At 35.3% G+C, this 70,773-nt stretch overlaps 8 protein-coding genes and 1 pseudogene across 11 annotated transcripts in view; 5 read left to right on the plus strand and 4 right to left on the minus strand.

The window, feature by feature from the left end:
• Positions 1–571: 571 nt before the first annotated feature.
• Positions 572–10,707, minus strand: LOC108994382 (vesicle-associated protein 2-1-like). 2 transcript variants are annotated; one of them, XM_035694180.1, is made up of 8 exons: positions 10,459–10,707; positions 10,224–10,352; positions 9,608–9,678; positions 9,409–9,490; positions 3,409–3,524; positions 3,172–3,303; positions 2,347–2,421; positions 572–1,046 (listed from the first exon to the last, which is right to left on the minus strand). In XM_035694180.1, exons 2-8 carry the CDS (start codon positions 10,294–10,296, stop codon positions 912–914), a joined length of 684 nt encoding a protein of 227 aa, XP_035550073.1. In that variant the 5' UTR covers positions 10,297–10,352; positions 10,459–10,707; the 3' UTR covers positions 572–911. The 2 variants fall into 2 exon arrangements, with proteins under 2 accessions (XP_035550073.1, XP_018825105.1); XM_018969560.2 differs by having other exon boundaries at positions 9,376–9,490.
• A 3,509-nt stretch (positions 10,708–14,216) lies between these two features.
• On the plus strand, positions 14,217–18,419 carry LOC108994381 (50S ribosomal protein L19-1, chloroplastic-like). The gene is made up of 5 exons (XM_018969558.2): positions 14,217–14,375; positions 14,466–14,837; positions 15,823–15,909; positions 16,219–16,352; positions 18,157–18,419. Exons 1-5 carry the CDS (start codon positions 14,352–14,354, stop codon positions 18,263–18,265), a joined length of 726 nt encoding a protein of 241 aa, XP_018825103.1. The 5' UTR covers positions 14,217–14,351; the 3' UTR covers positions 18,266–18,419.
• A 1,043-nt stretch (positions 18,420–19,462) lies between these two features.
• Positions 19,463–20,105, plus strand: LOC118349481 (annotated as a pseudogene).
• Positions 20,106–22,652: 2,547 nt separating this feature from the next.
• On the plus strand, positions 22,653–27,012 carry LOC108994297 (putative glycerol-3-phosphate transporter 4). 2 transcript variants are annotated; one of them, XM_018969435.2, is made up of 3 exons: positions 22,653–24,030; positions 25,310–25,855; positions 26,552–27,012. In XM_018969435.2, exons 1-3 carry the CDS (start codon positions 23,019–23,021, stop codon positions 26,587–26,589), a joined length of 1,596 nt encoding a protein of 531 aa, XP_018824980.1. In that variant the 5' UTR covers positions 22,653–23,018; the 3' UTR covers positions 26,590–27,012. The 2 variants fall into 2 exon arrangements, with proteins under 2 accessions (XP_018824980.1, XP_018824981.1); XM_018969436.2 differs by having other exon boundaries at positions 22,668–24,030; positions 25,373–25,855.
• Positions 27,013–45,129: 18,117 nt separating this feature from the next.
• LOC118349431 (glycine-rich protein 5-like) lies at positions 45,130–45,765 on the minus strand. Its single transcript, XM_035693851.1, has 2 exons — positions 45,648–45,765; positions 45,130–45,536 (listed from the first exon to the last, which is right to left on the minus strand). The coding sequence occupies exons 1-2, from the start codon at positions 45,763–45,765 to the stop codon at positions 45,130–45,132; spliced, it is 525 nt and encodes a 174-aa protein (XP_035549744.1).
• A 10,140-nt stretch (positions 45,766–55,905) lies between these two features.
• Positions 55,906–59,024, plus strand: LOC108994427 (monooxygenase 2). Of its 2 annotated transcripts, none has more exons than XM_018969643.2 (6): positions 55,906–56,234; positions 56,680–56,826; positions 57,182–57,247; positions 57,378–57,540; positions 57,907–58,135; positions 58,253–59,023. In XM_018969643.2, exons 1-6 carry the CDS (start codon positions 56,002–56,004, stop codon positions 58,756–58,758), a joined length of 1,344 nt encoding a protein of 447 aa, XP_018825188.1. In that variant the 5' UTR covers positions 55,906–56,001; the 3' UTR covers positions 58,759–59,023. The 2 variants fall into 2 exon arrangements, with proteins under 2 accessions (XP_018825188.1, XP_018825189.1); XM_018969644.2 differs by having other exon boundaries at positions 56,028–56,234; positions 57,174–57,247; positions 58,253–59,024.
• Positions 59,025–61,203: 2,179 nt separating this feature from the next.
• LOC108994408 (GTP-binding protein YPTM2) lies at positions 61,204–65,076 on the plus strand. Its single transcript, XM_018969614.2, has 8 exons — positions 61,204–61,490; positions 62,497–62,569; positions 63,161–63,208; positions 63,300–63,347; positions 63,920–63,991; positions 64,094–64,249; positions 64,349–64,452; positions 64,731–65,076. The coding sequence occupies exons 1-8, from the start codon at positions 61,477–61,479 to the stop codon at positions 64,822–64,824; spliced, it is 609 nt and encodes a 202-aa protein (XP_018825159.1). The 5' UTR covers positions 61,204–61,476; the 3' UTR covers positions 64,825–65,076.
• Positions 65,077–65,633: 557 nt separating this feature from the next.
• Positions 65,634–68,173, minus strand: LOC108994293 (pentatricopeptide repeat-containing protein At4g16835, mitochondrial). The gene has a single exon (XM_018969433.2). The coding sequence runs from the start codon at positions 67,850–67,852 to the stop codon at positions 65,789–65,791; it is 2,064 nt and encodes a 687-aa protein (XP_018824978.1). The 5' UTR covers positions 67,853–68,173; the 3' UTR covers positions 65,634–65,788.
• Positions 68,174–69,655: 1,482 nt separating this feature from the next.
• Positions 69,656–70,773, minus strand: part of LOC108994390 (RGG repeats nuclear RNA binding protein A) — a 5,115-nt gene continuing 3,997 nt past the window's right edge. The window contains exon 7 of the mRNA XM_018969582.2: positions 69,656–70,094. Within this exon, the coding sequence (XP_018825127.1) occupies positions 69,912–70,094 (183 nt within the window). The 3' untranslated portion in view covers positions 69,656–69,911. The remainder of the gene's footprint in view (positions 70,095–70,773) is intronic.

Consider the following 70,773-nt stretch of genomic DNA (forward strand, 5'->3'; position numbering starts at 1 on the left):
AAATCCTAAATTTGATCTACCTTTTATGTTTGATCCCGTGGTCAATAGTTGATCACACAAGCCATGCTTTTATGTTGAGGTAGGTGATGCTTGTGTAAACATACATACCTATCTTGTACAGTAAATAAAATGAAAAAGTAAAAATAAAAAGAGTTTTTGTATCTTATTAGATCTCGGTTACAACAATAATGGAAATAGATGAATGGAGAAGGAGAAGGTAAAGATGTCAAAACGAGAGAAATAAAAATAAATAAATAAAATAAAATTTGGCAATAGCAACCATAAAAGCTACCTTCGGAAATAGAATTATACTCCATATATGCCAATAATTCTCAATAGTTTTAAGAGACACTACTTTCCAAGGTGATCACTCTACCCTTATCAGTTGTGAACATTCTCATACGAAGACCAAAGTTGTTCAAATGAGTGTCGCATTACTTACCAAAGTGAAAAAAAAATAGAGAAGAATATAGAACAAAAAATGGTAACGTTATTAACATATGGAACTAACCAAATTTTTGGATTTAGATCTCCTAGAGTTCTTGATCTGCCAAGAGTGGAAAAGAGATAGATGCATAAAATAGACCGCGTATCATTTATAGCTGTCCAAGTAAATTTCTCGTGCAACATTAAATACTCAATAACAAGTCATATGTCTATCCCTCTCCCACTCTAGGCCCCGGAGTCGAGAACTCTCAAGTCAAGAACTTCTCCCAAATTTTCACTATTACATTGGGAGTAACCTGCGAATGGAAAATAACATAATTTGTGAACCAGCTGACCACAACGGATTTACTATGACCAATATACAAAAGCAGAGAAGAAAATATGCAACATCCAACTAAGCGTTAAAATTATACAGTGAAACAGACAAGAAAAATAAAATCTTCCGAATCCTGGAAAGTATCCAATCATTCTGCCGATGGTGAAGACAATGAAAAGTTCAACAGGAAGCCAGCCACGATGCCAATAAGTGCCACAATGATTGCAAAAGTGAGTGAGAAGCCATGATCAGTTTTTTGAGGTCTTCGTCTCTTCAGCATGTCCTGTAAGATGAGAAAAATTAACTAGTACTCACAAGTCACAACTGTCAGTCAGCAGCTGAATATATCATAAATTTAAATTCCGGGAAAAGTAGATTATCTTGGTAGCCACACCTACATATTAAAGGGAAGATGAAAATAATTCCACCCAACATTCTAAGCATCAATAGGTGACAGGGACAGTCAAATGGTCGAACTCGTTCAAGGGATTTCAATATCGTAGTTATATGCTAATCAGAAAGATCATGGAATAAGCTATACAAGTGTTGATTTTCATTGTATCGTATGTTCTTACTTTTTTTTTTTATAAGTAATCAAGAAGTTTTATTCATAATAATAGGCAAAGCCCAAGTACACAGGATGAAAGTATTTTTCTTTAAAACATTGTTTTCTTGGGTGGGAGCTATTGTTTGTAATGGACTCAATGTCCATGACTTTCTTCTTTAGGACTGTAATACGAGTGAGGAAGGGAAGGAAATGAAGCTACATCCTAAGAGCAGGAAAGAGATTATTATACTATCTACTAGCAGCCAGATCCTATTGGTTAGAATATCCCCTAGCTTCCTCGGAGGGCCATCATAGATCAGAGCACTCACCTTATTCCACTACCAGCACAAGAAGCTGGTAGTGGAATGTCCTGGGCCGATTTAGAGAAAGAACTTTTCCTTTGCTGCAAGGCTGGGGAGAACCATTCGCTAAACTAGCATGCATAGGCAACGTTCTTGTATATGTCCCATATACCGGGCATTATTCTATTTCATGCTCAATTAAATTTTATTTATCGATTAAAAAAAAGTGTTGTTTGGTTCCAATTATTTTGCACATGGATACCAAAAAAAAAAATGGCCCCCATTTAACGAGGAAAATAACACAAGTTTTCAGCTGACTTTTTTGCAGTAATCATGTCGGTAAGGCATCTTGGGAGGTTTAAAAAAAAAAAAAAAGGCATCTTGGGAGGTGGCGTTATAGGTACTATGTACATTTACGCATGTACTGCCTCTCAGGAAGAATCTGAGATAATAACTTCATCACGATCATCATCAAACCACTAAGCCTAGTTTGTTTTCGCAGATGAGATGAAATAAGTTGAAATTAAAGTTAAAAGTTGAATAAAATATTGTTATAACATATTTTTTTAATATTATTTTTGTTTTGGGATTTAAAAAATTTGAATTTTTTATTTTTTTTTGTGTGGAAATTTGATAAAGTTGTAATGATTAGATGAGATGAGTTGTGAAAACAAAAGAGGCCTAAATCATACTGGAAACCAATTGATCAAGGGGAAGACAGAGAGCACAAATACCAGTTCTTGTTTCAGTTGCTGTGTTTGTTGAACAGCTGCATCTCTTTCATCCTTCAGGCGCTGCACAGCCTGGTTCTGCATACAGAAGAAAAAGGAGGAAGAAAAATTAAAAGAAAAACTAGAGGGACTTAGTATCCACAAGGCAAAAGGAAGTAATCACCTTAATGAGAATGGTTTTTTTTTTTTTTTGGACGAGTAAGAGTAAATTTATTGATACGAATGAAATAGCTTAATGAGCATGTTAAGAGTTCGCAAACTGACAGCAGGTAACCACAGATACAAGAACAAAGGGATTCAACAAAACCATCTCATTTCTCAAAGAAGATCCATGAGCAGCAGTCACTTAGACAGACAAAATTGATTACCAAAAGGAGAATTGATAAAACAAATAAAACTACCTTTAAATGGTAACTAAGATATATAATGAGAGAGAGAGACAGAGAGACAGAAAGAGAGAAATGAGAGGAACTTCCAGCTGTTAACATCAGTGGTAATGGTAGGTTGACTTGGCGCATTTGATACAGGCATAACTATGTTGCTGAAAATGCTGGTGCTGGAAACTGGAAGGGAGTCCTCTTTTCTTTATTTTCTTTATTTCTTTTACAAGTTCAAATCATTCTAAGTACCTTTTTTTCATCCCTTCCATGTGTTTTCTCAACTTCAACCTTTTTGTGTTCCTAAAGATCTCATGCACTGATCATATGGCTACTATCAAAACACAACCAGGACATTTAGTAGTTGTGAGCTGAAACGCATATAAGACCACACATATTCTCACAAGCCAGACAAAAGAAAAATCAAAATCACGAATTCAATAGAACTTACAGAGTTAGCATCAGGACTTTGAGTAGATCCCGCTAATGCTTGATTTTCTGAGTTTGCATGGGCTGAGGCAGGGGAGATATACAGAACTCTAAGCTTGCATTCTTCTATTGCCCTTCCACTGTCCTTGTTAAACTGAATTCAATGGTAAACATCAACGTCCGAACATCAATGTTATTTCAAAGGGATATCATCAAGTTGGTCAAACGATGACATGGCTCTCAAAATCAACATTCTTACAGTATCTTGCGGAAGTTCATCAACATCAGTATGTGGAGGCACTATTGTACTCTGCAAGAGAAATTTATCTTTACACTGCATATCTGGAGGATATTCTTGCTGGGCTTGGAGAGTGACTGCAAATCAAGAAGCTAGTTTAAGGTACCATTAAAAATAAGAAAATCTTGTGCAACCATTGGAGAATACTTTAAACACAAATATTGTCCAGATAGCGGTAAGTGAATAAAGGCCCACTGTATTGAACTTGAAGTTTGGGAATGACTGCGCCAACCATAGAAGTGCGGTGGTTCAGGACTTTGTCTATTTGCAGACATCAATAAAGCCTTTTTCTTGCTAAGTTGGCCTGGATGGTAGTTTCAAACCAGGGCAGACCGCTGTTGCAAATTCTTAGAAGTAAATATGTTGGCAATACAGTTTTTCTAGAGAGACCAGGCTATACCAATGCATCAGACTATGATGTGGTTCAAAAAGGTGCATACATTCTTGTGGGTAATGGAAGAGATGTAGATGTGTTGAGAAATCCATAGATACCCAGGCAGGTTTCGAACAAGGGCAAGAGATTATATAAATGCATCTATTCCCTCAATGGTTGATGATTTGATCATGCAGAATGGCGGTCAATGGAATAAATAAAAACTTATAAATTTGGAGAATGGCTGTCAATGTAATAAAAACACGTAAAATTTTTTTTCTTAAAAACAAACTATTTTTTGAACAAAGCTCAACTGAAGGTACTCTGCAAATTCTCTTGCTTAGGTGGCAGATGAGAAAGGAAAGTTCAGAGTGGAATCTCCTCATTGGGTGGACAATGATGTTGCATTGTTATGGAGAATGACAACAGGAGGAAAATTCAGAGTGCTTGTTTGCATGAAAGACTCAAAATGCTATTATGGAGGATTGCAGCAGATGCCCTTCCTCTATGATCATAAGTTGTTTGTTGGTGCCACACAGAATCCTCTATATGCACCCTTTGTGAATTAGCAAATAATACACTCTCCACATATTCAATAATTGTATAGCTGCTAAAATGGGGTGGTATTTATTGGTGGGAATGGAGTCTTAGACTTTAGCAATTAGACTTTTGAAGCTGTATCTGGCTTAAAAGTGAACTATGATAAATCCGAGGTGGTGCCGATTGGGGAAGTCCAGAATGTCCAAGAGTTGGCAGGGATATTGGGTTGTAAGATAGCATCTCTTCCTATGATGTACCTGGGACTACCGTTGGGTATAAACTCGAGGACTTGCTCGATATGGGATACGGTGATTGAAAAAATAGAAAGGAGATTGGCAGGTTGGAAGAGAATGTACTTGTCAAAAGGGGGCCGGATCACGTTGATTAAGAGTACACTTTCTAACTTACCCACATATTTCTTATCCTTATTCCCTATACCGGCAAGTGTGGCTAGTAGAATTGAGAAGCTACAAAGAGATTTTATGTGGGGTGGTTTAGGAGAGGAATTTAAATTTCATTTAGTTAAGTGGGAAAAGGTCTGCCGTCCTATTTCCAGTGGCGGATTGGGTATCAGAAACTTGAGATTGTTCAATCGGGCGTTGCTTGGGAAATGGTTGTGGCGTTATACTAAAGAACCGGATGCCTTATGAAAAGTAGTGATTGAGAAGAAGTATGGTGGATTAGGGGAGGGTTGGTGTACTAGAGAAGTTAGAGGCACATATGGAGTGAGGCTATGGAAACATATAAGAAGAGGGTGGGAAGCATTTCATCATCATACTCGGCTTCAGCTGGGTACAGGGTCCAGGATCAGATTTCGGAAGGATGTTTGGTGTGGTAACAACGCCCTTCAAGATTTGTTTCCTCTACTTTTCCTAATTGCAAGTGATAAAGATGCTACAGTGGCAGAGCTTATGGGAAGAGTGGATGGGAGTACACACTGGAATATCAACTTCATCCGGGCAGCACAAGACTGGGAGGTGGAGAGTTTTGTAGACATGTATAGTCTGTTGTATTCTTGTCATCCGAATATCCAGCAGGAAGATGGGTTGTGGTGGACTCCTGTGGGGAGAGGGGTATTCACAGTTAGATCCTTTTATAAGGTTCTCACACAAGAACCTGAGACACAGTTTCCTTGGAGAAGGCTTTGGAAGAACAAGACTTCACCCAAAGCTTCCTTTTTTGTATGAAGAACATCCTTAGGTAAGATTCTCACTACAGATAATCTGAGAAAGAGGAGGATAATCATTATAGATTGGTGCTGCATGTGTAAAAGTGAGGGTGAGTCGGTGAATCATCTATTTTTACATTGTGAGGTTGCTAGGTCTCTCTGGTATGAGGTGCTTAATAGAATGGATCTAGCTTGGGTGATGCCAGAATCTGTGGCGGAAATGTTGGCAAGTTGGACCCCTATTAGAGGTGTGCAACAGATCAAAGCGGTTTGGAAAATGATTCCAAATTGTATCATGTGGTACTTGTGGAAGGAACGCAATGAGCAGACATTTGAAGACAAAGAGATATCTTTGGCGGAGCTTAAAGTTTTCTTTTTTAGGACTCTTTGTACTTTGGCTATTGCTGTGGACTTCAATTGCATTAACTTTCATGATTTCTTAGTTTCTAATGCGCCTACGTAGATAGGGCATAAAGACATTTGTAACTGGCACTTTGTTGCCTTTATTGAAATAATAATTCTTGTTTACCTATAAAAAAAAAAGAAGCAATTAGAGCAACATCAATCATGGAATTTAGCCAAAGTATTAAGCACCAGCCATCATCTTAGTGCGCTGGAAAAGTTTCCAAAGATGAGTTTACAACTTCACTCGTAGAGACCCTGGATATCATTTTTTTTTTATAAGTAAAAATATTATATATATAAAAAAGGAATAACCAAGTACACTGATGTATACAAGAAAACACCTTGCCCATTGACCCCAACCCAAAATACACTAAGCCCGACCCCAACCCCTTGTTTCCCGTAGAACTAAAACGCTACCCGAAAACCCAACCCCAACCTCTTATTTCCTCCTTTAGAACTAAAACTTCACAATGTCCTCCCTTTGGACTTCCCTCTAGTTGAGCTACCACTCTTAGTGTTGTAGTTGATTGCCCAATGAAGACGTTGTAACTCCCTGCTTTTCTTGAAACTTGATTTGGTTTCAAGCGCATGACTTGCCTCAATTATGCTTCATTTGTAACTCCCTGGATATCATTTGGAAGTTGAGAGATTAATTATGCTTCAAATACGTACAACAAATGTTGAGAAAGTATTGAAGAAAGTGAAGAGAGACTATAATGACCCAAGAAAAAGTCTAAGCCATATATGGGCTCATACTCCAAAAGTACAGATTAAGGTCCCATTTGGATGTTGAGATGAGTTGAGTTCTTTATGAATAGTAGTGTAACATCTCAATGGAAGACCTAAACCACATGGCCTATACTCCAAAAGGACTAGTCAATAATACAATTAAAGTCCCATTGAAACTTTATAAAGAGCAAGAACTTCTCATTCCCAAGCAATGTGGGATCCCATACACCACCTACTATTATCCATATCATATGGGGTATCACAATCTACCCCTCTTAAATTCTCGACGTCCTCGTCGGGCCTGTCCATTGTAGGTGGTACAGCTCAAGTCTCACATTTCTGGTTGGGATAGACTCTGATACCATTTGTAACGCCCCAATGGAAGGCCCAAACCACATGGCCTATACTCCAAAAAGACTAGTCAATGATACAATTAGAGCCCCATTGGAACCTTATAAAGAGCAAGAACTTCTCCTTCCCAAGCAATGTGGGATCTCATACACCACCTACCATTATCCATATCATATGAGGTATCACAAGTAGTGAGTTAAGATAGTGGAGTGAGTTTTATGGGATCCACCTAAGATGAGTTTAGATGTGTTTTGATGTTAAGATGAGTTTAGATATATTTATGGGAAGTTGAAAAAGTTGTGGGTCTCGCGTATAAAAATGTGTTGAGTTGAAAAAATGTTGTGAGTCTCACGTATAAAGAGGTTTTGAATTGAGATGAGTTTAGTAATCTGAGAGTTGAGTATTTGGAGATTAGACTTAGCTTAAAACTAGACTGAACTAAGTTGATCTCAATTCAATCCAAGTTCCAAACGGGGCCTAAGGTTACAATTGGAGCCCATTGAAAATCACTACAAACTGCAATAACTTCTCCCTCTCGCAAAATGTGGGATCTCATGCTATACTCAATCCGAGGTATTACAATTTTCTCCCTTTAAATTCCTAAAGAATTGTTAAGCCACTCCATCGTAGATGGCACGACTCAAATCCACACTTTTGGCTAGAGATTTGCTTTGCAACCATTTGCAACAACCCAAGGAAACCCGAAGACAAATTTGAGCTTATACTCCAAAAGGACTAGTTATGGTTACAATTGGAGCTACTTAGAATCATTATAAACAACAAGGACTTCTTTCTCTTACACAATGTGCAATACCATTCACTAACCTTCTATGCTCAATATGGGATATATAAAGTCTTTAAGGAATATAGCAAAAAGTTGTCATGGCGTAGCATGGCTCAAAGACCTAACAAAAGAGATGTTTGGAAGGCCCTTTCAAATCATTGGGCGAAGCTAAATTGTGACACAACCTTTAGAGCATACAAGGTTTTTCTAGCTATCTTTACAATAGATCACATGGGTAACGGAATAAGGGAATTATGGGCTAATGTTGTCTGGAATTGGCTGAGGCACGAACTTTGAGATGACCAACTCCATTGCCACTCCAAAGAATTGGTTTGAGGTAATCCATGAAAGAGATTCAGCTATTGTATTGCAATTATTGTACTGCATCACATCTCAAGTGACCAAATAAGAAAGAGAGAATTCTATTTGTGATATACAAAGATGGGCAACTACCACTCCAGATTGGACTCTTTCCTCAATTAGCAGAACAAGTAATGAAGCGGCCATAAGCTTCGTCATTGGATTTTTCACCCATGTTTAACAGGATCTCCTTGCTAGGGGTTCAATCGGTTCGGTTCAGTCCAATTTTGGACATATTTTGGAACTGAACCGGTCTAAGTTGGTTTTGGAATTCTAAGAACCGATGCAGACCGATTAATCCAAAAACTAAAACTTTCGACTTTTTCGGTTTTTGTCAGGTTCGGTTCAATTCAGTCTTATAGGTGTGATTCGGTTTTAGACTTTTTTGTTGAGCTAGTTGGTTTTTCTGACCCAAATGAATTTTTTTTTACCCCAAATATGATAGAGTCCAAAATATTGTTTTCAAAAACACCATGTATATAATCACAAAAAAATGTGTAAAAATGTACTTATAAAAAATGTATGTATCATATATATATCAAAAGTGTACTCTTATACTATATTATATATGTGAGTATCTAACTTAATATATAAGGAGAAATAATAACATATTAATAATATAATACTAATACTCATGTTTAAGAGTAAGTTTATATCAAGAACACATAAATAATACGAATTTTATAATATGTATAAGATATATAGCATATAATATATATAATATAAACAAAATTTAAAAAAAAAAATCAGGTTTGGTTCGGTCCAATTCAGTTTTCAAACCATGAAAACCAAGACCGAACCGATTTTCAATTGGTTTCAATTCCTAGGAACCGAAACTGACCTAAGCGGTGTTTGGTTCAGTTCAATCGGTTTTTTGGTTTTTTATCTATATGTAAGATTCATGCTTGGTGGATTGTAATTAGTTTTCCTATCGCCTTGTTAGTTAATCATTTCCACCAAAAAATAAAAGTACTCGGTAATAGTACACGATCAAGTGGCATATGATTGATCAATCCCAGCCAGAACATTTGATCAATCAAAAGCTACCCCCGGCATTTACAATATTTCACTGAATGCTTATTTATTCTCCAATCACTAGATTCACTACTTTGCTCATGTGACCGTGTCTATATGTTCTGCAGTTTGCCCCAGCTATATATTCATAGATTATCAAAAGGTCGCCACTTGAAAGAGGAAAAAGAAAAAGGAAAAACAAACCTATCAAAAGTTTTACAAGATATTGTAAGGCACCTCTTATGAAACATGAGTCCCAAGGCTGAATAACGCCAGTGTTGGGCCGCACAAAGTACTTTTTAGGTGAAGTGGTTTTAACCTGGCAAGAAACAGATGGGGGAACATTCGAGTCACACGTATTAGTAATTTGGAATGGCTTGACAAATGCATATCAAGTAAAAAATAAAATGTTTGTGTACGGTAACAGAGATGGCACCTTAAAAGCAACATGATGTTCTGTTTTGTTCACAACTTTAAGATCACAGTAGCATTGCTTTTCCAGCTCAACTGATTAATTGAATCCCAAAATCATAAGTCCATATGAACTTCTTAAAGAAAATGATATTACAAAAATCACATAAGCAGAAGACACTCAAAGTATATTACAGAAACCAAACAGTTTCCTCCGCATCCATGTGGACCATATCCATATAAAAATCCATGGGTCGAAGTTCATCACTTGTCCCCTTCCTTCTCATTTCGAAATTCATGTCTTCATATAATCAAACCACAGTTTCCAATGGAAAGAAGCCATAATTTCCTATCGTGACATTGTTAAATCTAAAATATAATGAACCGTACCCGAGTCTTGCCAGCCTAATCATTACAAAACAAGACCGCAAAGTTTGACCAACAAATACATCACAGCAACGAAAAGGTACACATTTCCTAGCTCCCGACCTACCGTGGACATGGATAATTTAAATTCAAATCCATTCAAATGCATCAAAATCCAGACACATGCAAGAACAACAGAATTTTGAAAGAAATTATGATAAACAGAACATTTTCAAGGAAAATTTCTAGAGAGAGAGAGAGAGAGGTAAATATACATTGGAACTTGAGGTCGTCAGGTTGAACAGACACCAAATGATTGCCGCTGCCGCCACCACCACCGTCGCTCATGATGAACTTAACAGACCAATGATCCCTAACACGACCCACTCAAACCCTAATAATACCTGCCCATTCAGACAATCCCCAGAGCATTCAGAGACACTCACAGAGAGAGAGAGAGAGAGAGAGAGAGAGAGAGAACTCGGAAGAATTGATTGGGGGCTGACTCACACGTGGTGTGGAAGGAATATGGGAACGCTGCGGATGGCTCGGTCCAAACTTATATCGCGGTGGATGGGTGGGGTTGTGGTTCCGAGATTTTTGGCCACCTTGATCGGACTCGCTCTCGAGGTGGTCCGAACCAGCCCCAGAAACACAGAAAGAGAGAGACAGCGAGAAACGACACGTGTCGAATAGCAGCGACGTCGACGTCCGGTTCAAGTGATAGAGCTTTGAGTCACCTGAGTATTATGCCTCTTTGGAGGTTGAGAGGAGACAATAAATTTATAAATAGTAATAAAATTATATGTAAATAGTAATAAATTAATTTGAATTAAAAAATTAAATAAAATAATTATATAATTAAAATATAAATTTTATTTTAAAATTTGAAAATTTTGAATTATTTTTTATGTTTTGTTTTAAAGTTTAGTAAAATTATAATAATTAGTTAATGGTTATATGAAAATTTGAAATTAAGAAAATAATTATATTTGATTGATATTTAAATGTTGAGATGATATGAAATGAGTTGAGACTATCCCATCATCCAAACAAGGGTAGACCGGAAGCCGGACCAACTTTCTTGCGTGTCACTATGAGAGCATTTTTATTAGTATTGTTTTAAAAAGATTAGAGCATTTCTTGTCTATATATTATTTTGCATTCTAAGTTTTATAATTAATGATAATTATGTTACCATGTGATGATTGAGATAATAAATTTGAAGATAAGTCATATAAATATACTTACTAATTTTTAGGATCTAGATTTGGAAAAATATATATCCATTCTCAGTCGGTATAAATTTCTCAACATCATTAAGCGATCAATAAAAACTATATGATCTCACAATGTATGTGTTGCTCTAAATTTAAATTATATAGTTTAGGTAGCAATTTTAAGAGAATCCAATTCATCCATACAAAAATTATAGAGTTTAGGCTGATTTCAATGGATGTAATGGATATAGAGATCAATGCTAAGTTTTAAGGCCTGTTTCGATAGTGAGATGAGATGAAATTATTTTAGATGAAAGTTAAAAGTTAAATAAAATATTATTATTATTTTATGATTTTAAAAAATTAAATTATTTATTATATTTTATATAAAAATTTAAAAAAATTATAATAATATAATGAGATAAAATAGAACCGTTTTTATATCGAACGAGACCTCAAAGCGCCGTTGCTTAAAATATTAAAGTTGAAAAGGTAAAATGCCTTGGTCCATAAAAGTAAAAGCTTGAGTGGAAAATGGATTTAACATGGCTTCTCATTATCCTATTTGTGTCTAAAATTTCTATTTTTTTAACGGTCAAGATTAACTTCTAAAGGTGGTGATGCTGCTAATTTACACATTAACTAATCTTTTTAGAATTATAATGTAAATATGGTCACATTTTTCTTACATCAATTGTGTAAAGATATTTTTTAGGTAGAAACTAGAAAGAACACATTTTGTATTGCTCTTTATTCTTGAAATTGATAATCTGAAGTGATATATAAAACAACCGGGTCCAGTGAATGTGCCCATTTTTTATGTACTGGCCCCCCAAATTTTAAAAATAAAAAAATAAAAAAATCACCTAATTGTGTTTTCATAATTCTATACTTAGAAAATGGCCCCCAAAAATTTTTATAATTTCAACATGCTCTCCAAAATTTTTTAAAATTTCTATATACATATAAATGCCTATCCAATTTATTTTTCGTATAGTCCCAAAATTTTGTATAATTTCTATATACTATCTATTAAATTAAATTAAAGTTAAGTTTATGAGAAATAATAAACTTATTAATTTGTATCCCAAAGTCTTTTAATGTGGAACTCAATTTGAAATAAATTCAAGAAAAATATTTAAATTTGATTATTTATATGAAAAATAGTTGATAAGTTTCATTCCCTATATTTCATTAAGTAAGAAAAAAATTTATTTAAGTTCTCAATTCTATCATTATATCCCTAATGTGATACCAAACTATCTAGATTTTACATTAAACTTGATAAACTAACTTACATCGTATAATAAAAAATAATAATAATAGATGAATATAATCACATGAAATATTATTTTCAGAAATCTGAAAACAGATGTTAAGTTCGTGTATTTTGTAGAATTTTATGTATGCATGTATATAACAAATTATCGAGATCTAATTTTTATACATAGTTATGTTTTAGTGATTTTTCGTGAAATAAAAATTAAGACTTGTCTCTTTTTATCTTATATAAGCGTGTCATGTGTTGAAAAAGTTGACCCCCTCGAGAACATTTATGGTTCTGCCTATGTATACAGGACATATACAATAACGTTGCATGGACTGTTTTTCAATACTTTTCTTCATTGATCGGTTCTAATTGATTTCAATAAAATAATTAAGTTGGTTGAATGATAGCTACATTTATTCTAAACAAACCATCACGAGGGTTAGAAACTTACAACATTCATTTATATGATTAATTTTAAGCCATGATTTAATGGATCTGATTCACTCATTTTTGTTTCTCTCTTATAAAAACAAATCTATTCATTTCTTGATAGAAATCAGAAAGGAATAAGGAATAACTAAACTAAAATTATACTAGAAGTTCCACCTAGTAAACACCATCGTATTAATTTATTTTTTCCTTCTAATTTTTTTATGAATTTGGATATTCTTACATTACTTCGAAAAATGACATCAACATTAAGGAAATGGGAAATGAGTAATGAGTAATGATAAAGTCATAAGCCTTTATATGCAACTATTTTACGATTTTATTTTAAATGAATAATATTTTTTAAAATATAATTATAAGAATATTATTTTTTATAAAAATATTTTTAATTATAAAGTCATTGATACTTCCAAATTTGTTATCGTCCTCCCACAATTCCTTCTTAACTTTTCTTTTCCATCGCAAATTATACTTTAGATATAAGGTGGGAAACTCCACCATGCAAACTATTTTTTAATGATGTATATAGTATTACTCGTAAATTAATTTTATTTGGATAATTAGTGCAATATACTTGCCAAAGAACAAAAGATCTTATATAAACAGTAATTAACCAACGTTACCAATCCATTGGTACAATATTTCAACGGACAATGTTAGGATACAGTTGTGTTTGAGTAGTAAGGTGATCTCATATATTTTATGAATAATAGTAATAAAGTAATGATAAAATATTGAATAATAATAAAAAATAATAATAAAATAAAAAATTTATTAATAATCACTTCTTTAACTATTAAAAAAACAAAAAAAAAACAAAAAAAATATGAATTGACACATTTGATAGATATATTTGAAAGTCATACTATGATTTTACTAATTTGTATTAAAAATATTAGAGTGAGTTGAGATTTATCATGCACAATTCAATCCTATATGTTTTTTTAGAGATATTTATTATTTACAAAATATTTTATAAAAATAAATTTACAAAAATAATATATCAATAATTAGATTATACAATTTTTTATTTTGGACTAAATCTAAAATCTTACGTCAAACTATATCAATTTAAAAACTTATTTTTTAAAAAGTTTATTAAGAGAGGTAGCACTTTTCAATTATTAAATGGTATTAATATTTAAATTAACATAAATTTATATAATATGTTATATTTAATTATAATAAGAATAATTTTACATAAAAAATAATTAAAATATTTATCTTTTGGACGAGTCGATGTAAAAGTAGTCGTGTCGGTTCGGTTTTTCGTTAATCATCTATCCGCTGGCCGACCCGATTCTGTACGAGCAGGTGCCTACACGTGTGGGACGGATAGAACCAGATAAGGCTCGGTACCCTCTTCGGTCCTATCCCTCTCAACTGAGTCGGAACGCAGTGACGGCACCCTTCCATGTCCACTGCTCAGTAATTCTCTCCCATTTCTCTCTTTCGTTCCAGTCATGGCCTCCAAACTTCTTCCTCAGGTACTCTCTCACTCTCTCTCTCTCTCTCTCTCTCTCATTTTCTTCAATTTGATAATGATTTCAATGAACTCTATGAGTTTTTGTATGTAGGCTCTGATTATTACCCCAAGAAACCCTCACCAATGTCCCCAAAAGAACATGGGTTTTTCTACGCGTGTTTCCCGCCTTCCCTCCTCGTTCAAGTCTGGTGCTCGGACTTCCGTCTCTAGGGTTTCTTCGTTCTCGATTGGCTTGAATTTGAATCCCATGTTCTCGGTGGCACCCAAACGGGTTTTTTTTGTCAGAGCTGAATCAAATCCTGAAGCTGAAGGGGAAACCAATGCAGCAGCAGAGGTGACTGAGAATGTTGAAGATAAGGAAGAGGTTGATGTTGAAGAATCTACTCAAGTAGAGACTGAAGTTCAGTCTGAGGAAGCCAAGCCGCCTAGGAAGCCTCGAATTAAGCTCGGAGATATAATGGGGGTAAATCATTTAATGCCTTTTTTTTTTTGCCCCTTTATACCCCTCTCTTCGGTTCCTGACTTCATGCCAGAAACGGGAAAAGGGAAGAAATGGAACCTTAGATCTTCCGTCTACTTCAAAAGTTGTTTTTTTAATATAGTCTAATCTAAAACTTACTTGTAGTCGAGTGCACTAATTTTAGGCTCTGTTTAGTTTCTGAGATGAGAAGTTCCTTTTTGTTTTTAAAATGATAATTATAAAAGCATGCCGTTTTACCTAATTCTTGAAGAGGAGAGTGAGTTGAGTATCAACTGACTCTCTCGCGCCTTTCTTCAGCATGTTCGTGTTTGTCAATTCGGGACGGGGCAGTGGTTGCCTTTTTCATGAGCATAAAACAGTAGCTGAGAATGTCAACTGAATGTTTTCTGAAAATGGGTTATATGAAAAGAAATATGAAGTAAAGAATGGAGAAAAATAATTTTCAGAAACACCGCCACGAGTTTCTGAGGCCATCCATGAAAGGGAGGGGGGAGGAGGGAAGAATAGAAAGGTCCTTTCAAACTTTTTTTGGTGATCAACTGCTTAAGTGCTATCAATCATCTGTTACCGCAATTTTGATTTGGATCACCAAAGCAGATTTTGAACAAATTTTCATTTGGGGATCCACAAAGCTCATTACTGCGTTGTGAGTACTGAAAGGAAAAGGTTCAATTTGACTGAGATGTGTGTTTGAACAGCCTAGACAATGAGGGATACAGTCTTATTACCATTGCCATCAATGAACAGCCATTTGAAAGGGATTCTAGCTTCCATAATATAATTTATGCTATTTTCTGACCATATCTTAGACAAAAAGGTAGTTGGATACTAAAAGAAAAAGTTTCGACATTCTAAATTTTGGTTTTTTACTATCCTCACCTTCCCCCCATAGTTATTCTCTTTAGACAACCCACTGGTTTACTGTGATTTAGATGAAATGATCAAAATTATGCCGTTGAATGTGTAGATATTGAATACAAGGGCAGTTGAGGCTTCAGAGAAGGAGAGGCCAGTTCCAGACCTTAGAACTGGAGATATTGTGGAAATTAAATTGGTAAATGTTGTTATTACCTTTGTTGCTACTTATAAAAAAAAAATTGGTACTTTGGGCTTGGGCTAGGACTTTGTTAGGTTCATTTTCTTAGATGGGTTTATTGTTCCTTGTATCTATTTTTGCACCCCAACTGGGTGTCTTCTCTTGTATACATCTAGTGTACTTGGTTATGCCTATTGGTATTAATAAATTTTTACTTATAAAAGAAAATGGTAAATGTGTTTCTGATTCTTTTTTATTTTTTAGGTTTGTTTATTGTGTTTTAATGAAGTCCTTTCCTGATTTTTTGTTAATGTTATTCACTTCCAGGAAGTTCCTGAAAATAGGCGGAGGTTGTCTGTCTACAAAGGTATTATTATATCAAGACAAAATGCTGGTATTCACACAACAATTCGGATTCGGAGAATTATCGCTGGTGTAGGGGTTGAGATTGTTTTCCCTATGTAAGTACATCTATTTTATTGACTCATTGTTTGCTGAGGCTTATTTTGGCTAAAACTCTATTGCGAGAAATTCGATCAGAATAAGAATATTTATGAGTGGCTATGAAAAGAGGAGAAAAAATAATTAGTGAATAACTAATGAAACATACAACAAAATATTTGCAATATGATGTATAGTCATTGAGTTTTCACATCAGGGTGACTTTGGATTAGTACATCCTCCCAAGGTGTCACAAATGCTGGTAGCGTTTGCAACACTTGGAAATGTGAGACCTGAAAGTTATTGCATTCTATGTTGCTTTCAGTTACGGCAGTATATAACTGGTAATGAAGCCATATAATGGAATCCTAAATGCCCATATCCAAAGAAACATTATGCTAAAAAAACATCCAGGAAGTAAATAGGTTTTTATGCAATCTGTTGAATAGAAAATTATTGGAATTAGAGCATATCATGCTGGTATGGCATTATCCTGATGTTATATAGTCTGTTGGAATAGGAATGTATGGATGCAAATACTGGGTATGGGTAATGGTATGATGAAGTTATGTGGAGAAGAATTTGGAAAGGCATGTATGGGCTGTTAAATAATAATTTTTTTTCATTGAACTCTTGTATGTTTGTAAAGTTATACAGTGTAATAGTCTAATCATGCAAGCATATTGTACATGAAAACAGGTTACATATGGTATATAAAGAAGAAGCAAGGGTCTGAACTCATTAGTATAAAAAATGTACAAGGTTAAAGTATTAATAACAGATCTTATTAAGTGCTTCGCATACTAAAGGGAAGTGCATTTTGAAAAGCGTGCTTTTTTTTTTTGTGCTTCTAGGGGTGAGCTTAAAGCGCGAAAAGTGCATTTGTTGCATTTAATGAAAACAAACTTTATTTCAGTCCTTCAAGCACATGACTCTATAGCCTGGCACCATAAGTAACCGGATAATTAGAGACTCTAGGATTGCATTGTATTGGAGTATTTTTTTTAGTACACTCTTTTGGTCATGGCTATCAAATATAATGGTTGTGTATATTTTCGAAGCCACGAGAGAAGTATAAAATTTTTTATGTTCGAAATTTATATAATTAGTTGATCATTGCTCGGTTTGGATTAAGAGGGGCTCTCAATTCATCTCATCTTATCATTACAAATTTTACAAATTTCTACACAAAATATAACAATCAATTCAATTTTTTCAAATCTCAAAATAATAATAATATTCTAATAATATTTTATTCAACTTTAATCTCTACTCATCTCTTTCTACTCACTATTTAAATTTAACCTTAGTTGTCATGTTGCATAATACTCAAAAGAGTTATTGCTTGGGGAATGAGATCAGAATTTTGTGAATAGTAGTAAGATAATTTGTGAATGGTAGTGAGATAGTTTGAGTTAAGTATTTATTGGGTTTTGGGAAATAATAGAGAAAAAGTTGAATAAAAAAATGTTCTAAAGTTAAAATATTGTTAGAATATAATTTTTTAATATTAGTTTTGTTTTGGGATCTGAAAATGTTGAATTGTTTTTTGTTTGGAAGTTTGGGAAAGTTGTAATGATTAGTTTTAAAGTGTTTGTGATTGAATATTTTTTGGAAGGAAATAAGATGGGATGAGATGGGATAAGATGAAATGGAATGAGATGAAAATTGTTTCCAAACATCCCCTATAATATGCTAAATATATCATTACATTTGTCTTTTTAAAACCTTTTTTTATTATGTTTCTTGTAACTCTAATTCCGTTGTGTGTACTGTATGAACTTGATGCAGCCTGATTTGTGCTTTATCATTGTTTTGTTGCAGTTACTCGCCAAATATCAAAGAAATCAAAGTATTAAAGCACAGGAAAGTCAGGAGGGCGAGGCTGTACTATCTGAGAGACAAGCTTCCAAGACTCTCCACTTTTAAATGAAGAACATCTGTGCAACTACTCTTTGTTTTCCCTTTCAGACTAATTTATTGAGTTTTGATCAGAAGTTGTATAACTTGCAGTAACCCATCCATTAATCCATTCTGTTGTAATATAATATCCGTTCAATGAAGAGGTCACCTATTTGCAACACCAACTTTATGCGTTGCAGGAAGAAGAAGAACACGCAATAATGGCGGTAGAAAAAAGGGAAGTGAATCCAATGAAATTCCTCAGTTCTCTAATCTCCCTTTCCAGCTATAATTTCCTTCATTTTTTTTAAAAAATTTATTTTCTATTTCCCTCATATATGTCGGTCGTCCCTAGCAACATACACTCACTAATAGTAAGAAAAGAAGGCCTAGCCATTAGATGTAAACTTGATCCAGGTGGCATTGAGTTTTAGATTCTCGACTCCTCACCATCAACCCGAAAACTCACGCCATTCTCATTTTATCTATTAACTCTTTTTTCCCATCTCCTAGGGCTAAGGTTTCACTCACTCTCTTTCTCTATGAGGCGTGGTTCTTATTTTAGGTCTCTCCGGGATTTAATCACTCTTCTCTCGTTTATTTCCTCTCTTCCTCGTGTCTTTCTTGGTTTCCATTGGGTTCCATCTCGTGTCTCTCTCTCAGATGATAATGGCCGAAGGTTCATTAGTGTGAGGGCTACACGTAAGGCGTTTGCTAAAAGTCAAGATAAAAGACTAGAAGCTAAGGTGGTCAACGCTGCCGTCGTTAGGGCCATGAGCTACCTGAAGCTGCACGAAATGCTCTATGACCATGGCGATGGGGTATGGAACCTGGCGTGGGATCTAGCCATTGGCGCCTCTGGATCTCCTCTCATATTCGTCGGCGAAAAGGCCCAACGAATCTGGGAGCTCACGCACAAGAAGAATGTCGTAGTTCAACTAGAGCTCTTCAGTACGACCATCCCTAACAAAGTCAACGAGACTCTCTCTATCATTCATAGAGGCATCGGCATGACCAAAGCATATTTGGGGACCAAAGATATCATCGAGGTGTTGCAGACTGGAGTGGGGGTGAGCATGATTGGTCAATTCGGTGGAGCTTATACCGGGAACACGAAGCACGATGACAATAAGCAGTGCCTTTAGCAATTTCAAAATATTGGTTCTGAAGTGGATAAGGATGAAAGAGAACCATTTCATTATGAAGGCTAGCTTGAAGAGGAGTCAGCACAATACAATATGCAGAGGGGAAGAGAAGGCCCGTACAATTTATTTCACTCGAGTGATTTGTTGGAAAGTTTCTGGAGCTCCGCTGGTTTTGGATCTCGTAGAAGTATGATGCCTAGTCCGATTGGAGACAGGGATTCGTTTGACGATCCTTCTTTCTCTTACCCCTTTGGAAGTTTGTTTGATTTTGGGATGTTTGTTTCTAGTGCTGCAGTCGGTGGGAAGGATCACACTAGTCAAGCATCGAGAATTGTAATAGGAGAATTAAACTCCGATGATGAAAAAAGAAATGAGAAAGGTGAAGGCATTGGTCCTGACAAAGACAATGATCATAAGAATCCTCCATCTAGCAAATAACCGTTTATCGAGCATCCAGATGATGATGATGATGAGAGTAAAAACCCGATTCAAAGGATTGACCGCAACAAGGTTGAAGGTGCACAACTTGTTACTTACTACCCAATAATAAGGTTGGAGATGATTAATTTTATTACAATCTTGATTTTGGAACTGTTCAATTTTTATTTGGACAAATTAAGTAATCTGTATGCTCATGTTGCGTTGGGATTGTATGGTAAGAATGGTTATTCGAGTTTTGTGCACGACTAGTTCGATAAAATGCTTATGTGAGATTTTATTTCTTGGGTGGGAACATATACTGTACTTAGGAACTTTAAATTACCTCCACTGGATGTTTCCATCGCATTTCTGCAAGCAACTCCAACGTTCGTCTTTCCTCCTTATGCTTCAGGCTTCAGACTATTTTAAACTTGACGATCTACTGACTACTGATGAAAAGGCCATCAGGATGAAAGTAAAACAATGCATGGAGCAAGAAATAGCTCCAATAATGGCAGAGTATTGGAAGAAGGCCAAGTTTTCGTTTCATGTTATTCCAAAATTGGGTGCCCTGAATATCGCAGGTGGCACAATCAAGGGCTATGGGTGTCTTGGTCTCTCCATTACTGCAAGTGCTGCTGTTTCAGCAGAGATTGCTAGAGTTGATGCAAGTTGTTCCACATTCATAACAGCGCAATTATCATCTCTAGCAATTGATATTGTTATGGCTCCTGGTGATGAGGTGAAAACAACAAATGGAGACACATTTTTGGGAGGAGACGATGTTGATAATGCGCTGTTGGAATACTTGGTAAGTGAATTCAAGGGAATTGAGGAGTCTGCAAAAGAGTTTTTTGACCAAATGGCCTCCCCATATGTTTTTTCTTTCAAGGCTATTTGCATGGGCCTGGTAGGACATGGGGTAAAAGATGAAAATTTTGATTGGGTCATTGATGATGAGCTGGAAGTTAATAATTTCCAATTATAAAGAAAGTGTGACAGCCAAACAGCACCTTATGGACAATGTACTTCTACGAGGGATGGTTTGTCACAGTTCCCGAATGAAGAACCTGGGTTATGGGCCCTAGGCTCGTTTAATTTCATTTACAATTTCAAATTCAGAATGTATTTGGACTATAAGATACCTAGTGGGCCTTAGTTTTATTTTCTTGTATGCTTTTAGTTGTGTTAGCCTAGATCCATGTAAGGGTCATCGGTCATCTTCCTTATGTATGAGCCAAGGGCTCTAGATTTCAGACATCCAAGAAATTAATGAAAATTCATATTTCTTTTCTCATATCATCTTCTTCCTTTCTTTAATCGAGGTGTTCCACTTGAAATGGGCAATTTCTATATATTTCTCTTTAAACAAATTGAGGTGTGTTACACAGAGATGCGAGAAGACCCGGAAGGGGGGAGATAGGAAAAAAAAAAAAAAAAAACTTCTAGATGCAAAAGCGGGATGCTCTTTCTTTACAATTTTGCCCCTCGAATCACATGTTTTTTGAATAGTTCACTAAATTATTTCAATTGATCAATTTAGAACCGACTCTAATTGATTTAGATCGATTCAAGCCTATCCAAAATTGTATTTATTTTTAAGTTGTTTAACAATTGATTTTTTTTAAAAAAAATTTCTCAGACCAAAATGATATAACCAAACATATATTAACTTCATCATTGTATTCAATAAGAATAACAAAAAAATTGAAAAATAAAATATGTAGTTCTTTATTTTTTTAATTGAACAAAAAATTAGGAGATAGATGAATATTTTGATTAAATTTGAAGTTGTGCATAAAATAACACATTTCTCATGTACTTATAACTTAATGATATTTATCTTCTTTGTATGTAATATAAAAAATTATCGACAATTGAAATTAAATATATAGATTACATATTTATTGAAACTATTTAGATTCTTATCATATTTTTATTGAAACTAGTTAATAAATTTATAGTTTATACTCATTTATACATTATATTAAATGTTTGAATTGCAATATATATGATTTTTAATGCTTTTTATTAACATTGAAATAACCAATTCAAAATTGTTATGAATTTATCTCTTAGATCACCTAATTCATTAAATTAATCCTTACTTGATTTTAGTTTTCGAATCTTACTTTTTACAACTTTTTATATAATTATGTTTTAATTTAAAGATATTTCTATAAAACATACTATTTTTATAAATTTCTTATAAAAATATTTCTCATTTAAAATAGAGATGCCTAGAGAATTATGAAAAATGTTACGTGTTAAAGAATTATGAAAACAAAAAATCTTTACAACCTCCTAACACTCCATACTCTATTTTTTTTTTAATTTTTATTATTTTTTTCTTTTATAAAATATTATTATATGAATAATGAATAAAAAAATTTGAAATAATTTAAAAAGAATAAACTCAAAAAAAAAATATTAAAAATAAAAAAAAATAAAAAAGTGTAAAATGTAGTAAAAATTGTGTAGTAAAACTGTTATGAAAAATGTTGTGTATCATTTTCCTTAAAAAAAAAATCTGCATTGATTAAAAAAAAAGGTAAAATTTGATGAGATTTTTTTTTGTTTTTTGGTTTTTGAGAAAAATTTGATGAGATTTTTACCATTATTTAATAATGACATCATGTGTAACACGTGTAGCGTAACCACGACATAGGTGGTATCCCGCGCCGTTTCTATGCTGTTCCCGATGCATGATGACTCATACTACTTCTGTAGTACCCCACCTAAGATCACGTCACGTGTTAACTCTTCCATTTTTCATAATAAATAAATAAATAATAGGAGTAATGTGGGCAGCATGCGTGAGTATAAAGCAACAAAAAGAGAGAAAAAAATTTGAACGGAAACGTCGGAAAGGACTTTCAAAATCCCCACAGTTGGCCACGCCTCGTCCCTCGCTCTTCCACGCTCCGTCCCTACACCCGCCTTCCTCGCTTTTCCTCTCGTTCACTCTTTCTCTCTCTCTCTCTACTTTGTCTCGGTTTCCTCGCCAATCCCACCGGTCAAACCGAATAAGGTTGCATTCTCTGGGTTCAGCTCTCTCTGGATGCATTTCTCCTTACTGGCCTGTTACGTAATTTAACTTCATTTTGTATCTGTTCCTGTTGATTTTGAATGTGCTATGAGGGGTTGTCATGATTGGTGAGGAATTTCGGGTTGTTCCTGGTGACTGGCTTGCAAAGAATATCTCGGAGTTCTGACACAATGAGAGGTACCCCACCTGGGATTTTGCTAATAAGAAGCATTAGAGGCAGGGATTGGTCCTTTGCTACCTATAGGTATTTTGTTTTGTTCATTACCTTCATTGCTTATGCTTGTTATCATGCTTCTCGAAAACCTACTAGCATAGTGAAGAGCGTTTTGTATCCTGACCCCAAAAGAATCCCGGGGCAGTATCCTTGGCCTATTGGCAAGTTTTTTATCAAGGAGAATTTTGTAGATAATGACATTAGCACGTTGAGATACAAGGGTTGGGCTCCATTTAATGAACCGGATGGACCGTCGAAATTGGGGGAGATTGATGTTGCATTCCTAGCATGTTATTCTTTGGGAATGTTTGTTGCCGGACATTTGGGCGATAGGTTGGACCTCCGGCTGTTTTTGGCGAATGGGATGATCGGCAGTGGCATTTTTGTTGGGTTATTTGGGATGGGATATTTTTGGAATGTGCATGCGTTTTGGTATTTTCTTGTAATGCAAATGGCTGCTGGGTTGTTTCAAGCAACGGGTTGGCCTTCGGTTGTTGCTGTTATTGGTAGTTGGTTTGGGAAGAGGAAGAGAGGTTTGATAATGGGTATTTGGAATGCGCATACTTCTGTTGGGAATATCACTGGGTCTCTTTTGGCTGCTAGTGTCTTGGACTATGGGTGGGGCTGGTCTTTTATAGTTCCAGGCGCATTTATCATTATGGGAGGGATAATGGTTTACTTGTTCTTGCCCGCTTACCCCGAGGATTTTGGGTTTACCTGCCTGCCTGGTGTAGCGTCGAATTTACAGGAAACGCCTAATGACGAAGAAGCTCAGATTACTAAAGGAAATGTGCCGCAAGGGGAAACAAATGTTGTCTCCCAACATGGGATGGTGAGGAGGAGAGGTGTCGGGCTTCTTGAAGCTTGTTTAATACCAGGAGTAATACCATTTGCACTGTGCCTTTTCTTCGCTAAGCTTGTGGCCTACACATTTCTGTACTGGCTACCATTTTATCTTAGTCAGACTGGTATTTTCTATACTCCCAGCTTTATTAATCAGCTTAATCAACATAGAAGTCTAAACTAATGTAACTTTTAAGTTCGTAACATTTTACATTGCTGTTTGGCTTGTCAGATAGCTTTCGAGTTTTGTTCCTGCATGGTATGTTCTTTCGGACTCTTGAGTAACAAGATTAGAGGAGATTTTAAGCAATTTTGGATAGCTAGAAGTAACAAGAACTGCTTACATAAAGGAGGTAAAAGAATAGCGTATGGTAACTTGCTGTGGGACCAGTATAAATAGTTCTTTATGCAGTCCCAAAATGACCTTCTCTATCAGAGGTGAATTGGTCTCATTTGCACAACAAGGATAATATATAAAGATAGTGTCTCCTAATCAATGGTTTCCAGTTGATTATAGAATTGCTATTTTAAATTGACATTAATAACTAGGAAATATAAATAAGTGCTATATTTTCAATAAAAAAAGGAGACTGATATGGTTGAAGTATCTTGTGTCTCCCTCCTTCTGCTCCTCCTTCTGCTCCTCTATGGTTTCATGTAATTACAGTTAATTCCATACAATCTGGGCAAAGTGACAGTCATTTTCAACAAAATAAAAGAGAAAAGTGATGTGATTGTACATTGATGTTGGTGTCATCTTCCTAATCTAAGTAGTGACCCAACTATATTCAGAAGGGAAAACTGCTTACAACTTATCTTCAAATTATATTTATATTTTTTAACAATTTGTACCTTTGTATGTGTGCCCGTGCGCACATATATATTTTTACCATAAGATAGCTTGAAAGATTAATCATGCAAACATGCTCATGAATCTTCATTTGAAGGCCTGTCACTTAATGATTTTAACAGATCTCAGGTTGACAGTTCAAAAACATTCTGTACCTTATTGTGAGTCCCCCTAACTAGATTATTCCTGTTTGCACCCATTGTTGATTTATCGTAAGAATAGAGGCAATATACCTTTGTACCACCCGATGGGTGAGGGTTCATGCATGTTCTGATAAAAATCGTCACTGTGAGGACCCATCAAGTATTTTTTGCCAATTCATTGTGTATTTTATGTGTGGATGGTAACCTCCATTAAAATTTAGAAAATTGATTTTGATACTGTTGATAAGTTGATGCATTATGAACATGGCTATCTGTAGTTGCACCATTTCTGTAAGGGTAGATTTTTGCACTTGTTGCCTGCTTCCAAGTACTTTAATGATTTCATTAAGCCATATACCGTGCCTTGAATCGTCTTTATGCATCTGCCATAATGTTTCTATGATTTGGCAGAAATTGGTGGAGAGTATGTTTCTGTGAAATCTGCTGGAAATCTATCCACCTTGTTTGATGTAGGTGGCATTGTTGGTGGAATCCTTGCTGGCTACATCTCTGATAAACTTGGTGCTAGGGCTACTACAGCTGCCAGCTTCGTGTATGCTGCAATTCCTTCAATGCTTTTGTATCGCAGATTCGGAAATGTTTCAGTGAATGTCAACATTGTACTTATGATGATAACTGGCTTGTTTATAAACGGGCCCTATGCACTCATCACCACTGCAGTTTCTGCGGACCTTGGCACCCACAGTTCCCTTAGAGGGGATTCTCGAGCATTGGCAACAGTGACTGCCATAATTGATGGCACTGGATCAGTTGGAGCAGCTCTTGGCCCTTTTCTTACTGGGTTCCTCTCAACAAAAGGATGGGATGCAGTATTTGTGATGCTAATGATTGGTGCTCTTATTGCGGGACTTCTTTTGTCGGGTTTGGTTATAGCTGAACTCTCTGAGAGAACTTGCAATCCAATGTCTCAATCCAGCGGCCAGCAAAGTCTTGGAGGTAAGACAGTTATTCCCTCCTTTTTTTGCCACCTACCTTTATACTTCTCTCTCTGAATCCAGTGCTGAATTCTGAATTTACTGAAATGCTAGCAATAGGGTAATTACTGGTTGTCTGTTTCTAAAATTGCCCCTAGCTTCCATGCATCTTACAACCAATGAATTTATTTATTTATTTTTGCCTACGTGGATTTGCCCTTTTCAAATTCTAAAATAAAAATAATATTAAAAAAATATATTCTAATAATATTTTATTCAACTTTTAACTTTAATATCAATTCATCTCATTTACAAAAACAAACGAGGCCGAGTATGTGGAGTGAAATCATCTTTCTACTCATTTCGATGAATGTTCAATCACTAGTCTTTGATGGTAGTTTGGACTGTTCATGGAATTGAATTGTTACCCTGTTCAAATATTATTTAAGAGATGACAAATATAGCTCACAATTCACAACTGAGATACTCCCTAGGAATTTCTGACACAATCATCTTGGCTTTGAAAAAGGGTTTTACGAAGTTTCGGATTCAGTCTATGGCCGTGGTTCTCAAAATCCACGATCAACTGCTGATATGCCATCTATTTTCACTTGTATCTAAGCCCCAGATTCCTCATCTTGAATCCCTCCTACACGTCTTGGTACCAGAACTGTGATGTCTCAGGCATGGACTAACAGGTGCTCTCTTCTTTTTGCAGATCATGTGACTCAACCACTGCTAAGGGATCGAAGGTGATAAATTTGGGTCTTAAGAAGCTTCATGTTGTTGATAACATCAAAGGAAAAGGCTCAATGCATAGGACTGGTATTTCATGTTTACTTCGATGAATAGTACGTACGGAGGCAGCACCTATGTATTTCCGAAGATTTTATCGCTTTGGTTGCATCTTGTACCACATGCACTCAATATCCTATTAGGGATTTGTGACTTGTGCGAATTGATTCACGTAGAGATTTTATAAAAGTGAACTCACGAATTAGCATAGCTTGAAGCTTGATGTGATACATTAGATTTACTTTGCAATAAAAAAAACATTACAATCCAATGTATAACATCAAGCTATGTTAATTTGTAAATTTTTTATAAAATCTCTATAGATAAAGCATTTCTCGCCCTGTAATGTACACAAACTACCCAGCAATGTATAGATTTTGTTTACTCGGCCCCTCAATGGGCTCTCCAAGCCAGTCTTCTCTCGGGATCTACCCCTAACCACTAAATGCTCAAGTTTTTGGACATAGCAATCTCAATAGTTGAGGTTAACCATTAGGGTAAGGCCTGGATTGATTTCACAAAATTTTGAAATCATCTCATTCTATTTTATTTTATCTCAACATTCAAACAATATTATTTTTTAATTTCAAATTTCAACTTTTTTATCTAATTATTACAATTTTTCTAAATTTTTAAACAAAACACAAAAAATAATTTAATTTTTTTAAATCTCACAACAAAAATAATATTAAAAAATAATATTCTAACCCTTTTTTGACTTTATAATTTTTTTATTATCTTTTTCCCTTTCACTTTCTAAAACTTCATAACAATTTTAACTCAAATAATTTTACTATTATTCACAAATTATTTTATTACTGTTTATAGATTTTTCATCTCATTTCATCTGTATAACAAAACGAGTTCTAAATTATCGTTTAGGTCTTTCATTTTAGAAATTGGGACTTGTAGTTTAAATAGTTTTAAATTGAGCCTTCGGTTTGGTCTCGGGGTGTGGTTTTTACCAGACCAACCGAAGTGTATATATAGTTTTTAAAAATATTTATATATATTATTTTATATAGTAGTTGTATAAGTTAATTATGTGATTTTTATCTAATCTATCATCATTGACCATATTATTTAATATTCATTAACCAAAATCTTAATATGTATTAAATATCATAATTCATTTACTATTAAATACTAAATTAGTAATTATTAATATCATAAATATAATTAATTTATAAATATCATAAATGTTTGAACACCAAGCACTTACAAGTGACAAGAGTTATATTGTTCTATTTTGCTTCAAAATACGAGGAATTTTTTTTTTTTTAATTTTTCGAATTGAAGACATGACCCACCTTGAGAAAGCCACTATATATTTGCCAACAAAAATACGATATTTTTTTGGGTTCTTCCTATATATACGTATGTAGGCATCTCTTAATTTAGCAAACCAACAACATGTTATTTTCTGCAAAGCTGTTATGTCCTATGTATTAAATGCAATAGCAACGATGAATTATGTCCCTGTTGAAAACTCCAAAATGGACAACTTTCATTCTCCACCATGAGTTCTAATTGGAACGAAAGAAGTATAAATTTTGATTGGCTTACACATAGATCATCATGTTATATATAAAAGTGTATTTTGATTGGTCTACACATAGATCATGTTTCAAATTGGTATTTTCGTCAAAATTTTGTTACTTAAGAGACGGAAGATATTAAGATGCATGATGCATAAACTGCTGCGTTATTACTAATCAAAAGAAAACATGTCGTATTTATACACAATCAATTTACAATTAACTAATATGAACTAACATAGTTATATATGATTGAAAAACCAATTGAAATATCATCCTAGCTAACTGATCTTGGGGATTAAGGATCTGTTTGACAACACAATTATTCTGACATTCTCAAATTAATAGGGGTGTAAGTAATTTACTAATAAGTACATGAAAAACTCTGGAGAGAAGCCAGTATTCGGCAGTAGCCGAAACACACATGACGTGGCCTAGCAAAATGACCAGTTTCTCCCTGCAACAGCTGCACATTCCCTCTCTCAGATTTCACTTATTTGAAATGCAAAACAGAGCTCCTCTCCCCCATCCTCACCCTCGCGTTCTGTCTGCACTCTCCCCCCCCCCCTCATCCCGAGCCTAATCACGAAGGTCTCCCTCCCTTTCCTTCAATCGTCTTCTCCCGAAGCCCTTAGTTCCCCCCACTCCCGAGCCTAATCACAAAGGGCGGCGTCCATTTCCTTTAGTCGTCTTCTCCCGAAGCCACCAGTTCCCCCCACCCTCGAGCCTAAGCACGAAGGTCTTCATTGTGGTTTCCCCCAAAGAAATCCTCAAAACCCAGACAACACAACATGACGAGCATATCAGTGCCTCCCATGTGATTTCCCCCATCTCAATCCTGTGACCCTTCTTCTTCGGCTCACCCTCCCTTCACCCTAAATCCTTCATGCTGCCTCTTCTCAGTCTCTCAACAGTGTGAGTCCAAAGATCTGAAGAGTCAAGGGTAATGTATTTTCATATATTTTCAGTTCCTGTGAAGGTAGTCGATCTCTGGATGTTGATTGTTGTAGTCGATCTGTGGGTGTATTTTTATATATTTGAGGATTTTAGTCGATCTCTGTAATTTGCCCCAAATTGGTTATAAGCTAGGGTTTTCATTCTACAGCACATATGTTTCTTTCTCTAATAGTTTTTGTCCTTCTACAAATGCATCTCTTCTCCATCTCATCGTTTTTTTTCTCTGTTATCCAGCTCATTGTTTCCTTCTGTAGTACATGCATTTTCCTTTCAAAGAGAGTTTTTTTCCCTTCTGCAACACAGTAGCCATCAGTTGTCATGCATGGATTAAAAGTAGATAGGTTTTGGTCATTTGGACCACCACCATGTTGTTCTTCCTCTCCCTTGATATTCGAGGCCCAGAACCAAATATTCTTGCTTTTTTTTTTTCATGGAGTTCATCTATGATGATGGAGTATCAAACAATTTCCAATTGTTCAACATAATCCATTATTGGTAAGGAAAGGTAAATGAGATCTGGTCTCCAATTGATGGACAAAATGCATGTTCTTTGAAAGAGTGCAAAACTTTATAGAGTACTGGTGCCTTCAAGCACAATGAGTGACCAGCATGAAAAATCAAAGAAATGACCTAATATGTTATTTTCTTAATGGAAACTAGACCTCATGGATTTGCATCATTTATGACTATTTCTTTGGTATTAAGTTCACAGCCTATTCTGTTTTTCTTTTTAATATCTACTATATAAGTACTCCTTGTAGAACTTCAAGTTATTTAGATCTGTAAATGCGTTTATGTTTTCATTGTGGGGCATTACGGATATCAAGCTCTAAAGATAACCTGCTTGTAGGGGTGTAATCGGTCTGGTTTTGGATAAAATCTAGGACCGAACCGGTATGTACCGGTTTTGTATTTTTCAAAACCGATTACGCACCGGTTACCCTCATAAACTGGTACTTTCGGTTTTACCGGTTTCTGGTCCAGCTTTCCGATTTTTTTAAAATGTAAGTTTTACAATTTATCATTAAAAATTTGTTTATAATTTTTTTTTAATTTAAAAAAAACTGTTTTATATTTTCATTAATATATTAGACTATATAATAGTATTAATATTAGACTATTGGTATAGTTATAAGTTATATATTTGTATTAGTTATAAACTTTTAGTAATTTAGTATTAACATTTTATGTAATAATTTATAAATTATAATAAGAAATTATTTCATATATGAATATATATATTATATATAAAATTTCACATAAAAATTTATAATTATACATTATATATAAAACTTATATATATTAATATTTAATATATAAAAAGTATTTTGTATAAAACTTATATATAAAAATATTATTTTTTATTTTTTTTAATCAACCGGTCCGGTCCGGTTCAGTCTGGGCCAAAAAATCCCGGAACCGGAACCGGCCGGTTTTTACATTTTAAAAATCGGTTTCGGACCAGACCAATTCAAAACTGGTAAAATCGGTCCGGTTCGGTCCGTCCAGACCGGTTTCAGGTTTGAGTTTACACCCCTACCTGCTTGCACAATATATCAAACCAGATGATAAATGGAAATTTAATCCTTCCCTCATATATGTTTCTCTATTTTGCAAAAATAATAATGGAGATCGAAAATGGAATTGGATAGCACTCTGGAAACTTGCAAAGCTGAAGATTTATGGAAATAGTTGGCAGCCAAATAGTGGTTGTGGGAGTTGGTTTTATCTTTGTTGTTGTATTTGTTTACACTCAAGTTAGAGAAGTACAATACTTTATTGATGTTTTAGTTTGGAAACTGAACTGGTGTATTTTCTTTTATTCATGTATGTTGAGTTATTCATATTAATGAGTCTTTGTGAAGTAAGAAGTCTGTTATGTGTTCCAACCATTGTATTTTGGATTTTAACGAAATAAGGTGCTGCTTGGACATTGGACAGTACATCTTATTCTTATCATTATATACAGCTTCTTTTGTGTCCAGTTTTGGATATGTACTTGGTGTTACTTATGTAGATTGTAGACTCAAAATTTTGTATGCAAACACTTATTGTGTTGTGGAGATACTGTAGTGGGATTGTGTTGTGTTGCAAACACTAGTGGGATTTTGTGTGCAAATACTGGTTTATGCGCACCTTTACAACTTTTTTGTTTATACAGGAATGTTAATTTAACTCAATTAAATTCAAATAAAGTCTAATTCAATAAGTAAATTGCAATGTCAAGACCGACATTTCACAAACAGGTTAATCTCCAATTCTCCATACTAACAACATAATTTCACAAACCATCATTTTCTTACACATGAATATCATACATATGGATTATCCCCTTTTGTACATCATAACCATGTACAAATACAATAATATGTGCTTTTCCTTGTGAACATCTCTCTCTCTCAGAGTTTATCTTCCATTTTCCAAACTTCATACTCGTGCAACAATACGTCATCCCATATCTTTCGAATTGCATTTTCTCTTCTAAAATTGTTCTCCTTTATCAAATGAAGTATGTCCTCCAACATGAAAAATTTACATCTTGCTTCTCCCTGCATATAGTAAAAATATTTAATTAACATGATAAACTACACCCCCCAAACTAAAAACAATATGCATTTATAGACATTTATAAACAATTATGGTATAAACATTTATAAACAATTCAAATGTTCTGTTTGATGATGATATGGCTATTAGAGATTTCAAATATCCCAACTGGCTTGTATTAATAGTAATGCAACACCATTTTTATGCATATTTGCCCAAATCATCAAATACTAACAGCCAAAATTATTAACTCATTTTCTAGATAATTTTTTTAAAAAAAAAATCTGAACCATGACAGTAGGTTAGAAATTAATATATTTTCTATGTTTTCCTTCCTGCATTCTTCCTCCAAGCTTTGCTTCTCAGCCTGTCTCTTGTCAAGATTAGCCCTACACAAACAAAGAATGAGCAGCACAATTAATAGAAATTTGACTATTTAATATGAGAGAGAGAGAAAGAGAGATGGGAAAATATTTTTCAAGTTGAAGCAATACTTATAGTTTTCCTTGTATTCCTATGCACTTGCATCAATGGCCTTAAAGAATTCCTCCATTCCTACACCAGAAACAACAGACACTTCAACAGTATGTAAATTCTTGTATAACTCATCCATCAATAACATTAGGGAAGGTTGAAGCAAAAGCTTCTGTAATAATAGAAATAACCTGTTGGGAGCATCCACAAGAACATAATCAAGCTGATCTGCTTGCTTCTCAATAATAGAAATAACCTGTTTGATGAGTCCTTCAACTCCACTATAACAATCAATTAACTCTACTATAACAATCAATTTCGATCATAAATTAGACATTTTTATTTGCAAAGACTACTAAAACACGATGTCCTTTTGGAAAGTTTGTATTTTTAGTGAAGGATATAATAGTATGGTTCAAATATTGACTTCAAAACAAAAAAACACAAACCAAATACATTTAAAGTTAGTTTTGGGCCGAAATAAAAGGTTCATATAAACTTAACAAATTCGTGAATAATTCAAGCTCCACTCATTATGCAATGGATATTGTTAATATTTGAAATTTCAAACAATCATAGCACCAACAATTTTGTACTACATATGCTATCTAATGCCATGGCTATTTGAACCCTACCCTTTCAGAGTATGGGATGTCCTCTCAAGGATAATAGTTTAATTAAAAACACATGCATGCAGCTGTCTGGACTAAGTATAGTGTTAATTATTTCAAATCAATATTCCTTGCATAAAATGTATGATTCTCTAACACAGGCAGTATTTTCACTGGGAAAATAATAAACAAGAAAGTCAGCTAACAAAGTAATGCATGTGAAAATCTTAATGACACCGGCCAGTTTTCAAAATGCATTTTCTAACCAAAAGAATCACACACTCAGACATATCTCCATAAATAATTCCACAACCGTACATTCTACATTAATAAGTATCTTAAATTCTAACAAAAATTTACTAAGTACAACAACATTGGGTAGTTTTCAATAGAATTTAGGATGATCAACCATCTTATTCCACAACATTGTTGTTACTATCTCGTTTCATTGACTGCAAATGAAGAGTTCCTGATTTGAAAGAGTTATTACAGTGTTGCGGGATTTAATCACATTTTTCTCTCCTGGCTTAAGTGAACTATAATCAACAAGAGGAAATGAATTCACTTTATGAAAGCAAAGGTCGAAAGAAAGCAAAGTTCAAAAAAAAAAAGAAAAAAAGAAGGTATTGTTTTTCTCCATGCCCTAAGCCGCAATACCCACCTCTCAGTACACAAAAATAACGTAATCATATGGAAGGAAAATTGGTTCTTAAAATGTTACCTACGAAGCTGAGCAGGGGCGGCAGCGAAACTGAGCTCCACTGGAGTAGTGTCGCTGGTTTGTGTTAAATGAGCTAGCGGGGAGGGACGACACTGACAGACGGATGAGATTTGCTAGATGGCGATGAATAGAGGGACGGCGTCGAGGGGTGGAGTTGGGCAAAGGTCAAACGCGATGCAGGTTGCTTGGCAAGGGAGGAGAGGGGTCTTCACAGGATTCTCTATGGTTTGCTCCGTTCAATAATCTCCCGGGGAGTGGCAGGGCTGTGTAGACGGAGGAACATCGCTCGATTTCGTTGGACAAAGAGACGACATCGCCGATGGCAGTGGGCAGAGGAAGGTGATGAGACGCGAGCGAGGGAGGATGTTTTCCGCGGGGCAAAATCAAATTCAAATGGGGAAGAAAACTCATTTCCTGAAGAGCAAAACAAAGCGCACGTTTTGTTAAATTTTAAAAGCAGCATCCACGTAGTGTGTGCATTGTGTGCACAACTACAGTAGATGCTATATAGAAGATTGGTTGGTTTCAGTTCATATAACTTTAGAATTTTGGTTTTCGGTCTGGTCTCGGGATGTGGTTTTTACCGGACCGACCGAAATGTATATAGAGTTTTTTAAAAAATATATATATATATATATTATTTCATATAGTAGCTATATAAGTTAATTATATGATTTTTATCTAACCTATCATCATTGGCCATATTATTAAATATCATAATTCATTTACTATTGAATACTAAATTAGTAATTATTAATATCATAAATATAATTAATTTATAAATATCATAAATATCTGAACACCAAGCACTAATTACGAGTTACATGAGTTATATTGTTCTATTCAGCTTCAAAATATGAGGAATCTTTTTTTTTTCTTCTTCTTGATCTTCTTCTTCTTCTTCTTCTTATTCTCTTTTTTTTTTTTTTTTTTTTTTTCGAATTGAAGACATGACCCACCTTGAGAAAGCCACTATACATTTGCCAATATAGAAAGAACAGAGCAACAATGCACAACAGATATTCGATGCAATGCCACAATGAGTATTCGGTTTCCACAGAAACTTCTTTATATCATATATTCACACTCACAATGTCCAAGGATATGATACAGTATATATAGGCATTTTCCATGCCTACGTTTCACATTAAAGGAAATTACATTTATGCACCTATTCTGTTACAAAGGAATAATTTCATGTCATTCAAGGTTGCTGCTGTTTATGTAGTGCGCTGTACCACTGTCAGAGGAGTATTGTATTGAGGCAGCACCAGCATTGCTTGCTCTTTTGTTGCTTGCTCTATTATCCCCCCGCGATTCAAGCGGCACAGGGACAATAGTGAGGCTTGAACGTAATAGTGCAAACCGATTTGATGAAAGCGGCTTGGTAAGGATATCCGCAAGTTGATCATGACTTGAAACAAAGGAGACACTGAGTGTCTTTGCAGCTACACGGTCCCTCACAAAGTGATAGTCAAGATCCACATGTTTAGTACGTGAATGTAGTACTGGATTTACAGAGAGGTAGGTGGCCCCAAGATTGTCACACATTAAGTTTGGTGGTTGAGTTATAAAAATGCCTAATTCTTTTAAAATTGATTGTAACCATAAAAGCTCACATGCAGTATTGGCAACAGATTTATATTCAGCCTCAGTGGAAGAACGAGCAATGGTGGGCTGCTTTTTGGAGCCCCAAGAAATCAAGTGTGAACCAAAAAATATGCAAAAACCACCCGTTGACTTTCTGTCATCAGGGCAACCAGCCCAGTCAGCATCAGAAAATGCAGTGAGTTTAGATGAAGAAAGAGAGGAAAAATGTAAACCAAAGGAAGCTGTTGCACGAAGATACCGGAGTATTCGTTTGACAGCTTGCCAATGAGAAAGCCAAGGTGTATGCATAAACTGACACACTTTATTTACAGCAAAAGAGATGTCAGGTCTGGTGAATGATAAATACTGAAGGCTGCCAACAACACTACGGTAAAGTTGGGGGTCCTCAAAGGAGGACCCATCCAAAGCTGTAAGTTTAGTAGTAGTAGCCATTGGAGTAGACACAGGTTTTGAGTTATGCATATTGGTCCGTAATAGCAGTTCTGAAATATAGCGAGACTGAGACATAAACAAACCAGAGGAAGACCGAGACACTTGAATGCCAAGAAAGTAGTGTAACATACCAAGGTCTTTAACAGGAAAAGTAGTGCGAAGTGCAGAAATAAAATCTGTGATAAGTGTCGGTTCAGAGGCAGTAACTATAATGTCATCTACATAAACTAACACATAAACACAGCTAGAGCCAGAAGTGTAAATAAATAGTGAGGAATCAGAGACGGAAGCATGAAAACCAAGACAGATCAATCTCGAGCTTAGTTTAGAAAACCAGGCCCGAGGGGCTTGTTTAAGCCCATAGATGGATTTTCTGAGTTTACAAACAAAATTAGGAAAGTCAGGATTAACAAACCCAAGCGGTTGCTGCATAAAGACGTCCTCCTCCAGATCACCGTGAAGAAACGCGTTCTGAACGTCAAGCTGATGCAGCGGCCATTGTCGAGAAACTGCAAGAGAAATTAGCAAACAAATGGTGACAGATCTTACCACGGGACTAAAGGTCTCAGAGTAGTCAAGACCGGCTTGCTGATGGAATCCTTTAGCAACAAGACGAGCTTTTCGTCGCTCAAGGGTGCCATCAGCGAGCCTCTTGGTCTTGAGTACCCATTTTGAGCCAAGAACATTCTGACTGTGGTGGGGGGGAACAAGTATCCAGGTGTTGTTGTGAAGAAGGGCCTCAAATTCACTGGCCATGGCAGCACGCCAAGCAGGAAATTTTGAGGCCTCTGTATAAGTTGAGGGTTCTTCGGGAATGCAGTGAGCTTCAGTGAGAAGGGACGTGGGTTTGGGTAGGGGCCACGGTATTGTTCCATCCGAGCGGATGAGAGGTCGATTTGTCTGAGTTTTGGACCGAGTCAGCATATGGTGGGTAGTCGAAGAGGAAGGAGAGGGTATGGCATCTGTGAGAGACAGCGGAGAAGAAATTATGATGGACGGAGGAGAGTATGGAACTGATGCAAGAGGAGTGTTCGAGTGAAGTGATGATGACTCTGTAGGAGAAGAAGGGGTATTAGGGTTCGGATGAGAAGGAGACGGCGCTGTGTTGAGCAGAACATTTGAGGAGCTGAAGTTAGGGTTAGGTGATAATGAGTGTAGTGACCGTGGGATGCTGGGTTGAGTTTCATGGGCTAAGTTGAGTGTCATGGGCTGGGAAGAGTGTGATGTAGTGGGCTGAGGAGAGTGTAGGAAGGTGGGTGGCTCGGAAGTGTTGGCAGGCCCAGGTGCGGCAGGTGTGAAAGAATCACACAGTTCCGTGAGAGAGGGAACAGTGGCGATGGGTAATTTTGTAGACCGAGAAGATGAAGAGTTCTCACTAAATGGAAAACGTGTCTCATCAAAAATGACATCACGTGAGATGTAAATTTTTCCAGATGGAACATGAAGGCAACTGTAGCCTTTGTGATCAGGTGTATATCCTAGAAAGACACAGAGTTGAGAGCGCATATCCATTTTGTGACGATTAAAAGGACGTAAATTGGGCCAACAAGCTGAGCCAAAATTACGGAGGAAAGAATAGTCAGGGATTAATTTAAACAAAATTTGAAAAGGAGAGGTGTTTTGTAAAATTGGAGTGGGCATTCTATTAATAAGAAAAACAGCTGTTTGAAAAGCATCAGTCCAGTATTTGGTTGGAACAGAAGATTGAGCCATGAGAGATAACCCTGTTTCAACAATATGGCGATGACGTCTTTCAATACTACCATTTTGAGCGTGAGAATATGGACAAGTAATGCGATGGATAATTCCAAGATTTTGAAGAATTTTTGGAAGGGGACGAAATTCACCCCCCCAATCTGTTTGAATGGTAAGAACTTTGGAAGAAAAATTATTATGAACATATTTTAAAAAGGCTAAAAAAATAGACGAGACATCAGATTTGGCACGTAATGGAAAAAACCAAATATATTTGCTAAAATCATCAACAATGGATAGATAAAATCTAAAACCAAGGGATGACAGCACAGGCGCTGGTCCCCATACATCTAAAAATAAAAGTTGAAAAGGAGAATGTGATCGAGATGGAGATAGGGGATGAGGGAGAGCATGGGATTTGGCTTGGAGGCAGGATGGACAAGTATGTATGCTGGTTTTAGTGGTGGTGGGAAGATTAAATTGCTTAATGGTAAATGAGGTAGTCCGTGGAGAAGGGTGGCCTAAACGGGAATGCCATATTTGTGGAGTGGTTCGAACACCAATGAGAGCTTGTGGAGAAGGAAGGTTGGAAGTCATGGCCGCAGCATCAGGTGCTAGAACATAAAGACCGTCCTTAACAGTTCCCCGAAGAAGTACCGCCTGAGTGCGGAAATCCTTCACAAGAAAACCAGATGAATTAAACTCAAAGAAAGCAGAATTATCTATACAAAATTGACGGACAGAAAGTAAGTTACGAGAAATTAATGGAACATGAAATAAATGACGAAGTAGAAATTTGCCAGAAGGTGTTTGAAGAATGCCAGTGCCAGAGTTTTGGATGGGAATGGATGATCCGTCTCCAATGCTAACATGATCCATGCCCTGATAGGGAGAGGATTCCAGATTTAATCTAGAAAAATCAGCAGTAAAATGATTTGTAGCTGCTGTGTCCAGAAACCAACTATTCAGATTGTTTGAACCATTGGGAAAAGCAGTATAATTAGCAGAGAAAGAAGACGGGGGAGGACTCTGATAGGCATGATCAAAACGACGATAACATGCCATAGCTGTGTGACCGATTTTAAGACACAGTTGACATGTAGGGCGATTTGAGGAATTAGAGATGAAAGTATTTGTGGGTGCCGACTGATTTGGACGACCTCCACCCCGACCTCGCCGAAAACCACGACCACGGCCTCGGTTAGGTGAGAAGAACGGAGCAGGTGGTCGAAGAGAGGAAGCATTAGCAGAGAAAGAAGAGCCAGAAAGGATCGACTGGGTTTGATGACTTAGACGGGACTCATGGTTGAGTAAGTAACTGTATATTTGAGAAGAAGACATAGGGTCGGGCCTAGTGGTGATGGAGGTTACCAGTGACTCGTAATCTGACCCTAGACCTGCAAGAAGATAGATATTGAACTCGGAAGGTGAGAGAGGATGGCCAGCAGCGTTGAGTGAGGCAGAGAGAGCTGTGGCTTTATGGAAGTATTCAGTGATGGTTTCCGAGCCTTTCTTGAGAGTGGCTAGGGAATATTGTGTTTGCATAATGTGAGCTTGCATTTGAGTAGAGAAGAGCCCTTCAAGAGTTGTCCAGACCTCATAAGAGGTGGAGCAACCCAGAACTTGGGCAAGAACCTTGTCGGTGAGAGAGGAGTTGATTGCAGAGATGAGAAGTTGATCTTGGAGAACCCACTTAGCATACTCTGGATTGGCTTGTTCATTAATGGTGGGGGGAGGCTTAGGACAGGTCCCATCGACAAAACCATAGAGTTGGTTGCCTTTGAGAAATGGAAGAATTTGAGCATTCCAAAGGAGGTAGTTGTCGGATGTAAGCTTGATGGTGATAAGGTGAGCTGCGGAGGAGATTATACTGGGACTCAGAGTGGGGATTTTATTCTGGGCCATGAGGATCGAGTAGAGAAGGGGAGGTAAGTCCTAGATAGCTACTGATACCATATAGAAAGAACAGAGCAACAATGCACAATAGATATTCGATGCAATGCCACTATGAGTATTCGGTTTCCACAGAAACTTCTTTATATCATATATTCACACTCACAATGTCCAAGGATATGATACAGTATATATAGGCATTTTCCATGCCTACGTTTCACATTAAAGGAAATTACATTTATGCACCTATTCTGTTACAAAGGAATAATTTCATGTCATTCAAGGTTGCTGCTGTTTATGTAGTGCGGCTGTACCACTGTCAGAGGAGTATTGTATTGAGGCAGCACCAGCATTGCTTGCTCTTTTGTTGCTTGCTCTATTAGCCAACAAAAATACGATATTTTCTTGGGTTCTTCCTATATATACGTATATATATATAAGGAATCTGATCTTTTAGCAAACCAACAACATGTTATTTTCTGCAAAGCTGTTACGAGATATCATTAATTGTTCCCTTTAAAATGACGTAACACAATAATTCTGGGACGTGTGAGCACGATCTATACTTTTCAAAATCGACATCCTATGTATTAAATGCAATAGCAACGATGAATTATGTCCCTGTTGAAAACTCCAAAATGGACAACTTTCATTCTCCACCATGAGTTCTAATTGGAAGGAAAGAAGTATAAATTTTGATTGGTCTACACATAGATCATCATGTTATATATAAAAGTGAATTTATAAATTAATATGGTCTGATTGAGATTTCAGATTGTAAAATCTTTTTTATTTCTAACCTACTCTTATGTCAAACTATAAACTACAAAAAAAAGTGTATTTGAGATAGATTATTTACGACGAGAATGATCATTTGGGACAAAAACATACTCAATTTAGCAGGACATAATCATTTTTACAAGAAATAACTGACAGCAAATAAGCAATTTTTTTATAGTGAAATATGTACATCAATTTGTAAATTTACGTTTGTAAAATTTTTGCATACACTTAAGACTAATGAGACAAGCAATATAAAGCATAACCCAATAATCCAAGCAACTCCAAAGGAATATATATATATATATATATACATATATATATTAATATGCCGTTTTATTAACCAAAACACTTAAACTAGCCTTCTTTATGAGTTTGAACAAACCCACACAATAAGGGTCCACTGAGTTAGTCTGGAGATTTGGATACAGAAACGATTTCATCTAATCTTATTTTATTATTATAATTTTTTTAAATTTTTACATAAAATATAATAAATATTTCAATTTTTTCAAATCTCAAAATAATAATAATATTAAAAAATAATATTCTAACATAAATATTTTATTTAACTTTCATTTAAAACCATACCATCTCATCTCACAATCCAAACAAACCTTAGATTGAATACTGCATACTCTTTTGTCTGAATGGTAAGGTTTTGGTCCTATGCATTTATTTATTTTTGTTCCAGAGAGAGATAGCTGACAAAACTCGATTTAATTTCTAGTCCACGCATATAGTGTATATATATATATATATATATTGTGTGTGTGTGTAATAAGTTTGTAAATGATTTATAAAAACATAGATTGATTTTCAAAGGCAAAGAGTGCTTAATTATTAATTAATGAGAAGATCAAGATCATCATCATCAAGAAGAATTTTACTGATCTTTTGCTAGCCTTTGATCTGCTCAGGAGAAAATGCAAACCCCATGCTTCTTACTGACCACCCAATTGCAATTTAGATAATTATTTGTTACTTCGGAATGTGTTTTACTAAAAAGATAATAAATAAAATTTATCTAATATTGATTAAACAGAAAACTCTCGCAGAATGTTTCTGTTAAGAGAACCTTTAAGGAATAGAGTAATGCTGGGCATCAGCCTACATCCGCAGCACACCCTTCAGAATTTTTTATTTTTTTTTTCTTCAACTCAACACGGTGTGTTGAGGGTGTTAGGCTGCAGCAAATAATTTTCCTAAGGAATAACAAGTACGTACGTACAGTACTACTCGATTAACTCAACAACTCGAAAAAATTGAAAACTTTTGGATATGGGAAATATTTTGGTCATAAATTAGAGATTTTATAAAAATAAATTTATAAATTGATGTATTTTAATATGATATATTAGATTATAAATTTATTTTTATTATAAAATAAATATAACGTATCGTATAAAATTATATCGATTTATAAATTTATTTTTATAAGATTTTTTTATACTTGTAGGATTTTTTTTTAACAATAATTCATTTTATCGACTGGATCAAGTAGCCAGCGGTCAAAGCCACCTGCATCCATGCATGCATTCATTACGAGAATCCTCGCACTATAAGAAATCAGGCCTTTTCCAGCGATTTTAAAATCGTCACAAAAAAATTCGCTGCAAATAGAGGTTATTTCCGGCGATTTTCAAGTCGCTGCTTAATTTTCGTTGCGAAATTGGAAAATCACTGAGGAAAAATATATAATTTACTTTTGCGGCGACATTTATATCTTTTGCGGCGATTTTTGTCGTCGCAATAAAATTATTAACTGTAGCGGCATTAATTTTCCGTCGATTAAAGAAAATCGCCGCAGTATTAACTATTTGCGGCGAAAATTGTCGCTGTAAAAACACATGCTCCCATTTTAACTTATTAGCGGCGAGTCAAAAGCGCCGCAAAAGCTCATTAAATTAAATCCCCCACGTTAGGTTTTCTCATTTCGTTCCCTCCAACCGATTTTTGCCTATCGCCACAATTGATCAAAAATGGCTTTAGGATTTCGGCGAACCTGCAGCGATTTATAAATTGCCGCAAATGATTAAATGCAGCGATTCTGATAGGTATTTGTGACGATTTTGAACACTGAAAAATACCTGATTTCTTGTAGTGTTGAAAACTCCTTCCCAAGCCTTCTTTGATCATCTTGATCTTAAAATTGTCCATGAACGTCGGCCACCTCAAAGTAATCTAGCTTAATTAATTGCATCAGTTTCCAAGTGTATTATAATTTATAACTTTCCAATATAATATAATATATGAGAGAATCTAGCTAGCTAGCTAGCTAGCAGCTTGATCCATCGTCTTTACATAATTTTCTATGATCACTAATCATGCACCTAAAATTCTTTTACGACTATTTAATTACAATTCATTTTCAAATAATTAATGAAATTATGTCACTTCATTAAAAATAAATTTTTGTAGAATAAAATTATCCTCCATTTCATGTAGAGTTGTAAACTAATTATAAAATAAAAAAATTCTACTTATCATTCTCACATCACGCACACACCACATATAATTTATTTTTTTATTTTTTATTATTTTCTCTTATCAAATATGTAGTGTATGAATAAAAAGTAAAAGAAATCAATTAATTTAAAAAGAATAAAAAAAAGAAAAATACGTGATATGTGAGAATAATAAATAGTGAAACTTGTAAAATAAGTCATTCCGATCGATTCCCGAGAATAAGTCAGCAGCTAAATATATAAATATATATATATATTATTATTATTATTATCGTGTGTGCAAGTTTAAGCTTAGCCATGATGTTTGAACTTTACAAGAGATTTTCAATTAAATTAAGGTAATGGAACAAGATCATAATGCATCACCAACTTCTTGCCTTTGCTAACCTAGGCAGGCCGCAGCCTTCCTAGCTTGCTTGCTTTGTCTCTTTCGTTATTCTTTGATGGGGAATGATTGAGGCATATTGCGTCGGTATTTATTACACATTTAAATATTTAATAAATATTATATAATCCATTTTATTTTTAAAAAACATTAATCTAATCGAGATTAATATTTTTAGCGTCGCAATTATATATTAGCGTTGCTTCCTCATCAACACAAGAGGGACGATAATGCTACGTGGTAATACTACGTCTCAAAAAAATCTTCATGTCGAAATGAAATACCGACACAAAAATGTGGCCATTTGCGACATAATTTGTCACCGCTAAAGGAGGACATGAGTGACACAAAAGACATTCCAGCAGTAGGAAAAAAGCCCTATTTGTGACCAGATTCAAGTATCACAAAAACTAAATAGTGCCACAAATGACTTCTCATTCCCGGCACATATATCCGATCTCAAAATCATTCATTCGCCGCAAATGGACTATTTTTCATGTCATTCTATCTTGTTGCAATTACTAGTTAGCTCGACAACAAAAAAACATAACTTTATTTCCGTCGATACCTATAACGTCACAAATACTTTAGACAGAGTTTTTGTGACGGTAGTTTATCAACTAATGCATTTAATACATTTCCGGTGATCATCAAAATGACACAAATACACAAGATCCACCGCAAAAAATCGTTAGGATCTCCTCACCACTAGGGTTGTAATCGAGCCAAGCCAATCTTTGGCTTGTCGAGCTTAGCTTGACTTCAAATATTTGAGTTCGAGCTCGAGCATGTGCTCGAAATCTTTATTTATTATTTGTTCGAACTCGACTCGATAAGCTAAACTCTCAACTCGAGCTTGAGCTCGAATTATTTATTATTTATTTTTTGAATAAGATTTAATAATGAATAAATTAGATAAATAAAAAAAATAAAAAGTCTAATATTGAATTTGTACAACTAATAAGTAGAACTCTATTGAATTATAAGATTTTAAAAATTTATCAATAATTAATATCTAACTAGTTGATATTTATCCATAATAACAAAATATTATATGCATACATATATTATTAATACATACACATAATATGATAGTATATATCTATTTTATATATGTTTCCTACATACTAGTATATGAAATTATTAAATTTAATCAACTAATTATTGTACAAATTATAAAATATAGCTATAGAGTGTATTTAATATATGGACATAAGTAATTAGGTTACATATTATATATTTAATTATAAAAGTGCTACGCTTATATTATTAGCTAATATATATAAATGTATATATACATAGGTGTATGTATATTATCAATATATGAATAAGTTTTACTTAACTCGAGCATAAACGAGCAGGCTTTAACCAGTTTTAGCTGAGTCGAGTCGAGTTTTGTCAAGTAAATGTCATTTACTAATTGAGCGGGTATCTGCTTTCACGGATGATATTTTTTTTTTACAAGTCGAGTTCGATTCAAATTTACTTGGACGAATGCTGAGTGGACTATTGAATAGAGTGATTCATTTACAACCCTACTTGCCGCAAATAATATTAAAGATCATATTATCATGTACCATTTTTGGTTTTAATGGGATAAGTACAAGTGATTAGTGATGCGGGGGAGACATGAAATGGGGGCATGAGATTATGTTTATTATCTTTCTAGAAGTACTGATTGATTAGGCAGTGGATTAGTTTCCACTTTTATTATGTTGCATGCACGCCGGGCACGTTTAATTTGAGTATTTTTACGTTTAATTTCTTGCTCTGTATAGGAGTAAGCCTATCTTCATCCTTTCTAATGTCTACCTAAAAAGCCACAAAGACTCAAAAGAGCTCCACCAACAGCATGCCCACGTGCCAATCACAGCATGGATTGCGTGGAATCTCCATCCACTCATCTGGAAAGATACAAAGATCATATTCTCTCGAGAGTAATGTTATATACAGTCGTGAAATACACAAATATCATGCAGTTGCTTTGAAAAAGAGTGGAGTTCACTATTAAAAAATTTATTTCTTTTTATGTAAGTCTCATATTTATTCACTTTTTTTCAAGTGACTACACGACGATTACACACTCACAACTACAAGTATCATTTCTCATCTCCCAAACCTCCTTTCCTTTCCCTCTATTATCTGTCTATATATCAACCTCGCATCACTACTCTCCCCTATCCCTCACAAAAAACATATCTCTCCTCCTCCACCTCCACCTCCACCTCGATCTCATCCATTTCTTTCTTCATTCTAACCCTATTTTCCTCTTCTCAGTCACTCAATTCACACAGACGCATTGCTATCCAGCTAGAGCCATGGCTCTCCCGCGTGCCGTGCTCTTGCTAACCATATTGTCACTCACCCTCATAGCATCCTCCATTAATGCTCAAGTTCCACCCTCCAGCTCCCAGCCGCCAACCACCATGTCTACTCCCCCACCAACAACCATGGCCACCCCGCCACCAAGCGCTGCAACTCCTCCTCCAACCTCGCCCCTAGCCCCAGCACCAAGTACTGCTTCAATGCCTTCCCCGCAGGCTTCCCCTCCCCCAACCATGCCACCAAGCGCTGCAACTCCTCCTCCAACCTCGTCCCCAGCCCCATCACCAAGTACTGCTTCAATGCCTTCCCCGCAGGCTTCCCCTCCCCCAAGCCCAACAAGCTCAGAGAGCCCAACATCTAACGCACCATCTTCACCCTCTGCGCCTGAATCACCATCATCAGCTCCATCTTCTCCTTCCCGATCACCAGCGCCAGCAGAAATGCCTCCAGGTCCCACGGGGATGGCACCAGCTGGAAATGCTCCGTCCTCACCCAACGACGGCAGTACTTCTTTTGTTCATGGAAGCAGCATGGCCTTGGTGGTAGCATTGTTTGGAGGGTTTGCACTCCTTGTTTGATGACATTCATGATGATCTGGCTCATTATTGTTTAGAATCATTGTTCGTAGCTGTTCCATTTGTGATTTTGTGAAGGGAGGAGGTGGATTTGGAGATATATCAGATATTACAGGTAGTTGCATGTTCTTAGTATATTTTGAGTACTTAGCAGAATAAGAAGGACCTTGGGATTCCTATTTGTTTAATTTGTAACTTTCTAAGTGCTAGATTTTAAGCCCCAAAACAAAGCTAAAGTGTGTTAGAATATAAGGTAGCTAAAATATATATTTTTTTTTAATATTAGCAAGTCTTTTTAATTATTGTTATAATATCAAATGATTGGATAAAAAATAACAAACAATTTCTTAATAATTATAATTTGATGCACATTGAGAGATGATTAAAGGGCTATTTTCTTGGAAATTAATTGCTGCAAATGTTCGTACTCCGAAATATTATCTCATAATTTAATCCAAGTACCTCAACATGCAATTTTTTACAAATTAATATACATGAGTATGCATGATGCATACATGATAAGGAAAAATAAATAAATAAAACATGCATGCATGCATGATTCAAACTACTTCTTCCCTTAACAGCTAGAAAGGTAGTTAGGGGGTAGATGGACATTTGATGAATAGGAATAAATGGGGTAAAAAGTTAGGTGCTAGCTCATGTGAAGATATATATATATATATATATTATATAATTAATATTTGAAAGAAAGAAATTAATTAGGGCCAAGGGAGATGAAAATCATGAAATCATGTTATTGTTTTAATTTGGAGATGGGAAGGTTTCCTTTGGTATTGATCAGTGCCGCCATGAAGATTAAAAGAAGAAATGGCATTTTTATTTTTTTTGTGGTGGCAGCGCGCATGAGGAGCTAGCTGGTTAATTTGTGGGGCTAGCGCTAGCACTAGCTTGCGACAAATCGAAAGTGATGTATTCACATGCAAGGTTTTATTAGCCCCACAAACATGTACGTATATATGTAATCACGTGTGGTGGGAGAGAGAGAGAGAGAGATTTATAATTGCTAGCATCTGTGCAAGAACCATTATGTGATATCCCTGCATTCGGATAAGTGATAAGGGTAGATATAGTGTATATGATCTCATATTATTTGAAAATAAGAAGTTATTACTCATTATAATAATATTTTAATAAGGTCTAATTATATCATTGACTAGTCTATTTAAAATATAGGTTATATAATTTGGATCTTCTACTAAAGCGTTACACATTCTCAAACTCCATGCATGCCACTGAATTCTAGGAGACATGATGATCGAACCAACACAATTCCCACAAATTCCCATCCTTGTTGGTAATGCGTAAACCCTCCACGCCAATGTGAGACAACATCATGAGCGAGATGCTACCATTCTCTCTCTCTCTCTCTCTAGTTTGCAACATTCCCTAATTACAATTTATTTCCGTTATTTTTTATGAAAAATGCTATTTATTATCTACACACCAAACACCAACATGTAATTTATCATTTATGTCATTTATGTTGGTGTGTGGTGTTGAGAATGATAAGTATAATTTTTTTATTTTTTATATCTCTCTCAATACTCTCTCGCACGTACACACATAATACATGTACATATAAGATTTCTAGGATTATAATAGGGGACAAATCTTCTCATGAAACAACTATAAATACATGTTTAAGAGTACTAGTAAATATTAGTTCAACTAATAGATTATGTAAATGTAATTTATGTTTGGCAAGGATTAGATGAGGCTATACTTTTAATAGAATTATGGATGAATGCAAGTTTAAATAAGACTATAAGAGTGTATCCGATAAAAATAAGTATGTGAATGAAAGATATCCGATTAAGATAAGTTTTGAATTGTAACTCTTATCAAATCTTGTTTATATTATGATATAAGAGTCTACAAGAGTTCTATGTATGTGTCGAGTTTAAGAGTCAGTTGAAGAGATAAAGATGCAAGTTTTATTGAAGAAACTGAAACAAACTTGAACTCAATCTAATCCAGGAGAAGTGATCCTGTCCGAGATGTTCGCAAATAGCTAGCAATGTATCTGACTGAGATTCTGGATAAACCTGTCGACAGAATCCTTATCCAAATCAATGACATCATTGCTTATTTATAGAGGAGTCGGCTGAGGGTTTTAGATAACACTTGAACTGCACATATTCACAAGTATTTGAGAGCTTGAAAATCAGGATAGAACTTCAAGAGATCATGCAAGAGAAAGTTTTTGAGAGAATGATTTTCTAAAAAGACTCAGTCTGTGGGAATTGAGTGAGAGGATACTCCAAGGGGGAGTTGCCGTGTTCAAGATCAACCACTGGAGGTTCCAATACGAAAGATAAAGATTGGAGAGTATCAGAAGTTCTGACTACCTACTGAGATAGAAGACAAGTGGGTCGTGTGTCTTGGGTAAACGTGTCTAGTTACAAAAGTTTTATAAATGCTTTACTTGTAATATTCTCAATCGATAAAATTGGCTTTCCTGAGTTTTGTTGCCCCGTATGGTTTTACCTTTGATAAGTTCTTCAAAGGGTTTCCCTTCGTAACCAAATTATTGTGTTAATTCTCTTAATATTTTATATTGGTTACTAATCCGTGCTAACAGTTTTTATTTAGCATTAGCATGCATAATTAGGGGTACTTGGATAATTTTAGATTACATCCATACACTTTCTTTACAAATAATTTGGAAATTGACAATATTATTTGTACAAGAAGTATTATAGTCACAAACAGGTCCCACAAAAGTAAATTCATAAATTGATATGATTTCATATAATACGTTAGATCTATTTTACCATAAAATAACTTTATAAACTAGTATACCATATCAAACTACGTCAATTTATGAATTTACGTTTGTGAGATTTCTTTGTAGCTAAATTAAAGTTTTTCATTTTCAAATTGTTACTTACATGCTTGCTTTAATGAACAAGAGTAGTTCTAGATAGAATGAGATTTTCCCATTGTATGTGGTCCCATTTAATTATCTTTGCATACAATTATTTAGAGGTGAAAATATGTGACACGATCCGTTAACCCAACACGAACATGACATGAAATTAGCGGGTTGATGTTTGATATTAACAGGTTTGGGTCAAAATGGATTGACCTGTTAAGACACTATTTATAAACGGGTCACTAACGGGTTAAGCAGGCTTAACCCGTTAGTGACCTATTAAGATTGTTATTAAAATTACATTTATATCCTCTTTAAAACCTAAAAAATAAAATACCCTAACCCTAACTATAATATTGGATTTTAATTTGGATTTGTGTTTTTATTGTTTGGATTGTAATATTGATTTTATTATATTTTAAATTAATCTAAAAAATATTGATATTTTTAATTATTAGTTAGTTTTATATTTTTTGGAGATGTTGTGATTTTAACTTTTATGTGATATTATGTTAATCATGTCAAATTAGTTATTTGGGTCAGTTCAACACATTTATATGAAATGGGCCAGATCGGATTGACCCAGTTTTAAGTAATTAATAATGGATGAAAACGGGTAGTATCATGTTAATTCATTATTTTAATGGCTCATGTTAGGATTTGAAGGTTTGACTCGTTAGGCTTAATAGGTCGTCTTTGAATTGACCTATATAGTATAATGTATATGACTTGACACAACACGAATACAACTCGTTAACACGATTTGCCACCCCTTAAAACATTGTCTCCAGTGTTAGCTATCCACTTGCGAAAGAGGCAAAGAAGAAAGGTGCATGCATGCATTTTGTGCAAAAAGATAGAATATCCTCTTATACATAATTGAGAAAAGTTGTTGTCTCATAAAAGTTTCACCCCAAAAGCATTGGATCCCTTTTAAAAAGAAGCTAAATTAAGGATGTTGGTCTTTTTTAACTTAATCTTTATCTTTATCCATGGCAAGACATGATCATAGACTTACAATTTCTATGCATTCAGAGTTATCGAGATGAAGTACTAATTAGATAAAGTAGATCATAGGATAAACACGACCAAAAACTATATATATGATATTGGGCACGGGGTATTGCAGCTGTGGATCTTTAATTCCACCTCTCCTTTTGGTTAGGGATTCGGTTTGTGTCCAATTTCAAGTTGAAAATATGAAATATGTTAAGTAAATTTAATTATAGCTCCAGTTTTAATTGAATTGATTTGATTTAAATCAGTTATGCTATTTACAAGCTGGTGTGTGAACATACCATTTTTTATGCTAACTGATGTGAAAGACTTGCACTATAAAGTGTTAATTGGCAAGATTTTCCAGATAATTGAGTCATTTCTCTCTTTCCATGTCATAATGGATTGCCCAACCGCCAACTAGCATTGTTCATCTGGGCCGGGTTTTTTCCCGGCACGGTCCGGAACCGGGAAAATCGAATTCCTATTCCGGATTTTGGCCCGGATCAAAACGGATCCAAAACTCAGATTGTAAAACTTGGACCAACACGGTCTAGGTACGGGTTAGGGACCTGGGTACCGAGTTTAAACCCAGGTCCATTAAAAAAAAACCTGTTGATTGGTAAACCCCCCCCCCGACTCACTTCTCTCTATCTCTCTAGTCTCTCGCTCTCTCTCTCGTTGCGCTGCGGCAGAAGTAGAAACCTTAGGCCCTAGACGCCGCCATCGTGACCCCGTCGCCGCATCTCTGTCGCCATCGACCTTTGCCTCTAGGTCGTTATTCTAGTAAACCCCCCTCCCCCCCGACTCACTTCTCTCTCTCCCTCTAGTCTCTCTCTCTCTCTCTCTCTCTCTCTCTCTCTCTCTCTAGTCTCTCGCTCTCTTTCTCGTTGCGCTGCGACAGAAGCAGAAACCCTAGGTCCCTAGTCTCCGCCATTGTAACCTCGTCGCCGCATCTCCTTCGCTGTCGCCACATCTGTTTGCCGTTGAGATGGGTCGTGCGGTGGTAGATGGATACTTTGACCATCTGTTTGCTGGTGGCCGTGTGGTTTTTGGAATGTTTGGAAACTTGTTTTTTTTTTTTAATCTGTATTGGGTATCGACTTGTTTATGGATTCGTTAATTCTCCATTTTAATGAATCTGTTTGGTTGTTGGGAAAGTTGAAGGAAAAAAGTCCAAGTTTGTTTACTTAGTCCTTTTCACTCTCTGTATGTACTCATCCATGCTCTGTTTGAGTCCAAGAGAAATTTTTATAAACACCATAGTTTTGAGTCTAGTGTATCTGGAATTCTTGATGGTCAAGTCGATGGCTTTTTTAGCTTTCTTTCATCTTTGTGTTGATCTTTAGTGAAGGGTTTTATTAAAAAAAAAAAAAAAAATCCGGGTACAATCCAGAACTCGGATTTCGGGTTTCAAAAACCCAGACCCACCTGGGTTCTGTCCTGGGTCTAACCTGGACCAACCCTGTTCGGGTTCTGGCCCGGGTTTGAAATCAGGGTTCCGGTCCGGGTATACCCGGATTCGCGGGCCGGAACCCGGATGAACACCCCTACCACCAACAACTTGGTAAGTGTTTGGGTACGTATAATGTTTGGGCAAAGAGATAAGATGAGAATTTTGTAAATAATAATAAAATTATTTGAGTTAAAATTTTTTATTATTTGGATTCGCAAGACATCTCAGCTCATCTCAGCTCATCTCAACTCATCTCACTACTATTCATTACTATTCAGCAACTTTAACTCACAAATCTCATTATTATTCATAACTCATCTCATTACTATTCACAATCCATCTCAACTCATCTCAAGTCATCTCAAATCATCTTCGAATCCAAACGTTTCCTTAAGTTTTGGGAAAGAAGAAAGAAAAAGTTAAATAAAAATATTATAAAGTTAAAAAATTGTTCGAATATAATTTTGTTTTGAAAATTAAAAAAAGTTGTATTATGTTTTTATGTTGTTTGAAAGTTTGAAAAATTGTAATAATTAGTTGAAAAAGTTAAAAATTTACAATTAAAAAATATTTTGTGTTTGAGTAATGTCTATGAACAAAATTATGAGAAGTTTTGACATCTCATCTAACTTCCCAAACAAGCCCTAAATATATATTATGAAGTTGCATCATTTGAAATATGTATATATATATAGCGCTAAATATATTATGAAGTTGCATCATCTAACTTCCCAAACAAGCCCTAAATATATATATAGCGCTTTTACTCATCATCTATACACCACACACCACATATATTTTTTATTTTTTATTTTGTTTTATTCTTGCTAAACTAAATGAATTCTTCTACTTATCATCCATACACCACATATTTGATAAGGAAAAAATAAAAAAAATAAAAAAGAAAAAAGAAAAAAAATATTTGCAACCATGAATCATGCATCGCCGCGTAATCGTTTTGAAAAAAAAATGAATAAAATATGCGATGATGAGTAGGATCATAAGTGGTGTATGGTATGGGATGATAAGTAAAATTATATATATATATATATATATAGAGAGAGAGAGAGAGAGAGAGAGAGAGAGAGAGAGAATTGATAGGGATACAAAGAAATCCCACAATTATGTCACCTCAACTTTTTTTTTTTTTTTTAAAATCTCACTGCCCACCCTCGTCGACAACCATATTTGTCGTCGACAACCTGAACCCAACCCACACCCCTTGCCGACAGCCCTCCTAACAGTGTGTGGGACGCCATGTATCTCTTTCTCTTTCCACCTCTCAGTTTCCACATTCAATGGAACAATAGAAATTAGGAGAGCTTAGTTGACCCGTTAGGCTTGGCCGGAGCAGGTATAGGTTTTTGGACTGATTTTGTGATTGGATTTGTGAGTTTGTGACTTGATTTTGTGAGTTTTATCTTCTAACTTGGATTTATCTTTTGCTCACTTTTTTATGTAATATATGAAACATGAGTATGAATGGCTTTGGTGGTACAATGGCTTAAAAATAAGTCTTGTATGGTATGGTATTTATGGGATTTTTAGGAAGAGCTCTTGCAATCGATTCATGGTTTTCTTTACACGGTTTCTCATCAATATAGAGAGGGAAATAAAGTGACGAATTTTCTAGCAAGACAGGGGGAGGTAGGCTTAAATTGTACAAATGTGGGTTCTGATGAATTGCCCCTACGTGTGAGAGGATTGCTTCGATTGGATTATCTTGGTTTGCCTAGTATTAGGCCTTAGTTTATTGTTGGGCGTGTATTTTACTTTCTTGTCGTTTGAGTTTGGATTAGTATTACTTATTTACGGTTTTCCTCCACTATAAGTGAGGGTTTGTTTTGAATAAAAGATGGAGGTGCCGCTCTCCTTTTATTAAAAGAAAAAAATATGAAACATGAGTTGTTTCCCTATATTTTGTTGGTTTGTGAATGTGAGAGGAGTTAACATATGCTCATTGAGTAGCCTAAAAGTTTAGCTTCGTATGGAGTTTGTAAATCTTGTACTTTGTGAATGATGAACTTTTAAATCGATAGACAAACAGAGGCAAAGAGAAAGATATTTGTAGGAATTAATAAGCTAGGATGTCATTTGAAAATTATGAGGGGGGAGGGGGGAGGGGAGAGGATAGTGGTAGTATAAACCTTGCAACTTGCTTTAGGATCATTATTTGGCATATCTTTCAATATTATGCTTTTGTGGTATAAACCTTCACCCATGTTTTAGTTTCAGATCAATATTTGCAAGCAGTGTTATAAACCTTACCCATGTTTTAGTTCCAAATCAATATTTGCTTTAGTGTTATAAACCTTCACCCATGTTTTGGCATATCAGTATGTATTATGGCACTTGCTTTAGGGAAAAGTATACAAATCCTTCTTCAACATGACCAGCATGGCTACAAGCTGATAAAACATATAAAGATGAAATGTAATCAGGTTCAATCCCCTTCCCAAGCATTTCCTCAAACAACTCAATGGCTTGGTTTGCACAATCATATTATTGGCAAGCAGCAATCATCGTTGTCCAACAAATCACATTTCGTTCTTGAATCTCTTTGAACACATAATTGGCATCAACCAAGCTCCCACTTTTTGCATACATTGTAATCAATGAGCTTGCAATGCATGCATTGTTCATAATACCTATTTTTATGGTCCGATCATGGTTCAAAGCGCCTTGATTCAGTGTTGAAAGACTAGTAGAAGCATGAAGGATAGAAGAGTATGTAGCCTCATCAGGTGCTATACCTAACTAGAGGACGGAAGTGGAAAAATCGAAGAAAAAAACCACTGACACGAGACGCAAGGGCTGGGAAACCAGAGGACGAAAGAGAGAGAGAATGATTTATCGGTAGTTGAGGAAGCTCAAATGCACGGGCCGGAAATAGAACCATTGAAACGGGATGTAGGGACTAGGAAAATTGTTGAACAAGACAGTTGGCTGGGACTGAACGAGACGGGACAAGAAACTCATGGAGACAAGACTGGCGAATTTCTTAAAAGAAGTTGACTTGGCATTATGCCACGTCAAGTGTGTGAATCACTTTATGTCTGTGGCGAGTCACACATATATATTGAAGAGTCATTCTGGGCATCAGCCCGTACCCGCAGCACACCCGTGTTGTGATTTTTTTTTTTTTTTTTTTCACCCAATACACTTAGGAGACATTTGGATTCGTAATTCATCTCAGTTCATTTCAACTCATCTCAGTTCATCTCAACTTATCTCAATTCATCTCATTACTATTTATTACTATTCAGCAACTTTAACTCATAAATCTCATTACTATTCATAACTCATCTCATTACTATTCACAATCCATCTCAACTCATCTTCAAATCCAAACGTCTCCTTAGTGTGCAGCGGCTATTATACACAGTAGAGTACGATTTATATTTTCTCTATATTGAATGAGTAATACTATACAATTTCTTTAATTTTTATATATCATATTTTTAAAAGAAATTTAATATTTATTTTAAATTTTTTTTTAAAATTTATTCTTTTTAAATAAATTTAATTTTTCTATTCATTATTCATATATTAAATATTTGATAAAAGAAAAAAATAATAAAAATTAAAAAAAATATAATATATAGAGGTTATGTGAATAGTAAAAAATTGTATAGATTTTTTTATATTAAATTGGGTCACGACTCATTTTAATTTGATTCAAAATCGTTATTTAAATTTGAGTGTATAAAATAAGATAAAAGACAAATATATGAAGTTGTGCTATATGGCATTGCTTTGTGTAAGTTTTTTTAACACATTAGGCTGCGTTTGGTTAATAAACTACTCTCAACTCATCATTACAATTTTTTCAAATTTCAATACAAAATATAATAAACAATTCAACTTTTTCAAATCTCAAAATAATAATAATATTAAAAAATAATATTTTATCAATATTTTATCATCTCAACTCAACTCAACTCAACTCACTTCAACATCCAAACTCACCCTAATAAGTCTCGTTTTTTTTTTTACAGGTGAATTAAGTTGAGTTGAGATAAAAATTAAAAGTTAAATAAAATATTATTAGAATATATTATTTTAATATTATTTTTATTTTAAAATTTAAAAAAATTAAATTATTTATTTTATTTTGTGTGAAAGTTTAATAAAATTGTAATAATGAGATAAGAATAATTGTGAAAATAAGCGAGGTTTAAATGCCAGACAAATTTCATGTTTTCTCTCCTCCGTTTGGGCAGAAACTTCGATATCTTGGATCCTTACCTCTATAAGAATTTCACAACGTTTTGAGGAGAATAAGCTAACATGGTCAGATGGGCCATCGGGGGATGGATGGTTGATGGCATTTTTTCCTTACCCAATAAATGCATTCTAATTCAAGTTAAAAGCTGGAGTTCAATGGAAATATTATTATTTCTATCTGTAAATTGGTGTGGATGAAAAAGTAACGGAGACAAAATGATTAATTTAATTAAATTTTTTATTAAAAAATTAAAATTAAAATTAAAATATAAAGATTAAATCCTGTCAAACTTACTATTTTATTATTTGAGTAATATATACGTAAAACTCTTTATACAATTATATTTTAAATTATTTTATTAAAATATCCCTCATACGTCGTGTTTCTAAAAAAGGACTGTGCCTATATTATCTTTTTGAATTTTATTATACATCAATCAGTTACTATTTATTCTCTATTTCAAACATAACTTTTTGTTTTTTTTCCGTAGAGTGTAAAGTATGGAACAATAAATAATAGTTTATCAGAAGATTAATTCTATTTTCTTTACTATTAATCTCTTATTTTGGAGTAAAAGACAACTGATCATATTTTAGGCCAACACCGAAGTGATAACTGAAAGTGGCTTAGGAAATCTTTGCCGGGAAAAATCTGAACAAATAACAGTTAAACCAGTCTCTGACTTCGTCTCCACCACTTATTTCTTTGCTGATTAAACTATCTTCTTCTCTTTCACACCTTCTCTTACTATCACAAACTTTGCAGAGACATTTTCTGGAGCATTAATGGCCACGATTTCTTGCCATCTTCTGTTTCTGAACACTCCTCGCTCACACCCATATTCACAACAGCCTCAAGCTAAACCACTCTCACGTGGGCGGCCTCAGTTCCAATCCAGAATCAGAACTAAACCCACTAGTGCATCATTCATCAAAGCTCAAGCCGAAGCTCCAAAGGAGGAAATTGTCATCGTAGGCGCTGGGATTGGTGGGCTTGCCACTGCGTTATCTCTTCACAGGTTGGAATTTCTTGAATCCCAATGTTAGCATAGTTACTTCTTCGCGCCCGCGTTTTTGCTGTTTTGTTTCTCTGGTTTACCCACTGTTCTAAATTAACCCAAGTATCCCCGTGAAGGGCTTGTAACGAATCCTTTCTAATGGATATGATACCATTCTTAGGAAAGTAATTGGGGTAAGTGTTCAGTTTATTTTCGAGAAAATGGGAAGATAAAAGCAATGAAATTAGTGTAATGTTTCTTTCGCCTTTGGTTTTGAATGTATGATATTTATTTGCCTGCATAATTTGAATAATTAGGCAATGATAAGGCAAGCTTCTTTTTTTGTTTTGGTTTTGATTTCTGCTCTAAAGAATAAGATCTAAAATTTTGTCGAAGTTATTCAAATGTTCTTTGCTTCTTTAACTGATCCAATGCATTATAATTCCCCATACTTTCGAAACATCAGGCTTGGACTTCGTTCGTTGGTGCTTGAGCAGGCAGAGTCACTTCGGACTGGTGGAACTTCACTTACCCTTTTCAAGAATGGCTGGCGTGTGTTGGATGCAATAGGAATAGGCAACGATCTCAGGGGACAGTTTCTTGAAATTGAAGGGTAAGTGCTGATTTTCCAGCTCGATTTTACTCATCAATGAGTCAATGACTGACATGGGTACTGTTAGATATCAGCAGTTTAGTTTTGCTGTAAAGAATGCGATTATGGGCTGTGTATAATTTTGTGGTTGTCCTAGATATAAGATATAGGCATAAAATCCGCAGGTAGAATTCAGCATTTGATTTCTTGGAAGAGTTTAAACTCGAGTATAAGTTATATCTTAATCACTCATGAACTATAATAACTTTTCTCAGAAGAAAATGTTTCAAGGTTCACTTCAAGATGTCATGCAACAGGAGAAGAAATAGAATTCATGAATTTTACCCTGAACTTGTTCATGGTATCAGCTGTGCAGGATGGTGGTAAAGTCAGAAGAAGGGAGGGAGTTGAGGTCCTTCAGATTTAAAGATGAAGATGAAAGGTATGGATAATTCTTCTTGTTCTAGGATGCGACTTTTAAATCTCATAGAAGCACTTTCTTCCTGCCTAGCCCCATTTTGCAAAAATTTTTGGCTCCATTAATCGTTAGCAGTAATTACATGATGACACAGCCAGGAGGTCCGTGCTGTGGAAAGGAGGATACTTTTGGAGACTCTCGCCAATCAGTTGCCACCAGGTGCAGTACATTTTTCTTCAAAGCTAGCCAAAATTGAAAGAACTGAAAATGGTGAAATTATGTTGGAACTTGTGGACGGGACTCGACTATTTACAAAGGTAAGTTGATCTGATTCCAATCTTCTAGTTAAATTATATGTAGAACTTAGTTTTATCTATTGATACAGATTGCATAGTTTTTTCTTCCGAATTCCTCTCAATCTAGCTGTAGACATAGAAAACAATAAGTCTAGTACAACCCTTTGATTGAGAGAGAGAGAGAGAGAGAGATGTTGCGTCCAATGACCCAGTTGTATGAACTTTCTCCAGTTGTAAAAAGGGGGAGGACTAGAAAATGGTCATTAAATCAACCTTTCAAGACTAGAATGCTTTATGATCTTAGTTCTCTTAAAGTAACTTGCCTTTTAACATATCCCACTGTTGCATGTAATTGTGAAATATGTATAACTCGACTCTTTCCAACAGATCTTAATTGGCTGTGATGGGATCCGGTCTTCAGTAGCCAAGTGGATGGGATTCTCTGAACCAAGGTATGTTGGCCATTGTGCTTTCCGTGGCCTTGGATTTTATCCTGAAGGGCAGCCATTTGAACCAAAAGTCAATTACATATATGGTAGAGGATTGCGAGCTGGATATGTTCCTGTTTCTCCTACAAAAGTATACTGGTTCATCTGCTTTAACAGGCCATCACCAGGTCTGTTCTGCATTTGTTATGCATTAGTCTTCTCTAGACACTTGGTTTTGTCAGAAAGCAAAAAACTTTTTAGTTTTGTCACATCGTTCTAATGATCCAGGACAAATCTTATTGTAGGTCCGAAAATTAGCGACTCATTTGTGCTGAAGAATCAAGCTAAAGAACTAGTCAGAAACTGGCCTTCAGACCTAATGAAAATTATAGATCTCACACCTGATGACACGATCATTAGAACACCACTTGTAGACCGTTGGCTATGGCCAGCCATCAGCCCTGCAGCTTCAGATGGCCAAGTGGTTCTAGTTGGAGATGCGTGGCACCCAATGACTCCGAATCTCGGGCAAGGAGCCTGTTGTGCTCTGGAAGATGCAGTAGTTCTGGCAAGGAAGCTTGCCAATGCAATCAAGTCTGAAACAGAATCTGTAGAGGGTGCTCTTAGATCTTATGGAACTGAAAGATGGCCCCGTGTCTTTCCACTAACCATACGTGCAAATGTTGTGGGATCAGCCTTGCAGTGGGAGAATCCGGTTGTGTGTTCTCTTAGGAACAATCTTATCATCCCTAAGCTTGTTAGGCTTGGACCATTGTTGGAGCATACCAATTTCGAGTGCAAGTCCCTATAGAAAAGAAGAATATTTCATATTTCAGTGCAGCAAGACATGATTTGGGGAAGAGTACTAGAAAGCCCAAACCTTCTCCCATTTAGAACTTCGAATTATTGCTGCTCTGTAACTTATGTAAAGAGACTCTTACAAGTTTCCATAGAGTTATAGAACACATACTTTCGAAAAAACTTGAGTTTAGTAGACATAAACTGCACTCAAAATCATGTTTTTATAAACTGAATTCAACATTTACAACTGTGTTCATATGAAATGGCATAAGAATGTCTTACAAATATGAATGATCTATGGGTGTTTGTGATGTAAAACTTGTCTTGTTTAGATCAAAGTCCATCAGCTCCAACTCCGGACCAAATTTATCTCTGTAGACTGTACTCTCACCAAGAGGCTGCTGTCAATCTTCAAGCCCTCAATTCTGCCAACAATAAAATTGATTCTGATGACTGCACAACATAAACTTTGTTTTTAGACAAGTGGGTCTTGAACACACAACTTCACCCTCCATCTCGTTCATAATCTCACCCCCATCATGTTCATCCGCTGAGAGGCGGTACGATTTGAGCTAGAGCTCATTGCCACGGACAATCACAACTTAACAGTCTCTGATAACTGATAAGATGATTCTGAGTAATAGGTTTGTTTCCCTCTTAACATCCTTCCCTAAAATCAAAGCACACGCTTTTACTTTAAAAAGAGATTGCTCATTTTCAAATCCATAACAAGTGTCACTGTAGTCTGTATCACCTAGCAATCCAACAAACATTCCAATATACGCAGAATAGAATTGGGTGTCTATCGAACTTTGGAGTTTCAAGATGACATGCAAGGGGAATGGGAAAAAGAGGGATTGTTTTACAATAAAATCTTTACAATCTGATATACAACATCAAACCACTTCAATTTGCAAACGGCCTCATTTGGTTACGCAGTTCAGATGACATGAGATGCTTTGTTGAAAGTTGAATAAAATATTATTATAATATAATTTTTTTAATATAATTTTTATTTTGAGATTTGAAAAAGTTAAATTATTTATTATATTTTGAGTAAGAGTTTTAGAGTTTGAGAAAGTTGTAATGATTATATGAGATGAGATGAGAAAATTTAATTTTGTGTAACATAACCAACTCTATTTTGTAAGATCTCTTTGTAGATCAAGTATTTCCCATAAAGATGATGAGAGCGTCTAATAGTCATGTAATTAATATTATTAACATAATAGAAGTTAATTCATTTTTTTTATCGTTAATGTGATAAATATAACAATATCTGTCACATCAATTTTTGAACAAATAGTTAGAGTATTTCAAATGAGCTATGCTACAGATCAGCCACTGTTCACAACTGATTCGTAGCACATATTACGTGTCTACTCTTTTTTTTTTGTGCAAAACGCACCAGACCTTCTGCCCCTCTAATCAGCTCATCAACTCTCTCTCTTCCTCTCTCTCTCTCTCATCCATTAGTTCTCTCTCAGATCCGTCTCACTCAATGAAGGTGCGTTTGCTGCCCACGTCAGGTGTACGCCGAATGTAGCAAAACGGTGGCTGCTCCCAAAAACATTTCATTACAAATACCAGGATTCTTTAATACCCTACAGATATTTGATCATCTTCAACAATATCATAATTTGACTTTAGGTTCTAAGCTTATATTTAAAGAGTAACACTACAACGGAAAATTTGTCCCAAATGTGTGTTTCGAAAATCACATTTCATTTTTTTTTTTATTTCTGTTTTTTTTTGTATTTTTTTAAACATCATAAATATTTTTTAAAAAAATAAAAAATTCACAATATCATTTAAAAACACTTTCTTAATCATTAAATAAAAAAAAATAAGAAAAATAGATTTGGAAGACACTTTTGGGACACATTTTCGGTGGATTTAACATTTTTTATATTTAAATGTTAGTAATTGAGTGATTTCGTGATGTACAAGTTAATGGAATGTTTGTTCTCAAAGTTTTGACATAAAATATAAGTTCTGAAGAATAAATTTATTTGACATCAACTTACATAAAACTTATTTTATAGATATGATAGATCCCAATTATGTGGTACGTCACAACACCAATTTAGTAAAGGTTAATATTACTCATCATTTCTTTTATTAGGATCCTTCCACTATTTCATTATATGAAATTAAATGATTAGACAATATTTATTATGCCTAATTTATAAGCTAATTATTTGATACCAGATCATAGCATATTGAGAACATAGTAATAAAATGGACTATAAATAAATTATTTTTTAATAAATGGAGTAAGGGTGAGGTGGTAAAAGAGAAATGATATTTGTAGTTATTGAGTGTGTAAATATTACATAATTTTTTTTAAGAAATAAATAAATAAGAGACTTATAAAAAAAATAATAATTAATTTTTAATAACAACTTCTATTCTTTTTAAAAGTAATTATACACTCTACCAGTAACATTTTCGGGGGCAAAATTGCGTTCCCGTCGGTACGTCACCCAAATTATGAGAATTTTCTGAACCCGACTTTCCGGGTCCTTATAAAAGACGCTACCCGCTTGGCACAAGCCCCAACCCAACACCTGCTTCCCATTTCCTCGATTTCTCCTTCGCGTTTTCAATCTCTCTTTCTCTCAGGCAATTCATATTTGTTCCGGTCAGTTATCGACGGGGAAAGCGTTTAATTCCACCATCTCTTCGAGATTATTGTGATTTAGTAGATCCCCATCTCAACATAGCCATGAATCCCGACTAGTAAGCTTTATTCATCCTCGATTCTCCTCTTTTTGTTCCACGTTTTTCTCACATGGGGTTTGAATTCTATTTTTTCTGATTTTTTTTTCGAATTCGTTTAGATCTGTGTTGGTTTATTGTTCAATAGCTTGGAATTTCGTTTTATTTTTCATGATTTGTTTTGAATTTCTTCTGCCATGTTTGGATTATTCGTTTTGCTTTGATTATTGATTATATGGAATTATCCCATTGATTTAGATCTAGATGTTTCGTTGCCAGATCCGTTGACCCGAAACGGTTCGATTTTGTTTGCGGCAGTTAGGAACGTCTTTGGTATGATGTAATGGTGTGTGAGCTATAAGATCTCTTCCCATATTTCATCAATTATCTGTATTTCTTAGCGAAATTCGTTCAAACTAGGTCTGGTGAATTCGTTGTAAGATTAGAAATTAGCCAATTGAGCCGACACTTAAATTTTAACTAATTGTTAAGCTAAAACTTCAAAGGCGCAGTTTTGAGTTGTAAAGATTTGGTCAAATGCTTGAACGTTTGGAAAATTCTAGTGGTGTAAAGGTGAGTGTAATTGGCCATACCCACAAAATATTATTCAGGAAAAGCCTAACGAAAATTTTCATATTGATGTATTATGATGTATGGGAACAGTTTTAAGAGTGCTTTACCTGTGTTATGCAAGAGTTGCATTCTTAATCTTATCCACGCTATGAACTTGCATATAATGTAATTAAGGTGTGGGTTTTGATCAAGAAATGAGGACAGGGATGGTAGTTGACAAGTTTGATTGAGGTCTTTTTGAGTTTTGGAATCGCTATGACTTGACTATGGTTTTATGAATTTATTGCCTACAGTAGTGTGCATGAAATTTAATTTTGGCTTTGAAGGCAATCTATAATGTGTTGCAGTGCAATTCATCTGCTGATGAGTAGATTTGTGGTTTTAATCTACTTTTTCTTTTAAGATTGGAGTAACATTCTACTTATTTTTTCCCATGGTATTTTCTTATTTGCAGTGACTATTTGTTTAAGCTTTTGCTCATTGGGGATTCTGGTGTTGGCAAATCTTGCCTGCTTCTGAGGTTTGCTGTAAGTTTCAAGTGTCCTTTTGTTCCATTCTTATATTTGATCCATGTTTTAAAATTTTTATAAGAGAAGAGATTGTTCGGTATATTGTTAGTCATTTCGTGAGTGCATTTACCTCCCTTTCGCAAATAACTTATATAGGCTAATAATTTCCATGAGGTGATTTAGTATTTTTACGGAAATTAAAAGTCTTCTGATTCGTCTCTAGGAACTGAATTTCATACTGCTATGTCAAAACAACCTTTTTCAAGAAAATAATATAACCATGCTTTCTGCTTTGGCATTCATGTGAGAAGTAATCAAGGGCTGGAATGTTTTTTTATTGTGATGTAGTCCATTTGAAACTGAAAATTCAGTATAAACATTAAGCTGTAGTGCAGGACAGCCAAAGGACATTTGTGGTATATTTTTTTTTATGCAAATTTATAGAAAATATCTTTTTCTTGTGTGATTTTACTTGTATCGATATAAAAAAAAGTAAATTTACTTGTTTATTTCTTTTCTGATCTAAGGTTTTGGGTCCAAATTTTGATAATTATTCCAAAGAGACAATTTTATATGTTCTGTAATTATATTCTATCCTTTGGGAACCAGGATGATTCATACCTTGATAGCTACATCAGCACCATTGGAGTTGACTTTGTAAGTATTCATTTTCCTAACCGTTGGTTTCCACTGTTGGTATTTTTGACTTAAATATGCAGCAATTATCTCTTATGAATCTTGTATGTAGAAAATTCGCACTGTGGAACAAGATGGGAAGACCATTAAACTCCAAATTGTAAGTTAATTGCTATGTTATTACTTCATTTATCAGGGAGAATTTTAGTCTCATGATTTGTGTTGGTGTTGATTGCAATCAATTTGAGATCCCATTGGTATGAATTGCTTGTTGTGTATAATAAACATACTATGGTTTTTAAATAATTGAAGATGTCAGATCTGAACGAGTGTTTTATGATTTTGAAACGTCTAAGCATAAAATTAGGCTGAAGTGTTCATATTTGTTAAGAAGAATTTTGTAAGTGGTGTACAATCAGGCAGTCAAAATGTATTGTCTTGTTGGTTGATAATATGCATTTCAATGAATGTTATTAGTTATGTTGTAAGTAGGCTACATGACAAGGGAAATGTGAGGCGTTCTCCTGCTTGAGGAATCTCCTTTGTGCTACTACTAATTTCTGATTGCATCTTTTTCCTGTCCTTGGAACGTTCAGTGGGGCACTGCTGGTCAAGAAAGTTTTAGGACAATCACTAGCAGCCACTACTGTAAGGAGGTTCCTGCTTGGGGAATCTTCTTTGTGCTATTACTAATTGCTGATTGCATCTTTCTCCTGTCCTTTGAACATTCAGTGGGACACTGCTGGTCAAGAACGTTTTAGGACAATCACTAGCAGCTACTATCGTGGTGCTCATGGGATTATTGTAAGTTCTGAATTTTCTATTTAATTTGCGTGCGTCTTTCTACTCTCTATTGGTGGCTCCTCTTGTAAGAAATTTGGCTCAAGCAAGTGGCTGTCTGGACAGGTTGTTTATGATGTCACAGATCAGGAGAGCTTCAACAATGTTAAGCAATGGTTGAATGAAATTGACCGCTATGCGAGTGAAAATGTGAACAAGCTTCTAGTTGGCAACAAATCTGACCTCACAGCAAATAAAGTTGTGTCCTATGAGACAGCCAAGGTAATAAAATACTAAACGGCCAGGCTTTCTATTCTGTTGAAAAGACTCTGTCCTAAAAAGTCTTAACTGTAATGCTTGGACATGTTGTTTCATTGTTAGGCATTTGCGGATGAAATTGGGATCCCTTTTATGGAAACGAGTGCTAAAAATTCGACCAATGTGGAACAGGCTTTTATGGCCATGGCTGCTGAAATCAAGAATAGGTACTGTATCGTGTGGCTTTTATGTCGTCATATAGTTGAAAAAGGAAAGCTGTGAAATACGGCATTGTCCGTTTGTGAGTGGTTATCTAACTCTGTTGCTTGGTTATCTAACTTTGTTTGCTGGGGAAGGGGGGGGGGGTATCTATGAAATCTGCTAGTTATGTCGGTTCAAGATATCGACCTTTAATCAATTCTGTTGGTTCAACAGATCAAGTTATTATATATACATGTTTCGAGAGAGACTCAACTCATAATTTCTGTTGGTTCTACGTCCGCAGGATGGCAAGCCAACCCATGAACAATGCCAGGCCTCCAACAGTGCAGATTCGGGGACAGCCTGTCAACCAGAAGTCTGGTTGCTGCTCTTCTTGAAGGGGGAAGATGTATTAAAAGGGGGTTCATGATGTATGTCTACCTACCTGTGTTTTCCTGTGGCATGTAAAACAAAACTAGTAGTCCTCTTCTTAAATACTTTGATATGAAGAAACATTGTTAATCTGCTTGTCAGTTGTTGTTCAGCACTTACATAAATTCCATTCTTTTGAATGTATTTGATTTTGAAAACGATTGTACAAATTAGGAATTTATATCGGTGAATAGCTGTACTTTCCTTCTTGTTCCAAATCTGTTTCCTCTACTTGATTGTAGAAAAGCTCTGATGCCAATGCCTGTTAACCTTTTATGGTAACTATACTAACTAAGGTCCTGTTTGGAACCCTAAGGGGTTGGCCCATGTGGTGAAGATCTTGATCTTGGGGTATCAGTGTATCACACTCACTTCAAGATTCAAGGTTCAACACCTCATGAGTGCAAATAATCCTTTGGGGTTCACACCTCTTGATGAAAAGCCAACGATTTAACCATATTCATATAAGAAAACTTTCGAGGGTGAGGTGCACAGGACTTAAGTTTACTCTGCAAAGATGGGTCTAAAGGGCCCTACCTTAGAAAGGTTTCCTGACAATAAATAATAATAATAATAATAAATTAAAAATTAAATGATTTTTTTTTATAGAAAGGGTAATATATATGCACAAACTTTTTGACAATTTTTCTAATAATGGAAAAATGTTATATATTATCATTATGTACCTATTCAGCTTTTATATCATTATGTTGATGTAGTATTATTTATCAACATCTGAGTTTGTTATTTTTTTAAAAAAATAAAAATAATATTTTATCTAATGGTTAGATGGAAAATGGAGAATGTTAGAAACAGGAGTCTTCTGCAAATTAAACAATATTTTATAGCGAGATCTAAACACAGGACAGGAGTCTTTACATTCCAAGAAAGACCCATGCACGCACTGGAGGATTTTGCGTGCGTGCGAGCTCACCAGTAATCACCACAGCTACAAAGACCATCTTTGAAATGATGGAACCTCCTAGTATCTCGAACAATGATTTCCCTTCTTTCAATTGCTGATATGTACTTAGCAGCGCAGTGGCAATCCCCACATACCCTCAAGTTTTTAAAGATCCGGATTGGAGTCCCCGATGGCACTTTTATGAGGCCGAAGGCAATGGCCAATTTCTCACTGTGCCATAATAAAATCTGCTCTTTCTGATCTTCCCCCACATCATGTAATGCAAATTCTAGCTCTGGAAAATAGCCTGCCGACTTCATTTTCTTCTCCAATTCTTTCAGTTTCTCATGTATAAGGTCCAATTCTGGGTGGACCCTATCACCTGACCTAAACTCGTGAACTATATTCTTCACCTCAATCCAACTGTACCCAGGTGTCTTCACTACATTATTTTCTTTCATTGATCTTCGAACTCTAGCAACATGGTCCCATCTGTTCATGGATGCATAAACATTAGCCAGTTGAACATAAGCAGCCGCACTAGCAGAATCAATATCAAGCAAGCTCTTCGCAGCATATTCAGCCAACTCTAGATTTTTATGGATCCTGCAAGCACCCAAAAGCGTACCGAAAATGGCAGAATGAGGCTTGAAAGGCATTTTCTTTATCAAGTCTACAGCTTGAATCAACCTCCCTGCTCGACCAAGAAGGTCAACCATGCATGTATAGTGGTCCGGCTTAGCTTCAACTCCATAATACTTTACCATTAAATCAAAATACTGAACTCCAAGATCTACCAATCCTGCATGGTTGCAAGCCAGTAATACTGCAACAAAGGTAATCCAATCTGGCTTCATTCTCTCATCCCTCATTTTATTAAATAAAAGGATAGCTTTTTCACCAGCTCCATGTTGAGCATAACCAGAAATCATTGCATTCCAAGTGACCACATCCTTTGTTGGCATGTCATGAAACAGTCTCCAGGCATCCTCCAATCCCCCACACTTACAATACATGCTAATCAATGAAGTTCCTGCCGTTGTATCATTATATAACGGAGACTTACAAACCAACTGATGAATTTGTTTACCCAGAAGCAATGCAGATAGATTGCTACAGCCCAATAAAGCACTACTCAAACTTGATGGGTTTGGTCTAACCCCAACTACCACCATTTTTCTAAAAAGCTTTAAACCATCTTCTGCTCGATCATTATCAACATAACCTGCAATCATAGCATTCCACGTCACCAAATTTTTCATAGGCATATCTTGAAACATTTTCTCTGCCAATTTAATCTTCCCAAACTTCATATACCCAGTAATCATGGCAGTCCATGCCACCACACTCTTAACTGGAGCTATCTCAAATAACTCCACTGCTGATTCCAAATTTCCACATTCCACATACCCCGAGATCATTGCACTCCAAGACACACTATTCTTCATTGGCATCACCAAAAACAACCCATGTGCCTCTCCCATCTTCCCATTCCGAGTGAAACCTGAAATCATTGTATTCCAAGATGCTGTATCCTTAACAGGCATCTTATCAAAGAAAGCCCTTGCAGTGTCTAGATTAGTATTGAGCAAATAACAAGCTAACATGATGTTGTATGAAACAGTATCTGGTTTAGGAATTCTATCAAAGAGTTCACAAGCTTCTTTCATCCTCCCGGGTTTTTTTGAATACCCGGCCAAGATTGAATTCCAAGTAACTGTAGTCTTAACTGTCATATTTTCAAACACTTTAAGAGCACAATCCAAATCACCCGCTCGAATATAGCTGCTGATGATTTTATTTGATGAAATCAAATCACTAAAATTAGGTTGAGCAGAGAATGTGGATTTCTTCGGAAAATGGGTGGCGGCGGCAGTGTTTGTTTCCAATGTCAGGTTATTGGAGGGAACCAAGTGGGTTTTTTGTGGTAAGTGAGAGGAGAAAGTGGCGGGAATGGGTTCCCTGTTTGGATAGGCATGTGGATTTTGGATTGTGAGAGTGGAGAAAGAAGAGGTTCGGCGTTTGGCGAGTGAAAAAAAACTGAAGGAGACAAAGGATTTTCCGTTCCCTGTAATTCTAAAAGCACACATTTGCCATGGTCGGAGACAATGGAAACCTTAGTACGAGGGAATGTTTGATTTGCCTGAAAAGGCACGACTTATAGTCGAAGGAGAGCAGAAATCAACTGCGTTTCCATTCGTGTACTGATATTGTCGAAGAGCTGCAAAATCATGCGGAGTTAATGCTATTAAAGGCATAAGATTGTACAAAAATGGCCTAATCCTCGAAGTTGAATCTCACTTGATGTTGCCAAAAGCCGGTGGCATATAACTCATTCTCCAAATGAAAACCTGAGTTCGAACCCCTTGTAAAAAATAAAAGTAGAAATAAAAATCTCACTTGATGTTCGGTTCAGCGAGGATCGACCAGAAGTTCGTTAGACTATTTATAAAAGCAGTAAAAGTCATATATATATATATATATCAGTGTTTTCTTTATGAAAATATACATATATAATTATTTTTATAATATTATGTACACGAGAAATACTTTTATAAAATATAAAAATATTTTTAATTTAAAATATAATTATATAAAACATCTAAAAAAAAGTTCTAGTGTATCATTTCTTTTTCTTTTTTTCATCATAGGTTCACATTATCATAAAGGCATCTATATAAGAATCTCAGCGGGGCTTAACCTCGTTTACTTATATAGATGATATGAGATGAGAAATTTGTAAATAATAGTGAGATAATTGGTTAATAATAGTAAAATTGTTTGAGTTGAGATTTTTATGAAATTTTGAAAAATGATTAAGAAAGAATTGAGTAAAAAACTATAAAATTAAAAGGGTTAGAATATATATATTTTTAAATTTGAAAAAGTTGAATTATTTTTTGTATTTTGTTTGAAAATTTGAAAAAATTATAATGATTAGATGAAAAAACTTAAAAATTTAAAAAATATATATATATATTTGAATGGTATTTAGATGTTGAGATTAGATGAAATAGGATATATGGTTTGAACGGCTTTTTTAAACAAACAGCAGGGCATGACCGGCATCTTAACTTGAGACGACCAGTAAGATGTCCCATTGTCCCTATTGCCTTGAAATTCAGAAGCTGGATCCTTGTGCTGTCTTTTCTAAAGCTTTGAAGGAGTTAGCTGCGTTAAGAAGAGAACTGAGAAAGACACCGTCAAAAGAGTGGCTGAGAAAGGGGGCAGCCATGAATCCAAGAACAGTCTCCAGTGTAAATATACATTACCATTTTTTGGTTGTTAATGGACTTCAAAACACATATATAATTCTTTCACATTGTTGAGTCTTAACATTGCAAGAATAATGTTGTTGAGTTAAAAGGATTAATGACTTGCAATCGTTGAATTCAACAAATTCTTACCAGCAACCAAACTCTGCTACCTACCGAGATTCAAACATAAATACCTTTCCTTTTGCCGCTAAACTGGTCCACGATTGAATCACCAAGGTGGTTAGCAATGTGAAAAGGATTCACTAAACTTGCTCGACCTTTGATTCGATCAAATTCAAGTCTGAAGAGCTTGAACAATTTTTTAATCAGCAAATCCCAGCATAATAACTCATCCAAACCCCCCCGCCTTTTGACCATTAACGGCTGCTAACAAGAATCAGTCCGGTATTATCTTTTTAATTTTTAATTTTTTGGCTACATAGAAGAATTCCAGCCTTAGCCAAACTTGACCAAAGTTCAAGTCTCTAGATCCGTGGTAAATCACACACATTGCTACCAAATTCAACTTCATTCACAATTCTAAAAGCAAAAGGAGAAAAAGCTCTGCATCAACTTTGGCTGCAGGTTTTCCATGAGAGTATTCTCCTGATTGATTCAGACCTTTTTCTTCAGCAGTTTAATTCTAAAGCTCTTCCATTCTTTTCAAGCATTAAAAACCGAATACACAAAAAACAAGATACCCAAAAACAACTGTGTTCTCACCTATTTCAAATCAAAACTGGTGCATGATTTCTCTGTCCAAAAATAAGATCTGAATATACACTCAAAACATAATATTAAAGGTAGTTTATAATATGCCTGTCAATAGACTACCACTCAAAACTCCTGAAATGATAAGACACCAGAGAGAGAGAGAGAGAGAGAGAGAATCTCATTTAGCACCCAAGGAGGGGAACTGCTGCTGATCCTCAATGGCAGGTGCTCCTGCATTGCTCCTGTTGCTTCCACTAAATCCACCTCTTGGACCACCACGGCCACGGCCTCGACCACGACCCCCAGGGGTATTGTACCTCTCCCCTTCAGCAGGCTTTAGAAACTCATTTATGCTGACAGACTACACAAGTAACAATCAATTAATAAGAGAGCCAACAAAGATATATGAGATAATTAGCAGTATAAAACAACCAAGAAATCAAGTACTCAGATCTGATAAAATGGGAATTAAGAACATTTCTTTTGATAGGTGATAAGATGGGAATTAGAAACATGTACGGTAATCCCAACAGAAGAATAAATAAAAAGAATGCTCAAAACAAATAATTTTCATGAAAACAGGTATGAAGAAATATATTCTACACGTTTAAATTCAGCATTATGGCATCATAATATATGGCCAAGTCGCTGTAACTATTTCCAACTATGAGCAAGAAAAATTTGTACACATTCAAGGAATTCAATTTGCGGGATATATATTCTGACCACATTAAGCATGACTTCATAAAGCCGTATAAAGTATAAGCTGAATAATGTACTCATCAGTGAACATCTGAAACAGTAAATCGGTAGCTCTAAGTGCAAGCATGGCCAACAAAATTGAAATGAGGAAAAGAATGACACCCTTAATGATGATGCTTCCAAGTCCAGCTCTGCTGAGGCTGAGCAGATATTCAGTTGGTCCAATATAAAATAAATAGTCTGTGTGATGACAACACAGATAGGTATCACCATCTCCAGATACCTTTTTTTTTTTTTTTTACGACGGGAGAACCACCCAGGGCAGAGCCCTTAGGACT

The sequence above is a fragment of the Juglans regia genome, chromosome 9 (genome assembly GCF_001411555.2).
Source record: "Juglans regia cultivar Chandler chromosome 9, Walnut 2.0, whole genome shotgun sequence".
Classification (NCBI taxonomy): domain Eukaryota; kingdom Viridiplantae; phylum Streptophyta; class Magnoliopsida; order Fagales; family Juglandaceae; genus Juglans; species Juglans regia.

Excerpts from the sequence above, each read along its gene's own strand:
- LOC108994382 (XM_018969560.2), bottom strand. The coding sequence starts at position 10,296 with ATGAGCGACGGTGGTGGTGGCGGCAGCGGCAATCATTTGGTGTCTGTT. Across the intron at positions 3,304-3,408 it reads ATGAACTTCCGCAAGATACT|TTTAACAAGGACAGTGGAAG; the intron begins GTAAGAATGTTG and ends CATTGAATTCAG. Across the intron at positions 2,422-3,171 it reads AAAGTCCTGATGCTAACTCT|AACCAGGCTGTGCAGCGCCT; the intron begins GTAAGTTCTATT and ends TTCTGTATGCAG.
- LOC108994381 (XM_018969558.2), top strand. The coding sequence starts at position 14,352 with ATGGCCTCCAAACTTCTTCCTCAG. Across the intron at positions 15,910-16,218 it reads ATATTGTGGAAATTAAATTG|GAAGTTCCTGAAAATAGGCG; the intron begins GTAAATGTTGTT and ends ATTCACTTCCAG. Across the intron at positions 16,353-18,156 it reads GTTGAGATTGTTTTCCCTAT|TTACTCGCCAAATATCAAAG; the intron begins GTAAGTACATCT and ends GTTTTGTTGCAG.
- LOC108994297 (XM_018969435.2), top strand. The coding sequence starts at position 23,019 with ATGAGAGGTACCCCACCTGGGATTTTGCTAATAAGAAGCATTAGAGGC. Across the intron at positions 24,031-25,309 it reads ATTTTATCTTAGTCAGACTG|AAATTGGTGGAGAGTATGTT; the intron begins GTATTTTCTATA and ends ATGATTTGGCAG. Across the intron at positions 25,856-26,551 it reads CGGCCAGCAAAGTCTTGGAG|ATCATGTGACTCAACCACTG; the intron begins GTAAGACAGTTA and ends TTCTTTTTGCAG.
- LOC118349431 (XM_035693851.1), bottom strand. The coding sequence starts at position 45,765 with ATGCAACTACCTGTAATATCTGATATATCTCCAAATCCACCTCCTCCC. Across the intron at positions 45,537-45,647 it reads TGAGCCAGATCATCATGAAT|CTGGTGCCATCCCCGTGGGA; the intron begins GTCATCAAACAA and ends GAGCATTTCCAG.
- LOC108994427 (XM_018969643.2), top strand. The coding sequence starts at position 56,002 with ATGGCCACGATTTCTTGCCATCTTCTGTTTCTGAACACTCCTCGCTCA. Across the intron at positions 57,248-57,377 it reads TTTAAAGATGAAGATGAAAG|CCAGGAGGTCCGTGCTGTGG; the intron begins GTATGGATAATT and ends ATGATGACACAG. Across the intron at positions 57,541-57,906 it reads GGACTCGACTATTTACAAAG|ATCTTAATTGGCTGTGATGG; the intron begins GTAAGTTGATCT and ends TCTTTCCAACAG.
- LOC108994408 (XM_018969614.2), top strand. Across the intron at positions 64,250-64,348 it reads TGTCCTATGAGACAGCCAAG|GCATTTGCGGATGAAATTGG; the intron begins GTAATAAAATAC and ends TTTCATTGTTAG. Across the intron at positions 64,453-64,730 it reads GCTGCTGAAATCAAGAATAG|GATGGCAAGCCAACCCATGA; the intron begins GTACTGTATCGT and ends CTACGTCCGCAG.
- LOC108994293 (XM_018969433.2), bottom strand. The coding sequence starts at position 67,852 with ATGTGTGCTTTTAGAATTACAGGGAACGGAAAATCCTTTGTCTCCTTC.